Source organism: Neovison vison, chromosome 7 (genome assembly GCF_020171115.1).
Source record: "Neovison vison isolate M4711 chromosome 7, ASM_NN_V1, whole genome shotgun sequence".
Taxonomy (NCBI): Eukaryota; Metazoa; Chordata; class Mammalia; order Carnivora; family Mustelidae; genus Neogale; species Neogale vison.
In genome coordinates, this window is record NC_058097.1 from 153,514,617 (window position 1) to 153,585,394 (window position 70,778).

Consider the following 70,778-nt stretch of genomic DNA (forward strand, 5'->3'; position numbering starts at 1 on the left):
CACGGAACTCATGGCTTTCTGCCTGTGATTTTTTAGTCTTGCAGTTAATTTAATTTTTTTTCTTTTTCATTTTTTTTCTCTTCTTCTGCTAAAATTTTTTATAACTTTTACCCTTTTCTATTTTAACGTTTTTTAACTAGATTATTTAATATATATATATTTTTCTTTTTTATACTTTTCTTTATTCATTTTCCTTTTTTTTAATTATTTTTTTTCTTTCTTTATTTTTGAACCTCTTTTTGTCCCCAAATCAGAAGAGATCCTAATCTCTTCAATCTTTTTTTTCTTAATTCTTTTTTAAATTCTTGATTGCATTTTTAATTCAATCTCTTTTTTTTTAATTATTTTTTTCTTTTTTTTCTTTCTTTCTTTTTGAACCTCTTTTTATCCCCAAATCACAAGAGATCCCAATCAGAAGAGATTGGGAGATCCCAATCAAAGGAGATCCTAATCAGAGGAGATCCCTAACCCAATCGTGAGGGGGGAGAAATCCCCCCTCACGATTTGGGATCTCTTCTGATTTGGTTAAAGCATATTTTCCTGGGATTGTTGCCACCCTTTTAGTATTTTACTTGCTCCTTCATATACTCTTAGCTGGACAAAATGACAAGGCGGAAAAATTCACAACAAAAAAAAGAACAAGAGGCAGTACTGAAGGCTAGGGACCTAATCAATACAGACATTGGTAATATGTCAGATCTAGAGTTCAAAATGACAATTCTCAAGGTTATAGCCGGGCTTGAAAAAGGCATGGAAGATATTAGAGAAACCCTCTCCAGAGATATAAAAGCCCTTTCTGGAGAAATAAAAGAACTAAAATCTAACCAAGTTGAAATCAAAAAAGCTATTAATGAAGTTCAATCAAAAATGGAGGCACTCACTGCTAGGATAAATGAGGCAGAAGAAAGAATTAGCGATATAGAAGACCAAATGACAGAGAATAAAGAAGCTGAGCAAAAGAGGGACAAACAGCTACTGGACCATGAGGGGAGAATTCGAGAGATAAGTGACACCATAAGACGAAACAACATTAGAATAATTGGGATTCCAGAAGAAGAAGAAAGAGAGAGGGGAGCAGAAGGTATACTGGAGAGAATTATTGGGGAGAATTTCCCCAATATGGCAAAGGGAACGAGCATCAAAATTCAGGAGGTTCAGAGAACGCCCCTCAAAATCAATAAGAATAGGCCCACACCCCGTCACCTAATAGTAAAATTTACAAGCCTTAGTGACAAAGAGAAAATCCTGAAAGCAGCCCGGGAAAAGAAGTCTGTAACATACAATGGTAAAAGTATTAGATTGGCAGCTGACTTATCCACAGAGACCTGGCAGGCCAGAAAGAGCTGGCATGATATTTTCAGAGCACTAAACGAGAAAAACATGCAGCCAAGAATACTATATCCAGCTAGGCTATCATTGAAAATAGAAGGAGAGATTAAAAGCTTCCAGGACAAACAAAAACTGAAAGAATTTGCAAACACCAAACCAGCTCTACAGGAAATACTGAAAGGGGTCCTCTAAGCAAAGAGAGAGCCTACAAGTGGTAGATCAGAAAGGAACAGAGACAATATACAGTAACAGTCACCTTACAGGCAATACAATGGCACTAAAATCATATCTCTCAATAGTTACCCTGAATGTTAATGGGCTAAATGCCCCAATCAAAAGACATAGGGTATCAGAATGGATAAAAAAACGAAACGAATCTATATGTTGCCTCCAAGAAACCCATTTTAAACCCGAAGACACCTCCAGACTTAAAGTGAGGGGGTGGAAAAGAATTTACCATGCTAATGGACATCAGAAAAAAGCAGGAGTAGCAATCCTTATATCAGATCAATTAGATTTTAAGCCAAAGACTATAATAAGAGATGAGGAAGGACACTATATCATACTCAAAGGGTCTGTCCAACAAGAAGATCTAACAATTTTAAATATCTATGCCCCCAATGTGGGAGCAGCCAACTATATAAACCAATTAATAACAAAATCAAAGAAACACATCAACAATAATACAATAATAGTAGGGGACTTGAACACTCCCCTCACTGAAATGGACAGATCATCCAAGCAAAAGATCAACAGGGAAATAAAGGCCTTAAATGATACACTGGATGAGATGGACATCACAGATATATTCAGAATATTTCATCCCAAAGCAACAGAATACACATTCTTCTCTAGTGCACATGGAACATTCTCCAGAATAGATCACATCCTCGGTCCTAAATCAGGACTCAACCGGTATCAAAAGATTGGGATCATTCCCTGCACATTTTCAGACCACAATGCTCTGAAGCTAGAACTCAACCACAAGAGGAAGTTTGGAAAGAACCCAAATACATGGAGACTAAACAGCATCCTTCTAAAGAATGAATGGGTCAACCGGGAAATTAAAGAAGAATTGAAAAAAATCATGGAAACAAATGATAATGAAAATACAACGGTTCAAAATCTGTGGGACACAACAAAGGCAGTCCTGAGAGGAAAATATATAGCGGTACAAGCTTTTCTCAAGAAACAAGAAAGGTCTCAGGTACACAACCTAACCCTACACCTAAAGGAGCTGGAGAAAGAACAAGAAAGAAAACCTAAGCCCAGCAGGAGAAGAGAAATCATAAAGATCAGAGCAGAAATCAATGAAATAGAAACCAAAAAAACAATAGAACAAATCAACCAAACTAGGAGCTGGTTCTTTGAAAGAATTAATAAAATTGATAAACCCTTGGCCAGACTTATCAAAAAGAAAAGAGAAAGGACCCAAATAAATAAAATCATGAATGAAAGAGGAGAGATCACAACTAACACCAAAGAAATACAAACTATTATAAGAACATACTATGAGCAACTCTACGCCAACAAATTTGACAATCTGGAAGAAATGGATGCATTCCTAGAAACATATAAACTACCAAAATTGAACCAGGAAGAAACAGAAAGCCTGAACAGACCCATAACCAGTAAGGAGATTGAAACAGTCATTAAAAATCTCCAAACAAACAAAAGCCCAGGGCCAGACGGCTTCCCGGGGGAATTCTACCACACATTTAAAGAAGAACTAATTCCTATTCTCCTTAAACTGTTCCAAAAAATAGAAATGGAAGGAAAACTCCCAAACTCATTTTATGAGGCCAGCATCACCTTGATCCCAAAACCAGACAAGGATCCCATCAAAAAAGAGAGCTATAGACCAATATCCTTGATGAACACAGATGCAAAAATTCTCACCAAAATACTAGCCAATTGGATTCAACAGTACATTAAAAGGATTATTCACCACGAGCAATTGGGATTTATTCCAGGGCTGCAGGGTTGGTTCAACATCCGCAAATCAGTCAGTGTGATACAACACATCAATAAAAGAAAGAACAAGAACCATATGATACTCTCAATAGATGCTGAAAAAGCATTTGACAAAGTACAGCATCCCTTCCTGATCAAAACCCTTCAGAGTGTAGGGATAGAGGGCACATACCTCAATATCATCAAAGCCATCTATGAAAAACCCACCGCAAATATCATTGTCAATGGAGAAAAACCGAAAGCTTTTCCGCTAAGGTCAGGAACACGGCAGGGATGTCCATTATCACCACTGCTATTTAACATAGTACTAGAAGTCCTAGCCTCAGCAATCAGACAACAAAAGGAAATTAAAGGCATCCAAATCGGCAAAGAAGAAGTCAAATTATCACTCTTCGCAGATGATATGATACTCTATGTGGAAAACCCAAAAGACTCCACTCCAAAACTGCTAGAACTTATACAGGAATTCAGTAAAGTGTCAGGATATAAGATCAATGCACAGAAATCAGTTGCATTTCTCTACACCAACAACAAGACAGAAGAAAGAGAAATTAAGGAGTCAATCCCATTTACAATTGCACCGCAAACCATAAGATACCTAGGAATAAACCTAACCAAAGAGGCTAAGAATCTATACTCAGAAAACTATAAAGTACTCATGAAAGAAATTGAGGAAGACACAAAGAAATGGAAAAATGTTCCATGCTCCTAGATTGGAAGAATAAATATTGTGAAAATGTCTATGCTACCTAAAGCAATCTACACATTTAATGCAATTCCTATCAAAGTACCATCCATCTTTTTCAAAGAAATGGAACAAATAATTCTAAAATTTATATGGAACCAGAAAAGACCTCGAATAGCCAAAGGGATATTGAAAAACAAAGCCAAAGTTGGTGGCATCACAATTCCGGACTTCAAGCTTTATTACAAAGGTGTCATCATCAAGACAGCATGGTACTGGCACAAAAGCAGACACATAGACCAATGGAACAGAATAGAGAGCCCAGAAATAGACCCTCAACTCTATGGTCAACTAATCTTCGACAAAGCAGGAAAGAATGTCCAATGGAAAAAAGACAGCCTCTTCAATAAATGGTGTTGGGAAAATTGGACAGCCACGTGCAGAAAAATGAAATTGGACCATTTCCTTACACCACACACAAAAATAGATTCAAAATGGATTAAGGACCTCAATGTGAGAAAGGAATCCATCAAAATCCTTGAGGAGAACACAGGCAGCAACCTCTTCGACCTCAGCCGCAGCAACATCTTCCTAGGAACATCGCCAAAGGCAAGGGAAGCAAAGGCAAAAATGAACTTTTGGGATTTCATCAAAATCAAAAGCTTTTGCACAGCAAAGGAAACAGTTAACAAAACCAAAAGACAACTGACAGAATGGGAGAAGATATTTGCAAACGACATATCAGATAAAGGACTAGTGTCCAAAATCTATAAAGAACTTAACAAACTCAACACCCAAAGAACAAATAATCCAATCAAGAAATGGGCAGAGGACATGAACAGACGTTTCTGCAAAGAAGACATCCAGATGGCCAACAGACACATGAAAAAGTGCTCCATATCACTCAGCATCAGGGAAATACAAATCAAAACCACAATGAGATATCACTTCACACCAGTCAGAATGGCTAAAATCAACAAGTCAGGAAATGACAGATGCTGGCGAGGATGCGGAGAAAAGGGAACCCTCCTACACTGTTGGTGGGAATGCAAGCTGGTGCAACCACTCTGGAAAACAGTATGGAGGTTCCTCAAAATGTTGAAAATAGAACTGCCCTATGACCCAGCAATTGCACTACTGGGAATTTACCCTAAAGATACAAACGTAGTGATCCAAAGGGGCACGTGCACCCTAATGTTTATAGCAGCAATGTCCACAATAGCCAAACTATGGAAAGAACCTAGATGTTCATCAACAGATGAATGGATCAAGAAGATGTGGTATATATACACAATGGAATACTATGCAGCCATCAAAAGAAACGAAATCTTGCCATTTGCGACAACATGGATGGAACTAGAGCATATCATGCTTAGCGAAATAAGTCAAGCGGAGAAAGACAACTATCATATGATCTCCCTGATATGAGGAAGTGGTGATGCAACATGGGGGCTTAAGTGGGTAGGAGAAGAATCCATGAAACAAGATGGGATAGGGAGGGAGACAAACCATAAGTGACTCTTAATCTCATGAAACAAACTGTGGGTTGCTGGGGGGAGGGGGGTTGGGAGAAGGGAGGTAGGGTTAGGGACATTGGGGAGGGTATGTGCTTTTGGCTAAATTGGAAGGGGAGGTGAACCATGAGAGACTATGGACTCTGAAAAACAATCTGAGGGGTTTGAAGTGGCGGGGGTGGTGGGAGGTTGGGGTACCAGGTGGTGGGTATTATAGAGGGCACAGCTTGCATGGAGCACTGGGTGAGGTGAAAAAATAATGAATACTGTTTTTCTGAAAATAAATAAATTGGAAAAAAAAAACCTTAGAGTACATTTTTTATTTCAATTATTGTTCTTTTTAACTCCAGAATTTATGATTTTTAAAAATAATTTTTATCTCTTTATTAATATTATCATTATCACAATTTCCCTTAGTTCTTTGGCATATTTGAAATAACTCATTTAAAGTCATGGTTTAGTAAGTCCAATGTTTTGGTTTCCTACAGTTCCACTTGATATATTTTTTTTTTCCTGTGCTTGGGCCTAAATTTTCATTTCTTTTGATGTCCCATAACCTGTTGAAAACTGAAAATTTTAGTTTATTTATTTTTATTTATTTATTTATTTTTAAAGGTTTTTATTTATTTATTTGATAAAGAGAGACAGAATGCACCCAGGAGTGGGGAGAGGGGCAGAAAGTGAGGGACAAAGGGAGAAGCAGGCTCCCAGCTGAGCAGGGAGCCCAATGTCGGGCTCCATCTCAGGATGCTGGGATCATGACCTGAGCAAAAGGCAGATGCTTAACCAACTTAGCCACCCAGGCAACCCTGAAAACTCAACTTTTTAAATAACATAATGTGGCAACTTGGAGAATCACATTGTCTTTCCCCAGAATTTGTTTTTGTTGTTGTTACTGCTGCTGATATTTGCTTAGTGATTTGCCAAATTAGTTCTGTAACATCAATTCTTTTTTATGCGTAGCCACTGAAATCTCTGCTGAGCTAGCTCAGTGGCCAGTTAATAACTGGAAAGAGATTTCCTTACATACCTGGAAACAGTAAGTCTTTGTCTTTACTCAGAATACTATATGCAGGCTGGAGCAAAACTTCAACACTCAGCCATTCAGTGTGGAACTCTATGTTAGCCTTCCTTTTCCTTCTCATGCAGAGCTTCAAGTTGAGACAGGGATGTTAGGGCTTCCTCAGATCTTTTCTGGTATATCTACAGCCCTCAGGCTGTGCAGAGACCTGGATATGTTCATGGCTTTCTATATTTTGACATGGGTCAAAAACACTCAAAGCTCCTACAAATATAATATTTTCCTCTTTAACTTTTTGGCTAGTTTCTTATTTTTTCCCAACTGTTATCAGCTATCATAGGCAGCTACAAAGTTAATTGGTTGCCTGTAATTGTTTTTGACAATTACCCACAGGAGAAAATAATGTTTACACACAAAAAAATCTATGGATGAGAACAAATACAGATAGCTTGCAAGAGTGGTCTTCAGCCATTAATTTTTGGCTGGAATACTCAGTCCACTCTCTCTTCTAGGCAGCAAACAAGGGACAATTTCAAATCCTGATTTAGAGCAAGTATTTTTTAATTATTTTTTATTTAAACTCAATTTAATAAACATATAGTGTATTATTAGTTTCAGGGGTAGAATTCAGTGATTCATCAGTTGCATACAACACAAGGACACCAAGTACCCTTCTTAACGCCCATCACTCATTTACTTCATCCCTCTGCCCAGCTCCCCTTCAGCAACTCTCGGTCTATTTCTTTCAGTTAAGAGTCTCTTATAGTTTGCCTCCCTCTCTGTTTTCATCTTATTTTTCCTTCCCCTCCATTTTCACCTGTTTTGTTTCTTCAAGTCCACATATAAGTGAAATCATATGGTATTTATGTTTCTCTAATTGATTTATTTTGCTTAATATAAACTCTAGTTCCATACACATCATTGCAAATGTCTTCTTTATCCATTCATCCATCAATAGACATCTGGGTAGAGAAAGTCCCTTCATTAATTTATTTTTTATTAACATATAATATATTATTAGCCCCAGGGGTACAGGTCTGTGAATTGCCAGGTTCACACACTTCACAGCACTCACCATAGCACATACCTTCCCCAATGTCCATAACCCAACGACCCGCTCCCTACCTCTTTCGCCCAAACAACCCTCAGTTTGTTTTGTGAGATTGAGTTCTTATGGTTTGTCTCCCTCCCAATCCCATCTTGTTTCATTTTTTCCTTCCCTACTCCCCCAACCCCCCCCACTTTGCCTCTCAAATTCTTCATATCAGGGAGATCATATGATAATTGTCTTTCTCTGATTGACTTACTTCATTCAGCATAATACCCTCTAGTTCCATCCACATTGTTGCAAATGGCAAGATTTCATTTCATTTCATGGCTGCATAGTATTCCATTGTATATATATATACCACATCTTCTTTATCCAGTCATCTGTTGATGGTCATCTAGGTTCTTTCCATAGTTTGGCTATAGTGGACATTGCTGCTATAAACATTCAGGTGCACGTGTCCCTTCTGATCACTACATTTGTATCTTTGGGGTAAATATCCAGTAGTGTGATTGCTGGTTCATAGGGTAGCTCTATTTTCAACTTTTGGAGGAACCTCCATGCTGTTTTGCAGAGTGGTTGCACCAGCTTGCATTCCCACCAATAGTGTAGGAGGGTTCTCCTTTCTCTGTATCCTCACCAGCATTTGTCATTTCCTGACTTGTTAATTTTAACCATTCTGACTGGTGTGAGTGGTATCTCATTGTGGTTTTGATTTGTGTTTCCCTGATGCCAAGTAATGTGGAACCGATTTTCATGTGTCTGTTGGCCATCTGGATGTCTTCTTTGCAGAAATGTCGGTGCCCTCTGCCCTCTCCCTCTGCCAATGTCATGTCCTCTGCCCATTTCTTGATTGGATTATTTGTTCTTTGGGTGTTGAGTTTGATAAATTCTTTATAGAATTTGGATACTAGCCCTTTATCTGATATGTCATTTGCAAATATTTTCTCCCATTCTGTCAGCTGTCTTTTGGTTTTGTTGACTGTTTCCTTTGCTGTGCAAAAGCTTTTGATCTTGATGAAGTCCCAATAGCTCATTTTTGCCCTTGCTTCCCTTGCCTTTGGTGGTGTTTCTAGGAAGAAGCTGTTGACCTGAAGTCAAAGAGGATGCTGCCTCTGTTCTCCTCAATGATTTTTATGGATTCCTTTCTCACATCAAGGTCCTTCATCCATTTGGAGTCTATTTTTGTGTGTGGTGTAAGGAAATGGTCCAGTTTAATTCTTCTACATGTGGCTGTCCAAATTTCCCAACACCATTTGTTGAAGAGACTGTCCTTTTTCCATTGGACGTAGAGAAAGTCTCTTCAATGAGCAATTAAATCACCATATACTTGACTAAGGCTTGCTTTCACTGCTTATACATACTTATTTTAAGAGCAATGCATGGCTTTAGAGTTGAGTATTTTGACAGTGTTTGTATGTTCTGAATATAAATATATTATTGAAAACATAAGCAGGATAGTGGGAGTAGTTTTGTCTCTTTCATCCCCAATCTTAAGTTAAAGAAGTCAAATTTCTTAATAGGGAGTTACATGAAAGAAAATTAGAGAAAGATTCAAGCAGGAAATATTGCTTTTTTTCATATGCTCAACTTTGAGGAATTTTTGCAATTGTAATTAAATATCTGTCATTAGATTATGTTGTTAACTAGAAAGAAAAGAACCCCAAATATGTGATTCTTAAATATAGTAATCCTTAATATAACTGACACATTTAATGGACTACTGTATTTTTCAAAATTCACTATGTGACTTTCACAGATGAAAAAAAAATATGTCATGTGTATATATGTGTTTGGTTTTAGAGATGTGTGTTAAAAATCTAAGCATTATTCAATTAAAATCTATTTTCATCAAATTATGTAAAATATTTTTGAGTTACATTCAATCCTAAAATCATTTAATCTCGTGAAATGTTCCCTGTTTCCTTAGTGATGTAACATTTCTCTTACATTTAATAATAATTTAAAAATTATAGTAAGTTACAACAAAATGAATGAAATTATCTTATTTTTATATATGATTTACATTTCCTGAATCACCAAATATCAAACAGGTTATATCACATGCATGCAGACATGTGAACTATAGGATACTGTGTTAATTGCTAAGCTATTGCCTCTCAGCTTCAAAACCTTCTGAGGTCAGCTTGGGGATGCCTGGGATGGTACCACCTTTGTCCTCTACCTGCTGGCTGGCTGTTAGGCTTTGCCAGTAGAGGGCAGTAGAGGTTAATTAGAGGGCTGGGACAGGGACAAGGGATTTATCTTGTGCATCTTCTGTCCTGCTGGTGTCACCCAAGCATTTGTTATTTTCATTGACAATAGCAGTGGATTCTAACAGAAATGGTAGGTTCAGTGGGTTAAGGCCTCGCCTTAGGCTCAGGTCATGATCTCAGGGTCCTGGGATCCAGCCCCGCATTGGGCTCTCTGCTCAGTGGGAAGCCTGCTTCCCCCTCTCTCTCCACCTGCCTCTCTCCCTACTTGTGATCTCTCTCTGTCAAATAAATAAAACCTTTAAAAAATAAAATAGAATTGCCCCTTAGTTCTAGCTAACCTTGTTATGTCCTTCAGATAGACCAGCAACAGCTGGCTGGAATCCCTCCTCAAAGGTCTTAGTCCCAGCTATAATGGCACTCTCCTTTGCCAGATCCTCCTCTCTTAGGACCATTGGTGGTTACAGCAGTTACTCTCAGTCATGCCATGATTGCCACAATACAGAAACAAAACTCCATCCACCCCAGCTAATGTATATACAGAAACAAGGGTTATCGGGGGTTACTTTTGTAAAGATAAAATTAAGAAAAATTAAGTATGAACCATACTTCATTGAACAAATATTGACTTGTGAATACATCAGATAGTTTGGAAGAAAATATAATCTCCATCAATTTCATTGAGGAATAATATTTCCAAAACTAATTAAGCCTATGTTTATAATTTATAAAATTTAAAGATTTTCATATTACTTTCATTAATGCATGATTATAATAGTTTTTATAATTAAACATTTTAACATTTAGAGCCTATTGTTATAGGAAACATAAATAATTCCGATAGTATTACTAGTACATAAGCGTTATCATAATGAAATATTTAAAAATATATATATACATGTGAGAAGATAGTCCAACTTCAAAGAGACAAAGCAATAATTTCAAATTTCTGACAGTTAATAAAAGCATGTTCATACATTTTTAAATGGGTAGTGATGACTTAGAAATTCTAGTACGTACAGCTAACAAAGGATAAGTTAAATTGTTATATAGAGGTTTTATTTTTAAATGCCAGTATTCACAATGTTCTGTAAATTACATCATTTTCTACTCTGTAAACTTTTAATGACAATTGTTAGAATCAACTTAAAATTATGGAAGGAGAATACAGTGTTTTAAAAATTGTTTTAGGAAAGAGCCAGATAAAGTTTTTGAAGACCACTAGATGGAATTAATTTGAGGGGGGAAAAGTATGTTCAAAGGGAAGAGAGAAAAGTACTCTGAAGTCATGGAAAAAAGATCAATTAAACCTGGGAGGTGCTTTGACAGAGGGAGTCCCTGGCTCAGGGACCTGATGGATGGCTGAAATTCAGGCATCTGAGGGGATCCACCTAGAGTATGGATGTCATTTCTTACCAGGTCCAGCTTCAAGGCAATGGATCAAGGCACTTGCAAGGTGCCCATCATCATTTCCTCTTTCCTAGAAAAGTCATCAAGGAAGATTTTCCAAAATATTCCTCATGTTATCAATGCTCCTTCTCATTCTTTCTCTCAAAATGTGCATCACAGACCAAATCCCTGGAGGAGGCCAATTTGGTTTACTCTCCTGAGCATCACAGACAGAGGCAATAAATAAGCTTGCTTATCAAGCCCACTCACCAGCGGAGGCTGGGACACAGAGCTGAGCTGAAGACAATCACTGAGCCCTGAAAACAGAGAGCAAACAAAGATCAGACGTTTGAACCCAGATTACACATTCAGACCCTTCTGTTCCCTCCTACCACACCCACCTGATCCTGCACTGAAACACAGCTTTCACCTCCCTAACTAACTCTGTGCCTTCAGATACCCACCTCCTGCACAAGCTGTCACTCGGGCACCCTCTGCCCACACACAGCCTCACACTCAGCACATCCTCTCACAGAGCTCCAACTTCAGTGGGCTCCACCTGCAAGTGCGTGTCTTCCATACAGGTATGTTCTTCAAATCCGGTTGCCCAACAACTGTGTTCTATGACAGAACACAGAGTTAAATTTTTGGGGTCTAGGTCAGAGATGGGGACCTCAAAGGCCAGACCTGAGGCAGTTTCCAGAGGATGCTCCCATTATGGCCCAGAGTGGCACTCCCTCAGTATCCATATTCCATTATTTCCTAGGGGAAAAAAAAATTCTAGCTCTGCTCTAACCATAGGTTTTCTGTCCTTCATATCCCAGATGGTCACAGAGTACTAGTACCTTATAATTCTACTTGGAAAGTTCCTTAATGGGCTAAGAATGGGCTGGAAAGAATAGGAAAGGGAAGACAGTAGCGATTCCAGCTCTCTGCCCACCACCATCCAAGCCTCTCTCCTCACTGCAGTCACAGCATGTGTCAAGTCCAAGTCCAAGACCTTCACCAGTGAAAGTCTCTATACAAATACGAGGGCCTCCCTAATCTCTTTACATTTGGAATTCAGATAATTAGGAAAGTGTTTGCAGCCTTATGAATTGATATTTGACAAATGCCTTGTCTGAGAGAGGGGAATTCAGATATTGGTCATAGTCATGGACATCTGGGTCAGGTGAAACTTGAAACTCGAATCAGGACCCCCAATTTCAGGACCCTCTGCAGTGAACATGCTTTGTGATCTGGATGACATCAGTTTACTTCTCTGGATATTGTCTCCCTTCGATTAAGGGTGCAAAGGATTATGACACTCTATTTTCTCCAGAAGGGTGTTAGTAGATAAAGAGCTTGCCAAAAAAGTGGGCAATGATTTCAGGTGTTGAAATTTTTAACTCATACATACTACTTTTTGATCAACTATAAACTTTGTGAAGGTAATATACCCATATGATGTCATTTCAAATTTAGAGTTAGAAAAAAGAAGTCCCAAAGAGGTTGTGGGATTATTCCAATGCCACATAAGGAACAGATGGGAAAGAGAGAATGACTATAGAACCCTTGATTTTTCCAACTTAAGACAGGACAAAGTAGTAGATTTCTTTTTTTTTTTTTCCAAGTAGATTTATTCTCAATCACAGATCAATTTTGTTAGAGTATCAGGACCAAAATTCAAGTTTCTTAGAATCCCAAACAGGTTTCTTTCTTTTTTTTTTTTAAGATATTTATTTATTTATTTGAAAGACAGAGAGAGATCACAAGTAGGCAGAAAGTGGGCAGAGAGAGAGGGGGAAGCAGGCTCCCTGCTGAGCAGAGAGCCCGATGTGGGGCTTGATCCCAGGACCCTGAGATCATGACCTGAGCCGAAGGCAGAGGCCTAAACCACTGAGCCACCCAGGCGTCCCCCACACAGGTTTCTTTTAAGTAGACAGTGTGCTTACTAAAGGGGAATGTTTTTGAATAGTAGCTAGCCTTCCACAGCAAAACCATATTCCCTTCACAGAATATCTTCACTGTGTCCCAAGGACAATAATTTTCTGCCTTGGTCTGCCTCTGTCAGCCCTTGGTATGCTCATCTAGCCTGAGTATTCAGCCATCACACTGCTGGGCATGCAGGACCTCTAGCTGCCTTTGCCACAGTATGAACTGCTATTTCCCAACTAGAATGTCTGGTCCATTTCATGCTTCTGATTACTCAAATCACTGTAGTTACTGAATCATGCAATATGTGAGCACATCCAGGTGACCTAACTTCTTTCTAGGCATTCCAGGTGAGATACAAAATGTTGTTATGTAGTGTATGTTTATGAAGATATATTAGAAAAACAGAAAATAGAGTGATTGTATTATTATATCACAGAGTGTAAAAATCAATGTTATGTTACATTGGCTTTAGTGAACATTGAGTCTTGAGTGAACATTGATCAAAATGTCTAGGTCCTGACACAAGCATGGTCAGTGTGGAGGTTTAATTTCTAAGGGCATAATCTCAACCAACTGGATTTTATAGTAGTAGAAGAATGAAAAGAAAAAAAGACATTAGGGATCAGAAGAAAGGGATGACTTCTGGGAGGCAGAAAACTTGCATCGAAGCTTAGAAGACAGAGAAGGATAAAATAAAGCCTGAAGACTCTCTAGGCCTGGCAAAAAGGCATGAATGAAAGAGGCAAGGAACATCGGTCCTTATGAGTTGACTAAAGGTTAGTAAATGATGGCAAGATGTTTAGGAGGTGGGTCATAAAGGATCAGATTGGAAAGATGCTTTAGCAGTTAGTTTGTGCTTGGAAGGTAGAACTCAAAACATGATTGAAAAGCACAGGAATTAGCAAAATGGGGGAAAAAAAGGAGACTATATGTGATAGAATCTTTAAGGTTCTTGTACAAGTTAATAATGAATATTTTTCTCAGCCTAAAAAATATTGTTTCACAGAGGGGTTATTTTATGTAAAGAATGAACCAAAACCCTGATGTGGCAGGGCAGTCATACCATGACCCTTTGTATCGAGCCCTTTATTTCCACGCAGAATGGCAGCTTCCAACCTCAGTGATGATGGTCTCCCAGCCACTCTGTTCCTGACAGGGATCCCAGGGCTGGAGTGGGCCCACGTCTGGATTGCCATTCCCTTCTGTGCCATGTATCTGGTAGCTCTGGCTGGGAATGCTGCTCTCATCCTGGTCATTGCGACAGACAGTGCCCTTCATGCACCCATGTACCTCTTCCTGTGTCTTCTCTCACTCACTGACCTGGCTCTCAGCTCTACCACTGTGCCTAAAATGCTGGCCATTTTGTGGCTCCATGCTGGTGAGATTTCCTTTGGTGGATGCCTGGCACAGATGTTTTGTGTCCATTCTATCTATGCTCTGGAGTCCTCAGTTCTTCTTGCCATGGCTTTTGATCGCTATGTGGCTATCTGCAACCCACTGAGATATACAACCATTCTCAACCATACCATTATAGGCAAAATTGGCTTTGCTGGGCTTTTCCGTAGTGTAGCCATTGTCTCCCCATTCATCTTCTTGCTGAGGCGACTGCCTTACTGTGGTCACCATGTCATGGCACACACATACTGTGAGCACATGGGCATTGCTCGCCTGGCCTGTGCCAACATCACTGTCAATATTGTCTATGGGCTGACTGTGGCTCTGCTGGCCATGGGTCTGGATTCCATCCTCATTGCCATTTCCTATGGCTTTATCCTCCATGCTGTCTTCCGCCTGCCATCTCAAGATGCCAGACACAAGGCTCTGAATACCTGCGGTTCCCACCTTGGAGTCATCCTGGTCTTCTACATTCCTGCCTTCTTCTCCTTCCTTACCCACCGCTTTGGGCAGCACCAAGTCCCCAAGAATGTGCACATCTTTCTGGCAAACCTCTATGTTCTGGTGCCTCCTGTGCTTAACCCAATCATCTATGGAGCTAAGACCAACGAGATTCGGAGTCGCCTTCTGAGACTGCTTCACCTGGGGAAAATTTTAACGTGATATTTGAGCAGTTTGGAGATAAGGAATATAAGTGGGTATGGTAGTTGTCTAGTTGCATTTACATGGATGGAGATCTCTGATATACCAGAAATGTCTTACAGGAGATGAAGCACTGGAAAAAAAGAGAAAGTTAGATGAATTGAAGGTTTCAAAAATCATATTGAACATACCATAATCCTGAGGCTCCCAGTACAACTCTGAAGAGCTCAGAAAGATGATAGTATTTTTACTCTTGGGAATATTTTATAATTAGGAATAAGCGCGCCTTGGAGAAAACTCAGCAACTATGATATGCCAGTGTAGAATGTGCCTAACATTTTTCTCTTTTGCTGCAAATGTTTCTGTGACTTACTAAAAAGATCAAGTCAATTCCTGTTCTTAATTGAGTCCGGGCTTCATACTGGAATATTCTTCTGTGATAATTTTTAAAAAAATGAACATTTGAGGTAAATTTCATCTGATTTCCAATACTTTGGGTAGCCATGAAGAACACAAAGTCTGAAGTTAGAGTACCTGGGTTTGAGTCCTTGTTCCTCTGCTTACTAGTTTTGTAGCCTTGAACATGTTGCTCAATCTTTCTGTGTCTCAGATTAACCAACTATCAAAAGGATGATGTTAATATCTGACTCTTTTTTTTAAATATCTAACTCTTAATGTTATTTCTAAGATTAAGTAAGTTAACAAATGTAGGAAACTCAAGATAGTGGATACATGTAAAATATTGATAAATAAATAAGAGAATCATATATAAACTTGGAAATTATTAGCCAACTCATACGTTATTTAGGACTATTTTTCATTACATTATTTTACAGGGTTATTACAATAACTATGTTATACAACATCTCTAAAATATTTAGATAGCTCTTGGGATATGAATAGTGATCATTAAAACTGTATTTCTCCCATCCCTCCTCTGGTCTTCCATTTGGAAGTCCCTTTCCTTATAGCCATAAAGTTATCCCTCATTCAGGAATCAGAGAGACTTGGTCAAAATCCAAACTGCTTTTTTGATAGCCCTCCTTTGCCCTAGTTACCTCAGTTCTAAAATACCCAAGTAAGTCCCCAATTACTGCTCCTAATAATTCCAAAATGTGATTATCACCTGCAATTTCAATTAAGAATCTGTGACTCAGAGAGGCTACTATTCCTAAGGTTATGCATCTATATGGGCCATAACTCATGCATTATCCAGAATGCAGTATGTGTGAGGACACCAACCTGCACGAACACAGAGCAACAAAAGTGAAGACCCTTTGTCTCTTGAGGTAGTAAATGGTAAAGAGACCCAGCAGTGTAATGATTTCAGGAACAGAGAAAAAATATATAAAAAGAAACTGAAGGCGGAGATGGGCAAGGGCACGGCTGTTCTGCCCTTGAAATGCTTCTTTGTGGGTCTTGTGCCTGCTCCCCTTAAGATGCTGGCTTCATTTGATCAAAAGGTCTCCCTCAAAGGCAACTTGTCACCATTCACACTAATTATCTGCCATGAAACTCACATTTTCCTTAGAAGAAAGTGCAGATCAGGAACCCAGGAAGTTAGTATCAAAAGCAGAGCCAGGATTCAGGACTCTGGACTCCCATAGTAATATTTAAAATCCTACCTGTCGACTAGATTTCCAGGACCATAGAGCCATAAGGGACTTGATGGACTGGTAAGGAAATTCAGGTGCATGAGTAGGCAAAAGATGTGTCTGGTATTAGGCCACAAGTCCCATAGCTTGCAGCCTAGTGCTCCCTCATCTCACCCACAAATTCATCAACAATTCATCATAACTCTTGGGCTATCCTCCTCTTCTAGCAATGTCTGTGGCCTCAGAGGAGGTCAAAGGAGAAAGTCAAATGGATAATTCAAAGACTAGAAGAGGAGGGGTGCAGGATCCCGCAGAGGCCGACACCATAGCACAGGGGTCTAGCTGTGACCTATACTCTGGACTGATACCCTGTGGATACAGCACAGGGCCTTCTTCCCCATGGTTTCCCCTTATTGACCAAACTCCAAGTTTCACATACCATTAGATAACAGACAGATGGAGGATTCTGCAGCCCTGACAGCAAGCTCCACTCCCTAAAGCTGGTTTAGGCTTATCATCCTGAAGCTAAAATGCAATAGTTCTTAGAAGGGAAGGGTGATGTGTAGAAGCCAATAGGCCTTCTAGACGACTGCAGGTAGCAGGATCCAGTCCCTACGAAGACTATTAACCTTATTGCCAAGATCTCCCATCTCACTCAGGTGTCTGGCTACAGGAGCCCGCATGATAAAGGAGAAAACATGCTTCTAGAAACCTAGGAGACTGCCCTGTCCATTACACCCACTTCACCCCCAGACTCCTCCTCTTCCCTATGAAGAATTAGTGTACAACACTAATCTCAGAAATTCAGACCAAGATCCTAGTTCCACAGGAAAGTGAAAATTAAACTGTGTATCAGGATCATTGAGGGCCATGCAGTCCCAAAGATATTTTATGCACGGTCCCTGACTGCCACAATCTTCAGGTCTCTAGGCTCAGGCATTGTTACAACACAAGTCACAGTGTGTAGCTCAGAGATGTCCATCTTTTCAAGCCCCCAGGAAGCATGAGATTCAGTTGTTTTTCAGCCCAGGCTCCCAAGGCTGGCTCTGAATCTACAGTCTCTGGTGTCCCCAAAGTAATGTCTCCAATATGCTTCCCACCTCTCTTTCATCAGGTGGTATCCTGCTACAGTTTCATATGGCCCTTGGTCCTCTGGGGAACACTTCGTGTGCCTGTACTGTGAATCACCTCAATGACTGATCAGAGTCTACAGAAAAGACTGGGTGGATTGGGAAAATTTGGGGACTTTCACCAAGACACAGGGACCCCAGAATGTAGAGTTGGGATGGGGCCTGGAGAAAGATGTTGAACTACATCTGGCCATGCTGAGCAGAGGTTCCTCTGTGGCACCCAAGAGAAGGCTGGTAGGTCTTGGAAAGTACAAATAGACTCAGAGATGAAGGAACCACGAACACAGACATTAAGAGTCACAGCCAAAGACATGGTCAAACTCCCTGAAAGATTAATAGAGAAAGAATCAGTGTAACATACTCTCAGGAAGCACCACTCTATAAAAATAAAACCAAAAAATGGATAAGAAAATAGATTAAATAAAGCAGCTTAAAGAAATACAGGTCAGTATGTCAGATTCTGTACAAAACTGAAAAAAAATGGGAAGATGGGGAATGAGAAAGTTTTGAGAAAGCTTCTACACCATCCTGGGGGTGTCTGACTACAGAGGATGGGGAGATGGGGTCACTTTCGAGAAATTCAGGGATGAAAGGAGAGAGAAGTTCGGTGGCTGAGAGGGCAGCAGAGTCAAGGATTTTACAGTGTGAAAGGAAGAAGCCTGTCCAGGAGGAGAGGATGGGGCTTCAGAAGTGGTGGGGGTTCACCTCACAAAGCATGGATCCTGACACAAGTAGTTAAGAGAGAAAGAGGCCGAGCTGAGACGGGGGTTGGCCAGGCTTTCTATAATAAGGAGAGACTAGGTCTGAAGATGAAGATACTTGGTGAAAGAGAGAGTGGCTTCCTGGGGGAACAAAATCCAGGATTCCTTCAGAGTTGCTCTGGAGTTGGACCAGAGGTGCCTTGTGATGATGATGACAATGTTGGTAAAGAGTTAGATTGCTGAAAACACTCAGGACGTCGCCACCTCACATTTAAATTTGGAAAACACTCTGAGATTAGGAGTATGAAAATATGTGCAGCCCAGACCCAAGACCCTATAGCATGATCAGTCTCTTTCCCAAACAGCATTCTCTTCACCCACCTACCCCCAAACTGACATCACACATGAGATCCAAGCAATTTTTTTAATGTAGAACAGGCTTGGGCAGTGAGGGAGGGGGCTGTTCAAGTGTGCACATGATCTGAGTAAGAGGAATTCAAAATATGTTACTTCCCCTCCCCTCCAGTTCCCCTTCCTTTTCCTCCTTCTCCACTGTGGGCATTCACTGGAGGGACCTGGGCCTCTGGTTCACCCAGCAGCCTCTCAATGGCAGCATGAATATCTCCTCCTGTGGCCATAAGGGCCTGTAGATTGGCATCACGATTAGCAAAACCCATGGCCTTCAGATGCTCCAGTTCTTGCTGGTAGCAGCCTTCAATGAGGAGGGATGAGGATAATGAGGCTTGTGTGGACTGGGAGCAGGCGTTGGACAATGCATGGAGAAGCTGAAGAATGGCCAAGGTGGGCTGCACAGAATCTGTTCTCTGACTCTGCCCTCCACCCCTGGTTTCAGGGGGTTCTCTAGTCCCATGTGACCTACCTGGGCCCCATAAGCAAGGTTCCAGCCCAGGCACCTCCTTGGACAGTGTCTGCAGGCCCTTTTCTATCTGGATCAATGCCTGCAGTGCACGTGGGTTGGTCAGGATGGGAAGTAGTGGCATATGATGTCGTAGGGGGCTTCCAGTTGCCAACTGGTTTAGCAGAGCTGGATTTAGCTGCAGGACATGCAAGGCTCTACGCAAGGCAGAGGGTGAGGATCTCAGCTGACTGATGAGAGGGGCTGTCCCTACAGGCTGCTGGATCTCCTGGGAGAGAAGATCCTGACTTGAGTTGACATCTGGCACACCAGTCCCACATCCTGAACTGGCCTGATTTGAGGCCACGCACCTGGCCTGGGAAACATCTCCTACCCTGACCTTCTGTGCCAATGGCCTTGCTGGGGCCAAGGCTGTGGGGATGGTGGCAGTAGTGTCAGTATCGATGTGAGCACTGGCCACCTCTTTGCAAAGCTCTGAACCTGCGCTGTGGTCTTTGGAGGTAACCAGTGGGGCCAGAGTGAAGAGCATGAGCTGCTGGATATCAGAGCAGACTGGACGCATGGCATTGTCACCTCCCGGCACTACCTTCAGTGCCTCTAGCCCCCGCTTATCTTCCTGCAGGAGTTCCAGCTGCCGGGACGGGTTCTGCAAGGTTTCCAGAGCCTTAAGAGCTGGTTCAGGTTTCTGTGCTAGCCTTGAGGATTTGGGAGTATGACTAGTATTGGCTGGTTTCTCATTTGCCAGGCCTTGAACCACAGGGCTTTCCAAGAACTGCACCACCGACTCAGGTGCGGTCATCAGGAGTTGAGCCAGCTGGCCAAGAAAGTCGGCCAGCTCAGGAGAGCTACGGGCCAGCCGGCCCAGCCTGGCCAGCATCCCAACACTCTCCGAGGTGGATGGTTCAGAACGATGCATGCAGTGGCCAGCAGGGCCTGACAGAGTTCCAGGACCAGGCAGAGTTCCTTTCAGATGGGTCCTCACCACCAGGTGGACTGTAGTGCCATCCAGGATGCCACGTTGGCTCAGGATGTCTTGATCCCGGAGGATCTTTCCAGTGAAGATGAGTACCAATCGGTCGGTGTCACAGTGAAGGCGTTTGGAGATCTGTTTCTTAAAGTGGTGGACACTGCTATTTTCTGCCAACATAAATTCCTGGCAGTCCTGTGGGGTCTTGACAGACACTCTGATGATGTGTGATGACAGCTCCCTACCAGATACCAGCCGGCTGTCCCCTGCTTCTTCCCTAGCCTGAGCCATATTTCTTCAAAAGAGGAATGCAGGACTGCAGGACCACTCGAGGATCTGTCGAAGCCCAGGTGCAGGAGTAAGCACACCTTTGTGCAGGGACCAGTAGGTGTTGAGGAAGGTCCACTCACCCACGACCTCCAGACACTGCTTCTTAATGTAGCCTCAAGGTCACCTGGCTCCCATAGAGGTGTTGGCTGTCCTTCTCCAGGTCCAGACTTAAGGGATATGACATCAGTGATGATGTCACAGTTAAGAAGTAGACCTGCATGGGGGAAGGGCAGAGGTCTCTTCTACCTGCTGGAGGTTGGCTCTCTTCACAATTTGACTTAAAGAGCAATAAAGAAAAATTAAATGTTTCTGTCTAGAAACCTGCTGCTCACCTGCCTATTTCACTGTTGAAAATCATACCACCTGAGACTGGTAAACGAGTATAGCTAAGTAGGAAAGTACGGGTCTGAGAACTGGCTCAGGAACTGCTGGTTCTAGTCATCTGCCTTGCGCTGAATGGGCTGTATACTGACCATGGCCCAGTCAAGGCCACAAGTTCCCTTGTTTCCATATGAATAGAATGAAGATGTGTACAGTTAGTCCATTCAGCTTCAGCGGGAGCTTGAGGGCAGCTTGTGTCTCCAAGGCCCACCAGGCTGAGTAACTCATCCACGCAGTTCTAAGGAAAACAGCATCGTGTTCCCAAAGAAATTCTGGACTAAGTTGTTCTCAAAGACAGAAACTATTATCTCAAGTCTCTGGGATTAGAGCTAAGGCAAAATAAGTTATAAGAAAGTAATAATTTTACTCTAGGTCTTTATGACTTAACAGTGGTTAGATTTAAGATCTATTTAAAGAGGAAAATGTCGTTTGGAAGCTGACATATTTCAGCTGCAAAAGCAGAAAAATGATGATTTTCTAAGGCACTGTTTTGGCCTCCAGGCAGGTGGGACCCCAGGTAAAGTCTTTCAAATATGTACCAACTGTATTTTTTTACACGAAGATAGATACATCAGGCTGCCAGGCATTTGCCATTATATCCTTGACACTTTTTCTGGTTCTGGAATTTCCAAGAGCTACAAAATTAGCACTTGGCTGTCTACAATAGCACCTTCAGAAGGTCGTGCTGGATGTGGGAAACACAAGCCTCTAGAGCCCTTTACTACATGATATTGATAGATGTTCTTAAACCTGGGCCAGTCTGAGTCAGTGTCTCCTATACCCAACTGATATCAAGATTCTGATAAGTTGTAATTCCTGAGTCTAAAAGACCTTCTCAGTCTGAGGAAACTTCATGGAGTGAGCCATGTGGCTGGCTGGCAGCGAGCAGTCTAGTAGGCCTTTCCCAGAATGCCCAGATCTCAGAACAACTTCTACCACACGAGTATTATTAGCAAAACCAATTCCTTTGGGGAATTTTCTCAGTTTCACCCAACAGAACTGGATTTTCAAACTAATGTTCCTGGCTTTTTATTAGTTAATAAATGAAAACATACAGGAGTTGAAGAACATTCTGGGGGAGAGTTATCCAGAATCGCTTTCTCGTATCTCACGTTTCCACGGTGGTGGTGGTGGTGCCTCCTGCAGAGCCTGTGAGGTGAAGCATTCCTTCACTCCTCTCTTTCAGGCTCTATTGTCAGGACCTGGAATGTCTCTTTCCCAAGCACCCACTGACAGCCCTTGCCAGTCCATTTACACCCTGTGTCTCAGGAAGGGAGCCCTGCACATGCTGTCCACTGAGTTCTTCAAAACAAAAATCTCCTTCGTCCTTCCTGAGAAGCCAACATCACTGGAACGTTTTAGATTATACCTAAATTCCTTTTATAATTGGAAAATAAAATAAAACAATCAACGGGCAATTTATTTAATCAATTGAAAACTTACCAGTTAGGACAAAAAAAGGGGGAATGCAGACTCCCTAGAAGAAAATAGCCCTGGTTTAAATCCCACTTCTACCACTTAATAACATTCAACTAGTCATTTACTCCTTTTAAGCCAGGATTTCATCATCTATAAAATGATAGTTCTTCACGGATTTGTTTGAAGATTGAAGGAGATAATGCATATAAAGTTCAATCCAAAGTATTTGACACAGAGCAGACATCTGTCAAATATTGAGTATGATTTCAACAGTACAGTCACTGCCAATCCTCAGCACATCCTGTGGTCAGGTCCGTAGCTAGACTGAGAGACACGGAGAGCAGACGTTGCCTGTCAGGATTGAACAAATGTCCGGAGACATGTTCAGCTGCAGATGCTGGAGACAATTCCAAGCAGATTGGGAGGGGAGTGTGGTATCTTCTGTTAGACCCAGGACTCCAACTAGATTAAACGCGGACTTTATGCACCTGATTTAAAGTTTATTGTAGTAAGATATAATTTCCAGGAAACATATTATATCCCCATATTTTTCAGAGATTGACTAACGTTTTCTCATTCCGAGAATAGTTTTATTAGACATCAAACTACATGAAAAGCTCAGCATTTTTTAAAGATTTCTTTGACAGAGAGAGCACAAGCAGGGGGAGTGGCAGAGGGAGAGGGAGAGGAGAAGCAGACTCCCCACTGAGCAGGGCACCTGACATGGGGCTCAACTCCAGGACCCTGAGATCCCAGGACCTGAGCCAAAGGCAGACACTTGACTGAGCCACCTAGGCTCCCAGAAAAGCACAGTATAATATGAAGTTATAGTGTTTCTTGTCAGCAGTTTGCTTCCCAAAGATCTAGTGAGAGTTTGTTTTTTTGTTTTTTTGTTTTTTTGTTTTTTTTTAAATCAGAACTGTCACCTGGGAGAAGATGGCTCCTGGTGGCCAGGCTAACTGAACAGGAAGTTCAGTGGGATTCCCATTAAAAGAGAAATGCCTGATGGGACGCCTGAGAGGCTCAGTGGGTTAAGCCTCTGCCTTCAGCTCAGGTCATGATCCCAGGGTCCTGGGATTGAGCCCCGCATTGGGCTCTCTGCTCAGCAGGGAGCCTGCCTCCCCACCACTCTCTCTCTGCCTGCCTCTCTGCCTACTTGTGATCTCTGTCTGTCAAATAAATAAAGTCTTCAAAAAGAGAGAGAGAAAAACGCCTGATTCTGTTAGTGAGCTGTGCTTTCCCTCCTAAATACACTGAGTAGGCTTAAGCCAAGTATGTGATAATCTCATTTATTTAATTAAACCAAAAAGACCCTCTGATAAGAGTAACAAAGACTACCTCCATGTTACTTTTGCAATAAAATCCAAACTCCTTGTCTAGCTACAAAGCCTCCCCTAGTTGGATTCCTGCTCATCTCCTGGACTTCCTGATGATGATTTTCTCCTTTTCTACAAAACTTGGCCACACTGGCCTCCCTTTTATAAATACACTGGCTTCTCTTTTATCTCTGAAACAGGCCAAGTGCCTTCCCATCCTTAAAGTCATTGCAATTGCTGTTCCCTAAGGCTTTAATGCTTGTCCATCTAATCTTTACAAGGCTCATCCTTCTTACCTTTCAAATCATCTCTTCACAAAGCCCTTCCCAACCATTTTGTATCTTCTTAGTCTATTTTAGTTATCTGCATAGAACTTACCATTATGTCATTATTTCTTCTTTACTGTTCATTTATGTTTCCGTGACCCTTTACTAGAATATAAGCTCCAGGAGAACAGGGACCTTATCTTATTTGCTTTTGTAACCCCATTGCTAGAAAACACTAAATAAAAAACATATAGGGAAGAAGAAAGAGAAGGTAGGAAGGAGGGAGTTAAGGAGGGAGAAAGGGAATTTGAATTAAAGACACAGACCCTAATTTATTGCCCTGGCAGTTTGTGGTGTTTCGCTCACCTAAATAAATATCCAGCAATAGGTGAACGTGGAGCAAGCATATATGACAATCCTTGGTTGTCCTAATGAATGGAATCACATAAGACAGTGAATGAACTTCTGTCTCTCTCTCCACAAACCTGTTTCTCCCATTGAATTCTCTCTCTCATCTAATTTTACAAGCAAGACAGCTCATGTCAGATAAGAAGCTCCACTGACCACTCCTCCCAGCCCCTTCTCCCTTCTCAGACCATCATTCATTTAGTTGTTCAGGCCAGAAACAGAGGAATAACCCCTGAGTCCTTTCTTTTCACACAACTAATTTATCAGTAATTATTCAGGGTTCTTTCTTCAACATGTGATCTGACTCTGATGACCTCCACTCTTTTTTTCTTTTTCGTTTTTTTTTTTTTTTTTCGTTTTTTTTCTCTTTTCTCTCTCTCTTTCTCTCTCTCTCTTTCTTTTTTAAAGCTCCACACTGGGTGTAGAGCCAAATGTGTGGCTTGAACTCACAACCCTGATATCAAGACATGAGCTGAGGTCAAGAGTCAGCTGCTTTACCGACTAAGCCACACAGGTACCCCACCTTGACATTTTAAATAGCCTCCTAGCTGGATTCCCTACTTCCTTTCTTGGTCCATTAAAGTCAAGGACTTCCCATAGTAGCAAATACAGATCAATTAACCTCACCTCTTTACACAAAACCACAAAAGGTTTTCCTGTGATACTTGGATTCATCTAAATGCCTTACCAAGTCTAGAATGCTCTGATAATTTGGCCCCTGACCCATCTCTGAAACATTCTGCTCTGGGCACAGCACCATTCCTGTATTCTGGAACACACCCTGCTCCTGTAAGTTTTTTGGGTTTTTTAATAAGATTTTATTTATTTATTTGACAAAGAGAGAGAGATCACAAGTAGGCAGAGGGGGAGGGGGGAAGCAGGCTCCCCACTGACAGAGCCCCTGATGTGGGGCTCCATCCCAGGACCCTGAGATCATGACCTGAGCTGAAGGCAGAAATTTAACCCACTGAGCCACCCAGGTACCCCCTCCTGTCTGCTTTTTAACTGACATCCCATTTGTCTGGGAACTTGAGGTCCTGACTTTCACTTGCTCACTCCCGTTATTCATCAGTCTGCTTAAAGGCTCTCTGGAGTGATGTGCTTGGTGATTACAACCCCAGAAGTGTCCTCCTGTCAATCTCTGTCTCCTTACTCTGTTTCTTAACCTTCTCTTTTCTTGAAATTCCATTATGTAGTCTATCTGCCTCCTCTCTTTTGGTTTCACAAGGCAGGGCTGTGATCTAGAACACCTCCCATCTCTAGCACCCAGGACAGAACCTGCCAGAGAGAGTGTGTTCAATTAATGTTAGCTGGATAAGTAAACGAGTCCCTAATTCCTCCCTTTCCTTAACCTTGCACATCTGATCTTATCACAAGGGTGTGTCAGTGCTATCTCCAAAAATTCTTCAGTTGTCCACTGAAGACATATGCCCTTGTGGACAGCACCAGTCTAAGGGCAACACCATCCCCTACTTGGATGATGGCAGGATCTTGTGTCTTTTGTTTTGTTTTATAAAGATTTTATCTATTTATCTGAGACAGCAGAGAGAGAGACAGCAAGAGACAGAATACAAGGGAGGATGGGGGTTTGGAAAAGGGAGAAGCAGGCTCCCGCTGAGCCTGATGAGGGACTCGATCCCAAAACCCCAGGATCATGACCTGAGCTGATGGCAGACGCTTAACGACTGAACCACCCAGGTGCCCCTAGGATCTTCTGTCTTGACTTGCTTTCCACCCCTGCCAGCTTCTCATTCATACTCCACAGAGAGGAGAAAGAAATCCATACTCCACATTGGTGCAAGACAACAGAGTCCTATAGTATTCTGTCTGCTCTCTCCCACCTCACTTGGAAGAATTCTCTCCCCATCATTCTCACTAATCTGGACACACTGGCCTTCTTTCCTTTTTATTCAAATGTGTTGAACTCTAACCGAACCCAGGGAACTCCTTTACACTTTCCCTCTGCCTAGAACATTCTTCCCCCAGGTCTTTGAATGTCTTGCTTCCTCTTACTCTTCAAGTCTTTGCAGAAACACTCCCTCCAGAGAGATACACTCTGACCACTCTTTTTTTTTTTAAGATTTTATTTTTTTATCTGACAGAGAAAGATCACAAGTAGGCAGAGAGGCAGGCAGAGAGAGAGAGGAGGAAGCAGGCTCCCTGCTGAGCAGAGCGCCGGATGCTGGACTCGATCCCAGGACCCTGAGATCATGACCTGAGCCAAAGGCAGAGGCTTAACCCACTGAGCCACCCAGGTGCCCTCTGACCACTCTTCGAAATAAATATTCCTCTTCCCTCTAAGTGCACTATAAAATTACCTGGTTTATTTCCCACATGAAATTTATTGTAATTCAAAATTTATTTTGCAATGGAATGGAGATTAAGAGTGTGGCCTCTAGAACATGGGTTCAAATCCCAGCTCCAACTCCACATCCTAGCTGTGCAACCTTGGGTTAGACACAAAACATTCCTATGCCTTCCTTTACCTATCTGTAAAATTGATTAATACTGCCAACTTTATAGGGTTGTTGTAAGAATTAAATGTTAATAGGCGCAAAGTTTATTGAATAGTGCCTTGTTCTCAGTGAGTGCTCTGTTAGCTGTTACTTCTATCTCATTTGTTTGTTGGAAGTCTCTTATCTCCACTGTTACTATAAACAACTTAGGGCAAGAACCATATCTTGCTGACCATTGAATTCCTAGCACCAAGCATAGTTTCTGGCATGTAGGAAGTATTCAGGAAATATTGGTTAAACTAATGAGTTGCAAAAGATTCCTTCATAACTTGGAAAAAAAGAACAGGTGTATAAACTCACTTCCTGTTGTTTGAATAACACCTTGGTCTTAACTTCTTGTCCTCCTGCCTGGCTGGCTATGTGATATAGCACTACAGACGCAATGCTTCTCCTCTGTCCTCTCCCTCTCCTCCTTCTTCTTCTCTCTCTCTCTCTTTTTTTTTTCCTTTCTAGCACATACCTTGGTCTGAAGAAAGGGTACATATTTTTTGGTGGGGAGCCAGGCACTAGACCCAGTATCACCCCAACTGATCCTGCTTCTCTTCTGCACGTACACAATGTCTGTTGTGGGTCCTCCCCAGGCAGAGGTCCTGGATTTCGATCTCCTGACAGAGGGTGAGAGTCACAGCAGGGAGCAAATGGGACATCTGGAGAAGCCAGCTGTTTTGGTCACATCAACCTTCTTCCCCAAACTCCAGCAGTCCCCATTTCCCCAAGCCCAATCCCAGTCCTGGTCTACACTGTACCAGTTCACATCTGTTTCGTCTCCGTAACCCCTTTCTCTTTTGGTTGCTCATCTCCTCACTCATAATTCACCATTCATTCATTCAGTCTTTACTGAGTGCTTCCCATGGGCCAGGCCTTACATTAGGTGGAGACCTAGGCCGACAGTGACCTTCCCCGTCCTGAAAACCCTCTTCTCCTGGACACCACCATGGAGCCGGATGCGGCTGAGTTCAGTCTCTGATGAAGCTAGAGTGAAGATTCCAAACACCCAGTCCACTGTCCATGGCTCTCCTGACATATGGCCTGAAAACATTCAGTGAACACTCTCCTCCCTAGTCAGGATTCCCACCTGCTTAGACCCAGATTCCCAACTGATGCCTTTCCTGGGATTTACTTCAAATGAGCCCTCATACATTCTTTGGCCCAGAGGAAAGGTGAATGAAAGCAATCTTTCCCTGAGGCTTTTTCTCAGACCTACCTGGCCTTTGGAAGATCAAAATTAGAGATTGCATGATACACCTTCCCCAGTCAGAGGCCGTCCCACAGCAATTGCCTTACTGGTTCCAGGAAACAGAGAGGCAAGATTTGCCCCTGCCTTCCCTACTAGCACTGCCATAAACAGCAGTTCTTTGATCTGAACAGCTCCCCCCACTGAAGTGAGAGAGGGAAGAGGTGGTAGAAGGGGAGCTCGAAGCATCCTGCTTTCCCTAGAGATTAAGACCCAAAGCAGTGGGAAAAAGTTGCCCCCAAAGCTCATTTCATCTTTGATGCATGCGGACTGCTGACAGGTAAGACAGGTTGGTGCAAGTGTCCTGGGTCCTGGGTGGAGACCGTGTCTCTCCAAGTTCCTAAAAGAACCCCCAGCCCTGAGTCTCATGTTTAAGCACACACTATGACCACTTTTACCACAGCAGTCCCCTCCCTCAAAGCCCATTTTCTTCCCTGGACAGCAATAGAAGGTTAATGTTTGTGTTTATATCTCCATTCTGAGATCAGCCTTTAGCAGACCATGTTCTGTATGGATGCTTGAACGCATATACAGAGCTGGGTCATGTCAGGGTATATTTAAGTACACATATGCCCTGTATGCTTATGCATTTCTCTGGAATATTTATTCCTGTGGGTGAGGCCTGGTTTGCTCACTTGATTCATGAATTGTATCACTTTTACCCTGGAAGTACTCGGATCATAGGAAGCACCCCTGAGTGCAAAGACTTTAGTCTGAGAGGCCGAGAGCACCTCCCTTGTGTTGAACACAGCTTGCCTCAGCACTTTTGCTCCTCCTACCTCTTCTCCTAGGATGCTCTCTCCCTTCTCCTATCACATGTCTGGCTACTTCATTCTTACCAGTTTTAAGATTTCGGCTTGGAGCGCGGACTCAGGAAGCCTTCCCTGTCTCCCCAGACATGATTAGGCCCATGTACTTCTCCCCAGCTCCCGCTCTTTGCAGCACCTTTCACGGCTTGTTTTCTGTATAATGAGGAGTCTTCACCTACTATTTGAAGGCTCTGTGCCCCCAGACCATCGCCTCCTGAAGGAGGATCATGTCTCTGTGTCACATTGCCTCTCTAACTGCGAGCACAGTGCTGAGGAGGGGTGAGTACTCCATTTCTGAGCCAGCAGCTGCAAGAAAGACGACATCCAGGACAAACTGTGTCCATCAGGGACAGTAATTTTCTAACCTTGGTGAGATTAGGGTATCTTAGAACTCAGCCTGAATTCTTGAGGCTCCCTATCTACTCATGAATCAACCCCCAATCCGGAAAGTGAGAGGCACCTGTGGGATAGTCTTCAGGGGTGACAGAAAGAACCAACCATGCTTACTTTGCAGGGCAAGTTCCAAGAACAGAGTACAGGGTGGGAGCTCCTACAGGACGCAAGATCTGGGGGACCTCTGGAAGGACACAAGGGGACCTGCAGGTCTCAGCCCACCCTCCTTTGTTCTCCATGAATCTTTGAATCTCAAACCTTTGAGCTTTCCCTCCCACCCATGCAGACGCAGCTCTCATTGCTGTTTTTCTCCCATACTGTACCCTTCCCTCCCCCCCAACCCACAAAGAACTGGGACTCAGGCTGCAGCACACACTGGAGACTGGATGTAATTGCATCTCAAGGTAGGCATAAACAGAGCTCAGACTGGGGTTCCAAGATGGTACAGTGGCAGGGGTGGTTGCTTCACTCACAACACCCCCACCCTGTTTCTGGCTCTCATTCTTCCTCATTGACTCTGGAACAACATTGATTCCGCAGTAAAGGGCATCATAGTGGATTTGGTTCATAGTGTGCAGCTGCATTCAAGAACGGGGGAGTTAGGGTAGTGGGATATGGGGAAAGAGCACAGAGGAAAAGATATGGTTTGAACAACAAGGGCTCCTATGCCTGCCTCAGCTTCTCCACAGCAGCATCCACATCACCCCCAGTGGCTATGAGGGCCTGGAGATTGGCTTCAGGATTCAGAAAGCCCATTGCCCGCAGTTGTTCTAGCTGCACCCGGAAGTGAGTCTCGGGCTGAAGCTGCTGGGGATTGGCACCAGCTAGAGCTTGCAACATCTGGAGGAGAGGGATGGAATGGAGGCCCAGCTCTGCAGAGCCCTGTGCTGGGGGAACCTCGGAAGCTGGGGCTAGAGAGGGATCCTCCTGCATAAGGGTGCCCTGTCTAGACTCTGTACTGCCTGCCATACTTCCCAGGCCTGCCAGGCAAGGCATGAACCAGAGCAGGAGGCGAGGTGCTTCAGTAGCCAGGATCTGCAGACCCTGCTCAATCTGGAGCAGGGCTTGCATGGCGCGAGGGTTTGTCAAGGCTGCCTGAAGGTGCAGGAGCAGTGGCAGCTGCCGGTGCATCTCGTCCTGCAACTGAGAGACCTGGCTCATGCTGGGAGGCCTCAGAGATCTTGGATAAGGTGGTGGGGGGAGCCAGGCATGCTCAGGCATCCCAGGGGAAGCTGCCATGGGGGAAGGTGGTGAAGGAACAAATGGCAACCTGTTGGCTGAATGCCCTAGCCCTAAAATAAGGTCAGGCATGTTAGTGGTGTGACCAGTGGAGCCGTTCCCTGCACCGCCTTGGCCTCCATCTTGTCCAGCACTCCTCTCTGGGGGATATCTCAGGAAGGATGGGCAAGAGGACTTTCCCTTGATGGCTACTGACTCTTTGGGGAGAGGCTGGCCTGACTCACGTTCCTGGGAGGAGGACGAAGTTGGGGGGATTCGATTTCCTGGTTGTGGTGGTTCTTGGTTTGGATTGAGGGTGGACGCAGTCCCTTGCAGATAGGTTCCCAGGGACTGGGGGGTCTCATGTAATTGCTGAAGATAGTCATAAAGCCCTATATTACCCAGAATGTTGGGAACCCTATTTCTAGTTTCGGATCCATCCTGGTCCCCAGGATGCCTGCCTCGCCAGCCACCCAAGCCTCCATACGTGGAAGCCCAGGGGTTGGGGAGAGGGTCGCGATTCTCTGTCCTCGAAGGTTGGCTGCTGCTGCTGGTGGCATTAGCAGTAGTGGCGGTAGCAAAGGGATTGCCACCGAACTGCTCCTGCACTGCATTAAGCATTGGGTCCATAATATCTGTGTACATGGTACGAAGCACATTGTAGCCCCCAGGGATGCTCTCCAGGTTACTGAGCGCCCGGTCCTGGCTGCGCATCATCTCTTGCATCATGGCTGGGTTGCGTAGGAACTCCAGCGTCTGGCGCATGATTTCAGGGTTGTTGAGAATATGCCCGATCTCGGGGTTGTGCTGCATCAGCTGCTGCATATGGGGGTTGTCAAGAACCAGCTGGCGCATCAAGCCTGTGTTGGATAGCAGACCCTGGATGAAAGGGTCATCAATGATCTGAGCCACAAACTCAGGGACAGAGACGTGCTGCCACATCAGTGAGCTGGGCTGGTCAGAGAAACTACCCGAGGTCAGGCCTAGCCCACTGAGGCCTGTGAGAAGACTTAAACTAAAGGTGGGTGGCCCATCTGCTGGGTAAATGGAGCTTGGCTGAGGGAATGAGCCAGGGCTGGGGGCTGGCGCAGGGACTGAAGCCGCCGGACACTCGGTGCCCATGGTGCGGCGTTGCATCTTGATGACCAGGTGAACGGTGAGGCCATCTCGAACTCCACACTGTGCCAATGAGTCGGGGTCCTTGAGGATTTTGCCAGCGAAGATTAGGACCAGCTGATCAGGGTGGGCCTTAAAGCGCTGGGATATCTCTTCCTTCAGCTGCTGGATGGTGCAAGTGTCTGTAACTGAGAAATCCTCCTTGTCCTTGGGCGTCTTCACTGTCACCTTGATGAGGTGGGGATCCTGGATGGGTGCTGGGCTGCCCTGTGGCAGGGCCTCTCCACTTTTGGCCATGGTGGGCAGCAGGAGGCCCAGGTCTGTGGGGACACAGCTGGGGGATGGGGATGGGGTACCAAGATCATCCTTTGGGGCAGTGGCCAAAGTAGGAGTGTGGGAAGAGGGCCTGGGGTCTCAGGGTGGGGGCACAGGGATTCTGCATGGAAGGTGCAATAAGGGTCTCGGGATGGGATGCTTGTGGAGATCTATGGGTCTGAGAGGTGTCAGGTCGGGAGAGGGAGACTGGATGACCCGAGAAAGAGGTCTATGGTTGGTGAGTGAAGGGCAAAGGTGGGAAGAAGGGTTTGGGTTGGGGCATACATACCAGTCAGCTGTGGCCCCGTCCTTCCTCTTATGCAGGGCTCCAAACCGCCCTCATCTTGCTAACAGCCACCCCTGAAGCCTTCTGGGCCGGAACCCACACCATCAGGTCAACTCTGTGACCTCAGCACTGACATCACAGCCTTACACAATGGATTCTTGAGACCTCTCCAAGGTGCTCTGTATCCCTAGGAACTCTGCCACCCCTTACTTTACCTCTTCTATTTCCTTTATCTTGATGCCTTCTTCACAGTGAGGAACCTAGGCTGACCCTTCCATCACAGGCCAAGAGGCCTACTTCCTCACACCTGTGTGGGCTGTGTGGAGACTCAGCCTTGGATTGTGCAATTAGGAAAGGCTTAGCCCACATGTCCCTGTGAAGACCCAAATTCAGCTATACCCTGAATTGTTCTTCTTCCTGGCATCCTATGTTTCTGTCTTCTCTCTGATTCAACATTAACCATGAATTTTTTATATATCTTCAGCATATTGACTTTTTGATGGGCAAGATCTAGAGTATGACAGATGGACCAAAAATGACACAAAGTTTTTAGTTTACTTTTTAAAACTATTATTGTTGTTCCCCAGAAGTAGTCAAAGAATGGATTGGCTACTTACTGAGATTAAAAAAAAAAAAAAAAAAAAAACACAAGGGATAAAGTTGTGTGTTTGTGTGTGTGTGTGTCCATGTGCATGTGTGTGTGTTTTAAAGATTTTATTTATTTATTCATGAGAGACAGAGAGGGAGGCAGAAGGAGAAGGAGGCTCCCCAGGAGCCTGATGTGGGACTTGATCATGACCTGAGCCAAAAGCAGACAGTCAACCAACTGAGCCACCCAGGTGTCCCAGGGAATAAAGTTTTAAACAGAAAACCCAGAGTTCAGAGTTACATACATTTGAGATGTTTATCTTATACCCAAATGGACATGAAGGGAGGGAGTTCACTATTGTGAGTCTGCAATTCATCAGCATTGGCAGAGTATTTAGAATCATAAGATTAGTGGGTATAGTAACAGATAAAGGTATATAAAGACTAAGGCATGGGCTCTACATATTTACAAATCTGGACTATTAGATGTGTTCCACAAAGGAAATGGAGGAGAAATAAAACATTAAGCCAAAAAAAGGAGAGAGAGGGGGAGAACAAAGCAAATGAATAGTTTCAGAAAGGAGAGAGTAACTGATGGTGTTGGATGATGCTGGTAGGTCAGGAAGATAAAGGCTGAGAACCAACCACCGGGCTGGACAAGAGAATGGGGACCATGATGAGCCCAGGCGTGGATGAGAGGAGGGGCCAGAAATCTGGCTGGAGTGGGTTGAAAAGCAAGTGGGTTGGAAATGAAGTGGATTCAATCAGAGTATTGTACCTAAGAGAAAGGTTATGGTGGCTGTGTGGAAATGTGAAGATAGAGACGCTTTCGTTTTGTTTTTTCTTAAGCTGAGACTATTTACACCATGCTTCTATTATGATGGGAAAAATACAATGAGGAAGGATAAAAGATGCAGAAGGGAGAGAAAATAATTGTAAGACTAATCTATCTAGTAGGTGAATTGGAGAGATTGGGATCAGTGCCCAAGTGGAGAGCTTGATATTGGTCCACAGACAATTTATTCATAACAGGATGGAGCACAGAGTGTACAGGCTCAGTGGACAGCCAGATTTCAGTTATGGCAAAAGGTGGGGATCATATAGAGGAAATGTTATAGATAAAGCAGGGTTTTGCTGTTGCTAAATTATGCGTTCTAAATGGTAGGTGGAAAAGTTCAGTGAATTGATGACCAGTGGAAAATTGGGTCACATGAGGGATTTTCAGAGCATATTGGGATAAGAATCAGAAAGATGACACAATAGAGCTTGGGCTTTTCAGGTAACCTGACGCAAGCAGGGTACAAAGATTAATTATATTAATTGATTGGATAAGGGGTGCATGGGTGGCTCGGTCAGTTAAGTATCCGACCCTTAGTTTTCACTCAGGTCATGATCTCAGGGTCCTGGAATCAAGCCCCACTTTGAGCCCTGAGTGGAGCAGCAAATTGGATTCCATGCTCAGTAGGGAGTCTGCTTGGGATTCTCTCTTTCCCTCTCCATCTGCCCTCCTCCTGCTTGAGCTCTGTAAATAAATAAATAAATAAATAAATAAATAAATAAATAAATAAAATATTTTTTAAAAAGATGAATTGATTGGATAGAGGCATCTTAATGGGAAGGTAGAAAATCCATTTTGCTAAAATTTGTTCCTAAGACCTTTCTACTAGTTTGAGGAGGGAGGGGGAGTCTGGCAGTAGATCTGCAGGAGCAATTGGGAGTTTTGTGGACTCCCTTTCAGTCTTTCTGATGGAAGCATCAGGGCTGGAAGAAGGGTAGTCTGTGAGGAGTACATGGGATTTCTTTGGGTACCCTTTGTAGACCAGATCTGAACCCGCATCACCACCTCCACTGCTCCAGATACCACCATCTCCCACCCGCTCCACTGCAAGAGCTACCTCACATTAGTGTGCCCACTCACAGCTCTACCTCTAGCACAGTCTTTCCCCACTTGGCAACCAGACCCACACACTGAAACACCTGCATTATTTGCTCAAAATCCCTCAGGGATTTTCCACTGCATTCATAGTAAACTCCAGAGTCCTCACCAGACCCACCAAATTCTTCCTGATGTCCTCTTTTTCCTCCCATTGTTCAGTTCACTTGATTCCAGCTACAACATCTCCTTGTTATTCTTCAAACACATCAAGAATATTCCCACCTCACACTTTTGCTCTTAGGTAGCCTTCTTTGCCTGGAACATACTTCTCCCAAGGGAGTGCGTGTTCAGTTCTCCCAATTTCTTCTGGTTTCTGATCAATTATTGCCTTTCTGGAGAAGCCGTCCTGGATTACCTTGTATGTAGAAGAACTTATCCTGCTTCATTTTTCCTCATAGCCCTTATGCATGGGTTAAGTAGAAAACAATCTGCTTCCCACAAAAGTAAACTCTTAAATAAAGGAACTTTATTTGGTCACTGTTATTTCTTCAATGCCTAAAACAATATTTGATTTATGAAATTATTTGTCTTATTTGACTTTATTTGGTCACTACTATTTCATCAACACCTAAAACAATATTTGACTTCTGTGATTGTTTACATACCTATTGGCTGGGCTGCTCTTGAGGAGGCAGGAAGAGGAAGGGATGGAGTCCTGGCTGATTACAGAGAACACAAGCTACAGACATTAGATACACTGAAGGATGTGTATTCTTGGAAGTGGCCATGCCCCAGATGCCTGAGTTTTGGTGACGGGAATATGCAGGATATGCAGGATAAGCAACTATCTCTCTCCGTGCTAAAGAGAGAATAGTAACAGTCCAGCAAAGTCCTACAACTCTGACAATGGCAGTTAGTAAGAGATTCCTAAAGAGTATAAATACTTACCTAGACCTGGCTGAAAGGTGGACTTTTCCTACTCTGGCCCACCAGGCCATTCTTCTTCCAGTTCCAAACTTGAGCAATTTGGACTTGGGCAATTGAGGAAGCCTTTGTGACTACATATGTATCTATAGTAAATTTCCCTTTTGTATGAGTATGGTATGACTCTCTTCCCCTACACATAGGTCTATATACATGTTGTTAGGTATGCTGTGCATGCCTATGGCCATGTGTGCAGTGTGTTGAATGTATGTGGCTCTATCTGTGACTTTTTGGCTATGTGACCCTGTGTATGTGTGCACAGCATATGCATGTCCTTGGGTATGTGAGCATGGTTTGTGGTTCCATGTATGCAACTATGATTCTCTATCTCTATAGTAATATATGCATGAGGTATGTGTCTACGCTCATGTATATATTATAGGTGAGACAGGGATATCACACACAGTTCCCTTTTTTTGTAAAAGAAACAAAGCCAAACCTCAGATGGGGGCATGTGGGAGTAGCCATTTTATTGACAGATCTTCTACCCATGGCCAATGGTATGTTATTCAGTGGAGAAAGCTTTTTTTGGTTTCTTCTCTTTCAGGACTTCCGCTGGATGGAAGCATCAGAAGGGGTAGAAGAGGCAGATGATGTGGTCAACTGGGTCAGCAGGCAAGTAACTAGCAAATACGGAGGCATGGTGATTAGAATCCTTGGGCTCTCTTAAGTTTGCGAATAGCAGCCCTGGTGTCCCCCTCAGTAGCAATAAGTGCCTGCAGATTGGCATGGGGGTTTCCAAATCCCATGGCCTTTAGAGATTCCATCTGCTGACTGAAACGAATCTCAGGGGCTTGTGGAAGGTGGGAAGGGTCTCCAGCTAAGGACTGTAGCCTCTGCAGAACTGTTCCAGATTTATGGCAGCATTCAGGATCTTTGGGTTCAGCAATATCTGGCACATCCGAGGCCCAGGGCACTGTGTCAGGGTAGCTGCAGCTGGGCGCAGGAAGCCAACCTAGGCCCCATAGGTAGGGTGCAACCCAGGATAGAAGAACAGGAGCCTCTGTGGCCAAGAGCTGCAGACCCTGCTCAATTTGCAATATTGCTTGTGATGCTTTGGGGTTGGCTAGGGCTGTAATCATGTCAGAAAGCTGTGTCTGCTGCTGGAATATGGGCAGCTGCTGCCTACACTGTTCATTCAGCTGGGGCATACTTATGAACAGCATCATCTGGGCTGCCAAGTACGGGTTGTTTAAAAGCAACTGCATCATGCTTCCTGTGATCTGGGAGCTGGTCTGCTCATCTGAAGGCTGGAGATAATCCTCTAATTTCTGGTCAGAGCTATTTAGAGGGATGGTGGCATCTTTATCTTCTGCCTGACGCTGCTGGGTGAGCTCTATGCTAGGTAAGGCTGGTATCCCAGCAGGATGCTGAATGGGACAGTTAGGACTCTGGCCCTTACTGGAGATAGTGGTGGCGTAGGCACTGGGAGTATGGTTCACCCTGTTAGGGCTACCATTGGCTGAGGTGATGGAGGATAAACCACAGGAACTAGTGTAGATGACTCGGGTTGTAGGGAGCTGTGGGACCTGGTCCCGCCGTTCCTGGGGTGGTGCTGGAGGTGGAGGTGAGGATTGAACTTGTTCCAAAACTTGTCCTCCCAGGAGAGCTCTGAAGGGGTTGTCTCCAAAAAGATCTTGTGAGCTGTTGAGCATTTGGTCATTGCAATCCACATAAGTCTGACCCAGGGCATTGTCCCCACCTGGCCTTGTCTCTAAGCCCAAGTGTGACTGTGGATTCAGTGGATACTCAGGATTCTGTTCAGGTTGCTGGATCTGCATTATCTCTTGAATCATGGCAAGGTTTCTGGCCAGTTCCAGAGTCTGCCATAAGATCTCAGAATTGTCAAGGATGTGGGAGACTTCTGGATTCTGCTGCATCAGTTGTTGCATGTCTGGGTGTTCTGAGATGAACTGCCTCATGAAGTCTGTGTTACACAGAAGCTGCTGGACACTAGGATTCTGTAGCATCTGGGCTATGTACTCTGGACTACCTACTTCTAGGTCCTGGCTCTGCACTTTGGGTGCATCAGGTTCCACAAGGAGGGATGATTCCACTGTGGTGTGACTCACACTGGCAGGTTGGTAGACCCCATTGCTGTTTCTTTCGGTGTTTCTATCCTGGTGGCTGGGCTCTTTGGTCAGTAGGTTCTGGGAGGAATGGGCTAGGGATCTGGAGCTGCATTTGGACTTTATGACCAAGTGAATGGTGTGGCCATCTAGGATGCCCCTCTGGCTCAGCGTATCGTGGTCCTTAAGAAGGCGGCCCATGAAGACCAGCACAAGTTGGTCCACCTGGCACTTGAAGTGAGCAGATAGCTTCTCCTTGAATTGCCTCACTGAGGTGTCATCTGCTATCATAAAGTCTTCCTGCTTGCCTGCTGTCTTCACTATCACTCGGATGACACTTGAAGAGATGTTCTTGTCTGAAGACAAACCTGAAGGATGCCCACTCTGGGCCATCCTGGGTGTTCGTGAGATGACATGCGGCATGGACCTCAGTGGGAGGGCCAGTGGTGAGCAGGATGAAGCCAGGCCAGAAGGGGTGAGGGAAAACGAATGTTTCTGCTGGCCTTTGTCTCAGGTGTCGTGTTCTTAGCCCAAAGGCTAGTTTCCTTGTTGCCCAAAGAGGGAAGAGTGACCAGGCTGGGCCCAAGTATTTTGTGATGTTATACCCCCCACCCCAGATGTGGCCCTGCTGAGGCCTGTCCGTGGCTACTGATTCATAGTTGGTACTAGGTGGGCTTAGGAAAGATGACTCCACCCAGGGCTGCCCCTCCCTTCTGCCCCACCCACCAACACCCGTAATCTCTTCAAAAAAGGGATATTGTGATGTCAACTCTAGTCTCACAGTCTGCCAGCACCAGCTGGGGAAGGGAGACATATTTGTGTGAGTACATGTGTGGGGGTGGGTCACCACATTTCCATAATAAAGTAAAACGAGCTCATTCTCCAGAAATGGACGACAAAGTTCACAGGATGGAACTATTAAAAAATAAATAAATAAATAAATAAATAAATAAGGATGGGGGGTTGCACCTGAGTGGATCAGTGGGTTCAACTTCTGCCTTCTGCTCAGGTCATGATCCCAGAGTCCTGGGATTGAACCCCTGTTCAGCGGCGAGTCTCCTTCTCCCTCTCCCTCTGCCTGTTGCTCCATTGGCTTCTGCTCTCCCTCTCTCTGTATCTGATAAATTTTAAAAATCTTAAAAATCTTTAAAAAAAAAAAAAGGCCAGATTTTTTATGTGAGATGTGTGGCTTGTCTGTGGTGCTATGTGTGGGTCCCCATTGGGATGGCAGGCTTATTATTGAAAGTTGTGTTTGTTGAAGCCACAGATAAAACTGCATACCAGTAAAAATGGAATCTCTCCTATAAAAAGGATCTTATTACTTTTGTTAGAGAACTCAAAGAATGGAGGCCTTACAAAGGAAAGGGGAGCAAGGACAAAGTTCACAAGTGGAAGAGGAGATCATGGTTTTCTGTGGCTCTAGGTTTAGCAATACTGGATTTCATTGAGTGTGCTCCCATGTAGAGAAAGCTTTCCACTATCCTAAAAGCAGGAGCAAGGCTAGCTTGGGAGGCTCCCTGAGGGGCATTTCAAATTGAAGGTGAGTGAATCCTTCCTCGCAAAATATTTTTTATTCACCTGTCACTTGGTCTTGCTACATGTCATTTTAGTAGAATTTTTAGAAAGATTTGACTCAGTGTCTTAGCCCAATCTTCAGGGCCCACCTTTGTGTCATAGCATTAGGGAGAGAGATGTCTGTAAATCAAGAGATGATAGGGAGGTGATTGATGGTAAAATTCCTACCAGGACAGGTTTAAGCAACTAAAACAGATTCTCAGTTCCATGCAGGTTTGGAGGACAGTGCTTGGTCTATATTTGGGCAGCAGATGAATATGCCCTTAGTGAATATGTTAAAATGTGTATTTATGTCTATGTAGATGGAAATATTCTACATATAAGGAAGAACCCATAAGTCTGATTGGATGAATATTTGTGAATGTATGTATACGGGGAAGTATAAGCATGAGACATTGTGCATAAAGTATTCTGGCATCCTCTGTGCGACTGTGAAGACTTTGGGGTCTGGAATCCGACTCCATGGAAGGCAGTTGAATGGTGGGGGATCTATAAGTAATAGAAGTGGAGTGTCTGGGCCTCTGTGTTCTCTGTGTGTTGAAGATGAGCGAAGCTATTACAGACAGTTGGCCAGGGGACTTTGTGTGTCACACTGAAAGATTCTCTACTGAGAATGTCTAGACCACCAGCTCAGTCCACATCAGACCTTCCTCATGTTTAGCCATTAGCTGCTTACCTCTTAGAATGGGACTCAGGCCTAAGTACTTCTCTCAATTGCACTCAAAGTGAGATTGATTAAGAACAGGGAAACATTGAGTTTCACACCGTGACCCTGCCTCTCTTCTTCCCAGGTACCCTGCAGGAGGCTAAGGATAAGAAAAGGGACTTCTTACAAATAGCATGGAGGACAAGGGGCGTTAGAGAGGAGTAGGGAATTTGGGTAAATTGGAGGGGGAGGTGAACCATGAGAGACTATGGACTCTGAAAAACAATGTGAGGGTTTTGAAGTGGCGGGGGGGGGGGTGGGAGGTTGGGGTACCAGGTGGTGGGTATTGTGGAGGGCACGGCTTGCATGGAGCACTGGGTGTGGTGAAAAAATAATGAATAATGTTTTTCTGAAAATAAATAAATTGAAAAAAAAAAAAAAAAAGAAAAGGGACTTCTATATACCATTCTAATGTCAGTTGCCCTGGGTCTCTGCAATGGGATCAGAGGCTCTCAACCTAAGATTTACTAACTAAGCCTAGTTCTTGGAATTTTATAACTGTCAGAGCTGGATTCCCAGTTTTCAAAACACAGAATAGATTTAAAAATTAGAGTGAAGCTTCTACAATTCTAGAAAAGAGGTGTTTGTTAGTGTTACTGTTAGCATTTGTTTCCCAATCAAACCCCATCAAATCTACCTAGGCCATTACTAAAAAGAACTTTAATACGAAGACTGAGTTATCAGTTTTACAGAATTATCAATTATAAAGATTATCAATGATAAAGATATAATCAACATTTCTCATTCAGTAAGAGTGATGGCCATTTGGGGGGGGGGGTGGGATTCATCTGGATATGAGGAGGATGACATGATTCTCCCAGTACTCTTCCCCAGGGGTCTCAGTGCCTGTAAGTTTTCTTGGGTGTGACAGGATGTGATCAGGAAGAAGCCAAGAGAGCTTTCAAGCTGGTCGTTTTGATTGCTTTTGCTTCAGGGTCAGGAAGCTGAGGTCATAGTTGATCAGGTAGCCATCATTATAGACATAGAGCTTGTGATCCAAGGGGGAGTAATTGATGCCATGAAGCGTTTCCAGCATCTTATCCAACAGGATGCTGAGACGGCGTTCCCGCCCCGTGGTGGTATCGAAAGCATAGAAGATCTCCTCTTGGCGGGTGCTCAGTGGGCGTAAGGCATAGAGCACTCCACAGGCCATGAAGGCTCCTGACATGGCTGGCTTGTACTGGCTGGTGCGCCAGGTTTTCTCCACTTCTAAGGTGCTGGTATTGAGACGACTCACAACCAGGTTTCCCTTGCTCTCCTCAGTGGCATAGAGTACCCACAGCCCCTTCTCATCACCAGCAAAATCTATGTCTTTCCAGGGCACACCAGCATAGGAGAAGCGGTTGTTGTAGGTGGCACTGGGCAATGTGCGTTGCAGCACCAGAGTGTTGGAGGAGAGATTCACCTTGGCAATGTCACGTGTGCCATAGTAGTTGAAGTACATGAAGTTCTCGTACACAGTATTACCACTGCCATCACCATAGCCCATTTTCCGCTCCACAAAGTCCTTCATCAGTACCAGGTCATCATAGGACTTGTACAGCCGGTAGTAGTCAAAGTACCTAGGCCAAACCCCACACCAGAATCATCAGGGTTCACAGTGCTAATAAAAATGATCAGGATAGTGTTCTAATTAATAGTGGAAGTTTTGGAATCAAACAGAACTGATTTGCAATCTCTCTTCTTTTTCTTACAATATACTGGGACCAAAAACAACTGTTAAAAAAAAATGAGTAACAGAAATAACATTGACCTCAAACTCAGCGATGCCTCATAGACACTGTGACTGCATTATCTCATTTAATTATAGAGAAAGTACCAGAACTTCAGTTGTATTCCCATGGACTAGGAGACTGGGCCTGAGAAAGACTAAGTAATTTGCTCAAATTCACTCAGCCTATAACTAAAAATCCATAAAAATAATAACAAAATAATCTATTTCATTGATATTGGGATTGACCTAAATAATGCTAATAAACTAATTAGAAGAATATTTATCTCAAAGTAAGCAATTATCAAGGGATAGCTATTATTATTTTCTTCTTAATGGAGACTCTTCTGTAGCTAGACTCCACTGCCTTCCACCTGCCCTGAGACACCAGTGCCTCGGAGCAGGACATAGTTCTGGAACTGGATTTGGGAGACCTATGTTCATAAGGTCACTTTGGAAAGTTCTTTAAATTATCCCTGAATTCTGAGTGTTGTCTTTGCTTGACCTTGGGCAGTAAGTTCTGCCTTACCCACAGAGATTCTGAGATGATTTAAAATGCAAAGTCACGTTAATGCCTTTACCTTGTACCAAGCACCTATAGGAATTGGAAACAATGTTATCAGTAACACTAATCCGAGGTGAGCTTCCACTGAGGCTCTTTGAAGTGACAGGTTCAAGCCATGTTCATCCTATCCTACCATAATCTCCTACTCAGTTGGATCTTTCTCATACTCCTGTATATGGACTGACTTTAAATACCCTGTTTGTATATTGTACCTAGCTGCCTAGCCAGGCTGCCAGGTTATTGAAGGGCTCATTCATCATCATCTCATGGATTCAGTTAGGCTTCTTCCTGATCACACCCTGTCACACCCAACAACCACATCATGGATTCCTGTCATCTAAGAGAACATGTATGAGCACAGACTATGCTGTTCACATTTTTCTATGGATTCTCACATGATAATATCATAATTTAACTATCCTCACTTTCCAAAGGGCTAGAATGGATCTGAGACATTAAAGCATTTTACAAGCTCACTTAGCTTAGGTACTGAGACTCAAACTCAGCTTTGAGTCCATGTCATAAGTAGGTTCAAGTTCATCCTTTAAACTTCTTCTAAGAAGAAGCTAGGATTCTGAGGGCCAGGTGGAGAAGAGTTTGCTCTTTATATGAAATCAGGCAATATGTAGAACCAGTCTAGATTACAATCAGACTAAAAATTTCAGACACACAGATTTGTGAAGGAGCTCAGGGCCATCTGAGTCATCCTTAATCCTGACAGGAGCTCTAGGAGGTGACTTGTCAGGCCTCAGCTAAATTTGTCCAGGGGCATACCTAAAATGGAGAGAGGAAGCTCTGCTGGGGCCACAAAGAAACCTGTCACGGTAGGGTAGGGAACATTTGGAATGAACCTGGTTGCAAAAGAGAAACCATCCTTAACTCACCTGTTCTCTGAACCCAGAGGAGCCACCCAGTAGAGGGAAGAGTCTAGATTGGGTGCTGCATCTCGACCCCAAACACCTGCCTTGTGGGAGAAGCCTCTCCAATTGAGTTGTACCACAAGGGGTCTGCTAACTTTCTGGAGGCCTGCGTGGGCACAAGAACCTAGAAAAGAGAGCAAGCAGTACAAACTAGGAGTAACTAGGAGTGCAGCACATAACACAGGGAGAGGAAAATGAAAGTGTAATAGCCATGTGTGCATTTCAGTGTGTATCCTTCTGCCAGAGGGCATGCACAGGTATGTAAGAAGGTCTGACCTTGCACAAACAGAGGATAGTGCACACGTGTGATTATAGGTGTGTTCATATATATATATATATATGTATATATATATATATATATCTGTGTATACTAGTATGTCTATATGTGAGAGTGTACCTATCTCAGTCTGCATCCCTTAGTGATGCACCATGCAAGGGAACAAAAGACCTTTGCTGCTCAACCCTCAGTACCCCATAGCCAACCCTCCATTCCCAAACCCTGTCGTTGGGGAGATGAGATCTTAAGAAATTCAGGCTGAGGCCTCACCCGGGGGCACAGGTGGATCAGAGGCCTCTTGACACTTCTCCCTCTCACAATCACTGAGCCGACCCTCGAGGACATCCAGCTCCTGGCGGTAAGCACGGAGGCTGCGCTGGTCAGAGTCAGCCAGCAGCTTGAGTGTGAGGCTGGCATTAGCCACCTATGAAAATGAGATGCCAAGGATATGGGTCATGGACTGTTCCTAAGAACTGAAGTGAGGCTCCTATATTGCTCAACTCCATGTCTTTTTTCCCCAGAAATAAGTGATTTTCATCAAATTTATAAGATTAAATAAGACAGGGGACTATGGAGGGGAGAGGTATTCTCTAATCTATGCACATACCTGGCTCTGGAGTTGAGAGAGGAGGTCCTCAGCCTCATTACCTCCATCCTTGGCCATAAGCTGGGTCACCAACTCCTGGGCTCCCTCAAGTTCCAGGCGCAATAGGCTATAGGTTGGGGCCTCCTAGGAGGAAGCAAGGGCAATGGGATTCACGGGCTTCAGGGCATGGTTCATTTCCAGAACCTGATTATCCTGACCTTCAATGGTGTGAGAGTACTCACTGACCTGGGTGCAGGAGAATGGACAGGCAGTTCCCCCAAACCTCCATACCTGTGTCTCTTTCTTCCATTCACATGTCCCCCAGTGCCACCCAGCCAACAAAATACTCTCATATCCATCACTTTCATTTGTTCCCTTAATAGCTGTTGAGGTGAGGATTAGTATCTTCATCTCACAGCTGAGGACATGGTGTCCCTCTTTTCACCTCAGGAAAAGTCACTATTTCCCCCATATGCCCAGCTTCTCTTTCCTCTTTCCTGATTACAGCCACACGCTCAGGAGTGTCTTAGTGAGTGAATGAATGAATGGACAGATTCCTAGCTTCCAAGCCTTCTCCCATCAGCCTTCCCCAGGGCACAATGAGTGCCCATTCCAAAAAGCAGCTGCCCACACCACATGGAGGATGCCACATTTCCATTCACTCAACCTACTTAAAGCATTGACTCCAAGCTCACCAACCTGGCCCAAAAGTCTATCTAGATATCAGCTCCAACTCTTTTCTGTCTCCTGTGCACTGGCCATCCCACTTTTGTCTTCTTTTGCTATACCCTCTTCTCATCTCCCACTGCAGCTATATCCATGAATTGGCCTCTTAATAGAGGAAGTACATCCTACACGAGCCTCTCTGTACTATGACTGCCACTGAGAATCCTAAGAACAATACCTAATTTTTCCTTCATACTCAGGATTCATTTCAAAGATGAGGGCTATGCTTCCTTTAGCCATTTCTCTACCAGTCCTGCTCCTCCTCATGCTGGATCCAGGAGAGAATGTGTTCATGTAACTGCCAGCCCCCGCCCGCAGCTCCAGCGCTTACCCTGGATAACTCCTTATCATACTTGTCCATGAGCTCCTGCGTTATACTCTGCAGCTGCTCCAGCTGATTCAGGGGAATGAGGCTGTTGGACAGATGAACTACACAATGGCACAAGCCATCCTCATCCACAGAACCTGGCACACTTTTCACCAGCTGCAAAAGCAAGTCCATGGGCACATTAAGTGTAATGAAACATGAGGCACAATGTGCTGTTTAGGACCATGAACCAGAAGGGTTGTCTCTACTGTGGGGTGTCTAAGAAGAACTCTCTTTGTACAGGAGGTTGTTCATGACTGTTTGAGTCTCCTTATACCATGAGTTGCAGTGACCCTTCCCTTGACTTCCCAGAACTTCACCCAGCACCCTTCCAGTTCCTCGAGGTGGAGCCGTCCTCACCCTACCTCATGCGCTGGCTGGTTCTTGTCACAGTTCACAGAACTGGGAGTAGACTCTTCCTTGAGGCTCTGTGGGAAAGAAGGAAGCTGATTTGAAAACAAGTCCAAGTCTTAAGGGACCAGTTTAGGGGCTCCAGTACCTCTGCTCTGGAGACTCAGTAGTTCCCCACAAGTTCATTTTGTCATGAAGACGGCAGGAACAAAGTTCCAAGTTGTCAAAGAAGGGAGATAAATGTTCACAGTACATGAAGCACCGGAGTCCAGACTGATATTTAGCGCTCACAAAAACTAGAATTTTTTTCTTTTTTTTTTTTAGATGAAAACTAGAGGTTCTGAGAATTAAAAACAAGCAGCAAAACAAAACAAAACAAACAAACAAAAAAACTCAACTAGGGTTTACTTACAGATTCTTCAAGAAACAAGATGTGTGGCCCCTGTCCTTCTCTGAATAGTCCCGCATATAGCCTCTCTGGCCCTGGGAGTTAATTTAGCTATGTCCTCAGTCTGCAACTTCAGCCCAGTGGTTTAGCTTTTGGAGATGACGGAACAAAGGACACATGCCTAAAATAGCCCAGGCTGGCCTCCCTCAGGTCCAGCATCCTTCAGACAGGAAAAGGGTGGCAGGTTTTTGCAGAAGTGAGGCCCATAGAAGAGCAGGGTGGACAGAGCAGAAATCCTCCTTTCTCATCTGCATACTTGTTTTTCCTCTCTCACCCTAAGCCTACCCAAGCCCAGCAACAATCAGAACAGACTTGGTATCTCATCCTCCTCCCCAAAGCCAGAGCTCTACCTGAGGCTGTCCTGGGAGCACCAGGAGCAGCAGCAGTAAGGGTATCTGGAGGGCCAGTGTGGGCTTCATCTTGCTTCTGCTGTGGGAGGGGAGCAACACCTTTGAGTTCCCCAAGGCTTTTATCTCTGGTCTGGGTGAATGGTCTCAGCAGGAGAGATATAGATTTCGACACCTGAAAGGACTAATCACGTGAGAAGGGTTGGGAAGGACTGGGTGGGGCATAGGGAAAAGAGGACTGTGACACCCTTGTGCTTCCGTACATGGGGTAGAAATGACTTTTTTTTTTTTTTTACATAAACAGGGTTTCTCTCCTCTGTCCTTGTCCTGCTGGGCCCTCCTGTCTAAACAGAATAAGGCAAACCTGAGACAAGCTGTGGGGGCCTTGGGATGGGTCCCTTTCAGAAGGGTTGATGGTTTTTTCCTCAACTTTAAGTGAGAAATACTCCAGAGGAATATGTAGCTGTCCATCTCCAGGACAGAAACCATTTACTTAACCAAGGGCCCTTCAATGAGGGCCAAACTGTATACCTGGGGGGACTGCTTCAGCAGCCTTGTGCTGGCCTGCTCTGCAGTGTGCCCTCTGCACACTTAGAATTCTGTCCTCTTCACTGTTCTAAGCACTCTAAACATTTCCTTCCCACCTCACTATTCAAATGGATCTGCTAATTAGACCTCTTGATTCCAGGAGCCTCCACTGCCTGTCCTTCAAGAAAGCCCCCTCCGAATAGCTTCTTGTCATGTCTCTAGTCCTTTGGGATCTCCCCTGATGTGCCCTAAGGAAAAGGAAGAGTTGGTTCCTGAGTCATAGCTCATTGTTCCTAGTGCTGGCCACCCAAAATTCTACTTTCCTCTTCCACTGTGTCTCTCTTGAGTACTTCCCAGGCAGTGATGAGTCTCAACACCCCCAAGACCTAAGGGGACATCAGATTTCCTATGAAGACCACATTTTCCATTCAGAAATGTGTATCCTTTATTATATCCCTACTTGTCATTGCTCCTCCAATTCAGATATCATAGGTTTTTCACATAAAGGATTTGCTAATGAATCCCCTCCTTTAAAGCCCGTTGCACAACACATAATACCCAGTAGAGAGAGGCATATGAAGTGTGTACTTCTCATTCTAGGGAGAGGGCTGGAGAGCTGAAGTGAATGTATGACCCCAGGAAGACATGTGCTGGGCTCTGTTGGGCAATCTGTGATGAGAGATTCTGCCCACATCTTGCTTCAGAGTTTTCACCCTCTGACTTCCTGCTCCACACCTGAATCCATACTCCATCAACTCCTCTGGCCTGGCCTTGCTGTAGCCACAGATCCAGAGATTAAGGAGGTATGAGAGGAGTGAGTTGGGAATTAAGCTGCATGGAGTGGGAGACCTCTCAGAGAGGAGCAAGTGTGCAAGAACACAGAGCATGAAGCGTGACAGCTGGAGCTGGGTCCTCTGCCTATGTTTTGCCAAGGAAACCTAGCAAGTGGGACCAGTTGGGAAAGCATGGGAAAGCTCGGCACTGGAGCAGAGAGGGGAAATAGCTCAGGTGGGCAGCATGGGGCAGTCCAGAGCCGGCAGCTCTTCCAAGGTTGACAGTATGAATCAGCCAGGTCAGAGGCTGTGTCAGTTTCCAGAGCTCTGTTCTCTTTGGTTCATGTTGTGCCATTTCCTCAGCCCCTCCCGTCTTCACCCATTCAACAAACATGGAGTTCCTGCTTAATGTCACACACTGGACAAAAGACCCCACGCAGAGCCACTTTCACTAATCTGGTGCTGGCTGGGCAGAGTGATGGAGAAAGATGAGATGTTGATCTCCATGCCAGGACCTGGGCCTCCTTGTTTGCCAACGTCCAGACTTGACATGTTCTGTTTGTGTGAGATGCAACTGTAGAGATCAATGCACAATTAGAAAAGGAAGGAAAAGTCTAGCCACGTTGGTCCCAGGCAAGCAGAGAGGAGTTTAGTGTGCATTCTGTTCCTGAGCAGGCAACAGTGCTGGAGGACCAGAGTGCCACATATTGGCAGATGATAGCAATACCTTGGTTAGAGCTCTGCTCTGAGGCAGCTGGCACCCTTTGGCCATGGGAGGGCACATGCCTCAGCAAACAGGTGCTCAGTCCCTGCCATGGAAGGCTATCTCAGGGCCCACATCCCTTACAGCCCTTGCCCAACAGAGCCGAAGCAAATGCCTGAGCCTCTGAGCGATCTGCTGGGTCCGTACTCCATAGACCACAGGGTTAAGGGCTGGGGGCACCACCACATAGAGGTTAGCCAGGAGGATGTGGATATGGCGGGGCACCGTGTGGCGGCCGAAACGGTGAGCCAGGAAAGAGAAGAGGGCGGGCGTGTAGAAGAGAGTGATGACGCTGGCGTGTGCTCCACAGGTCCCTAAAGCTTTGCAGCGGGCCCCATGGGATGGCAGGCGACACACGGCACGCAGAATGAGTGCATAGGAAGCAGCGATGAGCCCTACGTCCAGGGCTGGGGACAGCAGTGTGGTGGCCAAGCCATACCAAATGTTGGGGCGCGTGTCGCCACATGCCAGCCGAGCCACACCCATGTGTTCACAGTAGGTGTGGGGGAGCTCCCGCTGCCCACAGTAAGGCAGTCTTCGGAGCAGGGCCACAGAGGGGACCATGACACAGGTACCACGGGTCACTGCAGCTGCAGCCACTATGCCCACCACACGCTGGGTCAGCAGTGCCCCGTAGCGCAGAGGCTGACAAATGGCCACATATCGGTCCACAGCCATGGCCAGGAGCACCGAAGACTCGGCAATGAAGGTCACGTGGGTCACAAAGAGCTGGGTTAGGCAGGCGGCAAAGGAGATCTCACCCGACAGGCCCCAGAGCACAGCCAGAGCCTTGGGTACTGTGGACGTGGCCAGAACCAGGTCAGCGGCAGCCAGAAGCCCCAGCAGCTGGTACATGGGTGCCTGCAGTGTCCTGTCAGCTGCCACCAGCCCCAGGAGAAGGCCATTCCCTGCCACAGCAGCCATGTACAGCAGGCACACAGGCACTGAAAGCCAAGCATGCAAGGCCTCCAGGCCCGGCACCCCCAGAAGGACGAAGGGCCCAGGTCCAGAGAGGAGCACAGTCTGGTTGAGAGTGGGCAGTACAGGATCCAGTCCCATCTCCTGGTCCCGCCGGGGTCTGTCCCTGCAGGGTGTGAGGGAGGCGTGTGAGAAGCCAGCACCTGCTCTCCAGGGATTTTACATGAGTGGGTATGAGGTCAGGGCTGTGGGTGCTACAGCATAGAGCCCTGTGCTGACCTATGCATGGGTCCCCTAGCATCCATGGATTTGCTCATGTCTCCATGTGGTGAATGAAGGAATTTGGTTGCTGACATGTCAACAGACTTACTCCAGGACCCACAACTGGTAAATAAAACTAGCATTTCTCTCAAAGCTCACCTGACTAAACTGGGACACCTGGGTGGCTCAGTTAGTTAAGTGTCTGCCTTGGGTTCAGGTCATGATCCCAGAGTCCCAGGATCCAGCCTAGTGTCAGAATGGGGACATCCAGCTCGGTGGGGAGTAGGCTTCTCTTTCTGCCCCTCCCTCTCCTCCTATTTTCTCTCTCTCTCTCTTTCTGGCGATCAAATAAATATATAAAATCCTTAAAAAGGAAGAACAAAAAACCAAAACTCACCTAACTAAAGATCACACTCTTCTGACAGTCTTTCCCAGGTGGAATGTCTCCTCTTCAGCCCAGCCACATGGCAGCATCAGAATATGCATTTCCTGATGGCTCGTCCCAGAGGAAGTTGTCTCTGTCATCCAGACCTAATCCTAACAACATTCTCTGTGTTCCCTCCCTCTGGAAATCAAAGCTTGGAGAGATGGAATGTCTCTTTCTCCTTCCACTCACTGACTAATGCTCAGACAAAACTCCTCTTCCAAAGTCCTTTTCCAGAAGCCACTTTACTAGCTCCCCTACTGTCTCAAACAGCCTATTCCTTCCAATTTGTCTGATATTTCGTCCCAGCGACCCATGGCTTTGACATCCCTCCCTCCAGCTCTATTCATACTTCAAGGTACCTGGACTCAGCTTTCGGGCCCTTTTTTATTCTGTTCTTTGTCCATGGACAGACCCATCAGATTCTGAAGAAATCAGTCTGGAAAAGTTCTGATCACCCAAAGAACACAGCAGACCGTCAAGATGGGGCTGCCGTGGAAGGGACTGGGACCGAGTGCTACTGTGGCAGTGTAGGTGAAAATGGTGGAGGAGGACAGACTTTGCTCATCTGGGTTTAGGTGGATAAGGAACAGCCTACAAAAAGGATATAAGCCAGAATGTGCTTTCCATGCTCTGCCTGAAGACCACAGTTATGTCCATGAACTTCATGAGGTATTTCATTTGGTATTTTAAGCTATTTCAGGGAATGAAGAACCTAGGGGTAGGTGAACAGAGAATAGGGTGGCCCAGAGTGTCAGAGGGGTTGTGGGTAGGGGGCTATCAAGCATCCCATGCTCTGTGCCTGCTCCAGGCTTCTCCACAGCACTGTCTCCTGGGCCTTGTCTCACACTCCCACATTTTGACTCCTGCAGAGAAGAATCAGGTAATAAACCAGGATAGAATTTCCCAAATTAAAGTCTTATTGGTTTAGAAATTAGAACTTCCTTCTGAAGAATAAGGCTTTGCCAAGTCATGGGGTATGGTCTTGCCTCTCTCACTGTGGGGCCCTTGGGCTCCCCTGGACTCTGAGAACATCCTTTCAGGATTAACAAGACACTCCCAGCCTTTCTGAGGAGAGAAACATACCAACTACCCTAGGCCTGGGAACGTCTCTCCCAAAACCACAGGCCAAACATAACCTGTACCAGGCAGGGGGCCCATGAGAAAGTCCTGAACTCAGGGTGGAGACCCTCCCAGCATACTTCCTTATGGCAAAATTCCAGGGGAAACTGCCCCACATGGTTTGTGTCTACAGTCCACAGCTCTGCTCCTTCTATTTCCTCTTATAGGCTAAGTGAGGGGGAAGAGGAGGCAGCTAAGAACCCTCCTCCCAACCTTCACCTTGGTCTCTGTTGTGTATCTGGCTATAGACAAGGGGCTGCTGCTCATCTCCCACTGCCCACTCTGCTCTCCACCCAGTGCCTTGCTTCATGTCCAGGCCTCACACAGCTTAGTGCCCTTTCAGAGTCAGGAGTTCACAAGGGACATGCTGAAGGAAGTGTTAGGGGCTCTGCTCCCTGACAGCTCCCAAGCAGGACACTTTTTCAGAGCCACTGTCTGGAGCCTACAGCTGCTCCTATCTGCCATGTATGCAAAGCCATCCCATCTCCCTTTCTGTGATCAGGAAACCCATCTGCAGAAAGGCACACACACAGCTGGGACAAAGAACAACATCTCCTGGATCCCAGTCCAAGACTGTTTCCTCTCCTGGAAGCCCTGCCTTGTTTCTCACTCAACAGCAATTTTCTTCTGGGCAGGGAAAGCTACTCTGCCCCGCACACAGCTCATCTGACGTGGGTTTCCACTCCCACTCTGAGGGGGTCCTCCTTCTGACTCCATTCACACATGGCACACCTTCTTCCAGGCATGAGTCACAGTGAGCCGTGAGGGCGCACAGACCTGCATGATCCAGCCACAGACTGAGACTCACCTCCCTCCATCTGCCACCTCCTCCACAGGTTCCAAGCCAGAGCTCATTCCTCCCTCTCCCTGCCCTCTTGATCCTTCTCACAGTGCTTCATTCTCCTCAGAGTGGCTCACAGACTGTGTCCTGCCTAAGGGGCTTGAGGGACAAGTATTTCCTCCAGGAAGAGCAGAACAAGGAACATTAAATGCAGCTGGAAGCAGTGACACAGAAAGAAGGCAGAGAGGGGGAGTCAAGAACTGAACTCCAGCAGCAAGTGTTCAGTCCCAGCTCTATAATATGATTTGGAGGGAATCGAATGAGCCCTTTGGCCCTTGGTTTAATCAGAATTCATGATCCCCATGCTCCCTGTAGAGGAGGTGGGAGTGAGAGGGAAGCCAGGAACAATGTTCTAGTTTTCCTTGTTCCCATGTACTACTCCCTCAGCACAGTGATTAGGATCTAGAGCAGGCTCCGAGGCCACATTATCTAAGTTCAGACCCTCGTTCTGCCACATACCAGCTGTGGGACTTTGCACAAGAGACTCAGCTCCTCTATACCTTTACTTGCTTTACATTAATTGGGGATAAGAATAAATGCACCTACTTTACAGGAATATTGTAAGAATAAGTAAAATAGCATACGTAAATAACTCTGGGACTTTGGAGAAGATGGTAGAGTAAAAGGAACCTGAGCTCATCTCCTGCCATGGAGATGCCTGGATAACAATCACATCAGTGGAATCAACCCAGAGAATCACCCAAAGACCAATAGAATGGACTCTCCACAGAGACGAGGCCACATCAAAAATAGATTTTGGCTAAAGTATATGAATTGAATTTTGCACTGCTTTTTTCAACCAAGAAAAAACAATAAAAAATGAATAAAGAAAATTTGCTTGAAACAAAGAATAAACAAAAAAGATAACATGGGAGATGAACTAAAGAATATTGAAAGCATGGTGGTCCTGAACTTGGAAAAAACCAATGGCTAAAAGTCAGACTGAAAGTATATCAGATTAGAACTGATCAGACAAGTGAAAGAGCTTCCCTTGACAATGGAGCCAGGAAAGGGGGATTGAAAACAAGATTGCTTCCTAGTAAAATGGAGAATGTGGGGGTGTTGACTTTTAATCCCAGCTCCTTGTCCCCAACCTTCAGCTTCCACATTTTTCTGACCCAGGAACAGTGTCAAACGAATAGTGACATCTCACCCCACTTCTCAAACTTACGAGCCACGCTGACCTCCACCTATGCTCTCCTTGGCATCCCAAAGTCATTCTCTGAAAAAAGGTGTGAGCAACACATTTCCATCAGGACAAAGAGATTTTGTAGACTGCCCAATGAGGAATGCCCCTGCTAGCAGGACCTTCAATGCTGGGATCACTATGGGATAAATCCAGGTAGGGCATGGCGGGGAGAGCTCTTCAGGAACCCCCAGACCCTGTCTAGGGTGTGACTGATCTTGGCTGAAGAATTCCTGCTGCCAGTGGGCCAGGAGCTCTCACCTTGTGCTGGAGAGGTGGGATTAAAGATGAAGAAGGGGCATCCAGCCTCCCTCTACCCAGGGCTGCTCCAGTCCCTGCTACTCCAGCTTGTCCATTCAGCAGTCAGTGCACCGATGACCTGGGGACTCCAAAGGTGCTTCTAGGGCAGGCCTGGGGAGTGCAGGTGTGGGTGGGAAGGATTTATATGTCTCTTCTCTGGCCATCAGGGGTTATTGACCCTGTGTCCCTGGTGGGATCGAGAACCTGTGAGTCACAGCTGTGCACGTTAATGAGGGATTAGCAGAAGTCTGTAGTCATCTCTGCTGACTCTCCTGGTCCCCCCTGGTTTCCATGCCTGATGAACTCAGACACTCAGATCCCGGGAAAAGAAGACACAGAGCAGGGAGGTCTGAGCAGAACCCCTGGGAGGGGCACAGCACACGCAGATGGAGACTTGTTTCATGCTCCACAAAGAACAAACCTAATTGCCCCCTAGACATGGACAGTCTCACTGCTTCGCATTATTTCTGCCCCTTAGGCTGATATGCAGGCAAAGCAGCATGGTGGGAAGAGCCTGGGCTGTTGAATTGGGCAGACATGGGGTTGAATAGGTTCCACCACTACCTACACTGGAGCAAGTGTCTTATTCTTCTGACCCAGTTTCATTTTGTTTTGTTATTTTCTCCCTTTCTACAATGACGATTTGTGGACATTCCCGGAGAGGTGGTGGGAAGACTAGAGCAGCACGCTCCATGAAGACATGGAGCACCAGCACGGTGCCTGAGCTTGGGAGAGTAACACAACATTACTCAAGGTTGTGCCGCTTGTAGAGTCATCTTGAGGACAAACTCTGGCTCTCTGAGATGCCTGCTGGCCCACATGCAATACCAGGTGGACTGTCATAGTGGACATTTAGTTTCACAACTCTCCCCTTTCTTGAAAATGCCCTGGATCCCACTTATTGGGATATAAGAGGATGTGGTAACACCAGATATTTCAAAATATGTCCTCCATGGTTTGTATTTGTTTTTAAACCTAGTTTGAATGAATTCTGTGGTATTTGTAGTGTCACAGAGCAAACTTAACATGTTCCTAAGAAACAACAAAAAAAATTCTTATACTGTTGTAATCACCTGTTTTAATATTCTACAAATGTCCAATAACCTCTTCTCATATCCGGCCTTTCCCTCATGGAGTGTGTTTGTGGATGCACTGGAACTGGAGGGTGTGAGAGCAGTCGCTGAGATACGGCCCAGAGACAGAAAGAGCAAGTCCGCTCTGCAAACATGACCATTTACTCCTACGAGTTCTAAGTGAGGAATCCATCCTGCACTGCTGTTTGTGGGAGTTCTTGACTAGGCAGGCTGCCCGTTTTACAATGACCACATCACATCACATGTATAAAGGAGTAGTTAGGGATACAGAAGCCAACTCCCAGAACAAATAAAACAAATAAATTAAAGCAGGTAAAGTCTATTTCATTTCCACTTGATGAATGTACAGATATTGCTAGCATGAAAATTATTATGTATGGGTGATATCAATATGGCCGTGATATGAAGAAGAATTAGTCTTTCAAAAGTTGCTGACAAACCCAGCCATCTCTGAACTGTTATAAAACTGTGGTGGTTACAATATCAACACATGTAGTCTAAGTTCTAAATTTGGTGTAGAAGTATGTTCTGAGGGAGCAGTGATAGGAACTGATAAACACTGTAGGAGCTGATAAGATTATGGAGCTCACATTGGACTAAGTGAATAACGTGGTGAGTGCTATAAGCAAGAGTTTGGACTTGCATTAAAGTTAATGTATTACATTTAAGATGACTCTCTTTGTTGTGTGATAGGACAGAAACTGATCAAAAATAAAAAGGACTGCCTAATGAAGATTAATTGTTATTGTGGGGAAAATTCTACTGAGATGTGTGAACCATGGACTGAAATTTTAGTGTTTGTGAAACATTAAAAACTATTTTGGTCTCCGCCCCCTTTTTTTCTCTTTAAACTCTTAAAATTTTCTTTTTTTTTTCCAATTTATTTATTTTCAGAAAAACAGTATTCATTATTTTTTCACCACACCCAGTGCTCCATGCAAGCTGTGCCCTCTATAATACCCACCACCTGGTACCCCAACCTCCCACCACCCCCGCCACTTCAAACCCCTCAGATTGTTTTTCAGAGTCCATAGTCTCTCATGGTTCATCTCCCCTTCCAATTTACCCAAAAGCACATACCCTCCCCAATGTCCATAACCCTACCCCCTTCTCCCAACCCCCCTCCCCCCAGCAACCCACAGTTTGTTTCATGAGATTAAGAGTCACTTGTGGTTTGTCTCCCTCCCTATCCCATCTTGTTTCATGGATTCTTCTCCTACCCACTTAAGCCCCCATGTTGCATCACCACTTCCTCATATCAGGGAGATCATATGATATTTGTCTTTCTCCGCTTGACTTATTTCGCTAAGCATGATACGCTCTAGTTCCATCCATGTTGTCGCAAATGGCAAGATTTCGTTTCTTTTGATGGCTGCATAGTATTCCATTGTGTATATATACCACATCTTCTTGATCCATTCATCTGTTGATGGACATCTAGGTTCTTTCCATAGTTTGGCTATTGTGGACATTGCTAAACTCCTAAAATTTTAAAATTTTATTTATTTTATTGAGAGAGAGAACACAAGCAGCTGGAGGCGCAGAGGGGGAAGCAGACTCCCTGCTGAGCAGGGCCCCCTTTTCAGCATAACAATATTCATTGTTTTTGCACCACACCCAGTGCTCCATGGTCTCACCTTTTAATGAAATGATGGGGCAGTCAGATTTTCTTATTTGACTATCTTTGGTATGCTTAATATGCTTAATAATCTCATGCCATATATATGCCATATATTTTTCACTAGTGGATGAATTTTAGAGTAAATAAACAAGTTAGAAATTTGGAAATTTCTATAAAATTTCAGAGTTTCTATAAAATGTTATGATGTCAGCCATAAAATAAAAATGTCATCAATAAAATGAACAGTTGTATGTTGGGCATCTGCAAAAATTCATCACTGAACCACAGACAAATTTAATAGAATGTATAAGATATTCTTTTCCATTAAACAAAATCCACATGGAGGAAATTAAAGGATTCTAGGTCCATTTTTTTAATTGAAAGATCATTTGAATTTTATGTAAATGTATAGGATAAACTGTTGGAAGAGACTACCAATGTATGGAAGGTAAATAATGAACAGAGAGCATTGCTTGTTTAATTTTATTTATTTTTTTTTATTCTATTTATTTACTTGAGGAAGAGTGAGTGAGAGGGAGCAAGAGAGAGAGAAAGAATCTGAAGCAAACGCTGCACTGACCACAGAGCCTGACACGGGTCTCAATCCCACAGCCAAGAGATCATGACCTCAGCTGAAACCAAGAGTCAGACACTTAACCAACTGAGCCACCCTGCTGACCCCACTGCCTAATTTTAAATAAAAGATACAAATAAATGTCCTTAAAATGATGAAATCATGTACTTAAATGATGGCCTTTAAATTCATTCATCATTATTAATAGACCTTTTGGAGGGGCACCTGGGTGGCTCAGTTGGTTGAGCCTCTGCCTTCAGCTCGGATCATGATCCTGGGGTCCTGGGATCGAGTCCTGCATTGGGCTCGCTGCTCAGCAGGGAACCTGCGTCTCCACCCCCCTTCCCCTGCCTGCCTCTCTGCCTATTTGTGATCTCTGTCAAAAATAAATAAATAAAATCTTTAAAAAAAAAATAGACCTTTTGGAGACACATTCCCCTACTACAAGCAGTAGAAATGCAAAACCCAGGCAAAGAATAACCAAAAAAAAGCTTAATCATGATAATTGTCTGCAAGTACCTTCACATCAAGCCAAACTATGTTAGATAAAATAACAAAAAACATGCAAGCTCATTTGATACATTAAAATTTTAAATATGCATGGCAAGGCATTACTTCAGAAGTATATATAGGCTTTTACTATGATGCTTTTATTATTCCTCTCATAGCTTTTTATTTAATTATAATTGCAGAATAACAAACTTTCACTATATAATATAAATGCTCAGTAAACGTCACTACTCACACTTTCAAGAAACAGTATGCACATTTCTGTAAGTCTTTCATTTGTTTCCTGTGTTTATTCTAGTAATACTTATATTTTCTGCCTTTGCATACAATAATAGACATGATGTGGGTTGTATGTTTCTATTCTAGCTCTGCATTTATTTAACTGTCTTGCTATGTGCTTTGGAAAATTCATGCTTATTCTTCAGGGTCAGTTTCTTCCTCCTAGAAAGAAGTTTGAATAATTCCAGTCCCATGGGACCTGGCCATGCTCCTCCTACTCCCTTCTCTACTATTGCCACCTCACTGTGTTCTAGAAACACTGGTCTCCCTTCTGTTCACAGTCATGTTGTGCTGTTCCCAGCCCCAGGTCCTTTGCCTGTGCTGTTGTCTCTGCCACTGTCCTCATCGTCCGTGTGTGGTGCATCACTGTCTTCACTTCATTTTTCTATCAGTTACATTCTCTTTGAAAGCAAAGAGTTTGTTCTCTTCTGCCTTGTGTGTCACTCTCCAGAGATTATAAGCTCCCTAAATGCGGGACAGAGTCTCCATTATTAACTGTCATAGCCTGAATGCTTAGAACCTTGTAACAATACAGTGGATACTCAACAGGCAATTCCAAATCAATGAATAATGAAAAAAAAAAGGATTATTGTAAGAACTTTAGATCTTTCTTGGAATATGATATACACTGTTGTCTCCAGTGAAATCTTTGTGCAATTAAATCTATCTTACCACGCATATGTTACTTTCCTCTAGAGTTCCTCTGTTGATACCCCCTGTGCTGCACTGATGTGTCTGATAATTGATTCTCTCTCCAGCTCAGGAAACACACCCATAGCTAAGAGCCCCACAGCCTCCATCCAGTGGAGTTAAATGTCTACTGTACTGTCCCAGTGAACTGTCTCGACATCTCCTGACACTATCTCTGCAGCTCCCTTCCTCAGTGTGTCTTGGAGTCAAGAAGCTATGCTCCTCCACCAGCACCAGGGCTATCAATGCTGACACTGAGAAATCTAAATTTCTCTCCTCCTCAATACAGCACTGCTGGTAGACTTCACTGCTCATAGCACTTAACTGAGGACTTCATGTGTTGGGGGCATTGAATGGAAGCTGCAGACGTACACCATAATAAATATTGAATATTATTGTAAATTTCCTCAGTCCTTCTACACATCCCCTTAATAATGCACTATTCATTAATATTTTCATTTTACTCTCTCTTCTTCAGGGTTTCTGCCTTACCATATTTTTCTCTCCATAGTTCCATGTCTTAATTTCTAAATTTGTATTGCTTTGTCCTTTTAAAGTAAGTCAACTCTATGTTTCTGCCTCTTTTTCCTGGCCATAACCTGTGCTCCTGCATATTCCACAAACAGGTCATCAAGGAATTTTTTATACATAGAACATCTCTCTCACATAGCTCATACCATTTTCCTGGTACACAAAAGCACCTGTAGGCAGTCTCACCTTATATAGAATTAGGTTTTTTTTCTCATTCCTGCTATATTAATATACTCTAAAAAATGTTGTTAGCTTTCCCACAGTACATTGGAACATCATTCTGAACCTTTGGTAGAAAACAAAAGTATGAACCTATCTCTGATCTGCTTAGTCTTCACTCCATAGACAATGGGGTTGAGTGCAGGTGGGATAACAATGTAGAGGTTGGCAAACATGATGTGGAAGGTGCGGGAGACATTGTGTCCAAAGCGATGGGCAAGGATGGAGAAAAAGGCTGGTGTATAAAACATGAGGATGACACAGACATGGGAACCACAGGTGCCAAGGGCCTTCTGGCGGGCATCCTGGGAGGGGAGACGGAAGACCGCACAGAGGATGAGGGTGTAGGAGACAGCAATGAGAACCACATCTGAGATGACCGTCATGATGGGAACACAAAAGCCATACCAGATGTTGATGGAAATGTCCGCACAGGCGAGCCGGGCAACACCTATGTGCTCACAGTATGTGTGTGGGATGATGCGTGTCCTGCAGAAAGGTAGGCGTGTGAGCAAGAACACATCTGGCAGGATGATGCAGAAGCTTCGAAAGGAGATGCCCACTGCAATCTTGATGATGGTTTTGGGGGTCAGAATAGTGGTGTATCTCAGGGGGGAGCAGATAGCCACATATCGATCAAATGCCATGGCCATCAAGATGGCTGAATCTAGGACAAAGCTATAGTGGAGGAAGAACATTTGTGTAAGACACCCTGGAAATGTGATTTCTTGAGCCCCAAGCCAAAAGATACTGAGTGTTTTGGGAACACCAGCTGTGGACAGGACAAGGTCAGTCATGGCCAGCATGGAGAGAAAGAAGAACATGGGTTCATGAAGGCTTCGCTCCACCACAATGAGGTAGAGAAGGATGCAGTTTCCCACAAGGGCCACAATATAGATCATACAGAAAGGAATCCCAATCCACACATGGCATTGCTCCAGGCCTGGGATCCCCACCAGAATGAAGGGGCCTGGGTTATAATTGCTCAGGTTGAAAATGATCATGGTAGAACACGATGGCACAAGTCCCAGGGCCTGAGGATGGAGGGTAGTAGAAAATAGAGTTAGGATCACTTGAGTCACTGTCACCTCCAACTACTCATCATTATCAACTCCTAAACATAAGGAGACCATATAAGTTATCTACAACAGAACCCCTCTGGAATAAATACAGGCTGGTATCAACACAGTTGCAGGTAACTTGCATAAACCAGGATTGTCTCAGATACACAGAAATGCAGACTCATTCTGCACCAAGAGAATCTGTTCCTTCCTCTGGCCACCTCTGTTGATTTACACAACTTTTCCAGGCAGCCTTCCTGACTGGCTGCCTTCACTCCTCTCGTGATATAGTATACCTCTGACACAAGGCAGTGTATACTTTTTCATGGTGGTAAAAATTCTGCGACTTTATAGACCTTATTGGCTGCTTAGTCTTGACAAGATCTTGATAGGATCTGCTTGTTCTGTTGTGTGGGATATTAAAATTTGCTCCAGGATACACATTGGCTCTTTCCAGGCTCCCAGATGACTACAACTCTTACATCTGTGAGGTAAACACACTTTTGGATGAGGTAAACATCCAAAAATTTGGTCAATTCAACAGTACAGGCTGAGTTCCTACTTTATGCTTGATAATATGTGGAACTTCAATAAAAATTAGAGAAGTTCCATATATATGAGGCTTATGAGTCCCTCCTCCTCCCACAACCCCCCCCAAAAATAATTTTCTAGTACCCTATACACTATACAACTGTATACCATCCTAATATTTTGACTTAATAACACTCCTAGTCAAGAGTCCAAAAGGACTGATTTCTCCCAAACCCATATTCTATTGCATAGACCCCTTATTCTCTCAGATATGCAGGCACTTTCTTATTTACAATCTCAAACTTTTTGATCTGTACTTACATTCTCTCATACATTTTACCATAATAGAATCACCAGCCGATACTCCTACAAAACACACTCCCCCAGCAACCTGTGTCACACATACACCTCACATACATGTGTGCACCACACACACACACACACCACACATGCACACACCACACATGCATATACACACACTATACACATCATACAAACACAAGCACGCATACTAAGAAAAATAGAAACAACATATTTCATGATTGGATTTTGGTACTGTCATTTCTTGTGTAAATTCCCAGAATTTTTACTTGGAGTTTTGCTCTTTTAGAGACCAAGTTCCCATGCCCTCTTCCTTCTCCAGCAATGTCTTTGCATGGAAAGTTATTCATAAGTTACACTTCACCAACCACACAGCAAGGCTCAGCTCTCCTTGGAGCAGCACTGACAGGAAGCTTGTGATGCTCATGTTCCTGCACCTCTGAGTCCAGACAAAGCTCACCCTCCGCCTCCTGCAGACCCCCATGTTTTCACTCATTCTTATACCCAGTTCACCAGACCCGCATCTGCCAGACTAATACTCTCCACTCTGCTGCTTTTGGTAAAACAGAAGCCTAATGTTCTCTTCTTTTCTTTCTGACCTTCCCTTATCTATATGTAAAAACACTTTGTGAAGCCACAGAAAGCCTCCTGTACAGTGTCTCCGTTATTTAGATTCTGGGCTCCGGGAACACATCCAGAGTTCAGAAGGTAGCCGCCTTTTTCAAGAAAAAAATATGGGATGTTTAGCCAAGATTGCAAAGCAGCAGTGTCTGGCCCAAAGTAAGCATGGGCTATCATACTTCTCTCTAGAGATCACATTTGATATCATCTGTATCAGCCTTTGCAGTCAGACCACGCAGTGAAGAAGAGAACAGAAAGATGCATCCAAGCTAACGGGAGTAGCCCGGGCACACACCCACACACCAGCACACTTAGTCCCATTCTTTAAGTCAGGGCAGTGGGTCCTTCTCACATGTGTGACCCACACCCTTGCAGACAACAGTTACTTTGACCATGCTTAACCCAGGTGTATAATTGCATATCTCTTCAAATATTTTGCCATTCATTTGATGAAGCATCTGTGCAAGTCTGGTGACTCTGACCTGGGCTTCTACATGGGAATCGTTCCAGAAAATAAGTAACAGTCTTAGTGCATGGCTCCTGTAGACTGAGCCCTGAGTGTTCATCATCCCCCCCACCTTCCATCTAAATTCTGGGTCAGGCCACACCCCTCAAACAACCATCACTCACCTTATCATGGAATTGGGCCACAGAAAGAAGGACAGTTGTGCTGACAGACAGCCAGAAAGTCTGCAGAAAGGGATGACACACCAAACAAAGAAATATGTAGAGGGGAAAGCAAGAGATTGTGGACAGATCAATTCCCTGCTCCTTTATTACTTCTGGCCAATATTCAATGTGGGGAAAAGGTAAATAGAGAGGACCTGAGGGACCCTGGCATCCTCTCACTCTCAAGGGAAGAGCATCAAGACGTTATGTTAAGTGTGCCCAAGCCGGGGAGTTGATACTGCCTCTGGGTGTTTGTTTTTATTTTGCATTGCTCATGAGCTGGTATGCCTGTGGGAATAGGGCTGTGCACTTGCCCACCTGTCACACCGAGGGTTCCAGCTCATGCCCTCACTCCTCTGACAAAAGGCTTGGACAAAGCACGTACTATCTGTTAGGAGGTGATAATACAGTACCAACCTCTTGAGATTAGAGAAGGGTTAACAAACTAGGTAGACCAGTACTTGAGAAAATGTCTAACACAGTGGAGACTCATCACACATTTCTTAGGAGGATCACATGGCCCCTGTCAGGTGTTCTACTGCTTTTTAAAGTGGGGCCCTGGCATCGGCTTTCATGGGCTCTACAGTGGATCTTTTCTTACCCTGGGAGACTAGTATATATATATAGCTGTGAGCATGAACACTAGAAAACAGGAACGTTGGTTGTTGGTCTCTCTACTGGGACAGGAGTGGAACAGATCCTGGAGGCTCTTTCCTTCGATGGCCTAAGTCAGTATGTTCCTCTTGGCTATCCAGTGGCTGCTGCTTTGCAATCTTGGCTAAACATCCATTTTTTCTTTAAATCCATCAGGTCCCAAACTGCATCTACCACCCACCCCTGGACCTGCACTCGGTGCTCCTAGGCTCAGCAAGTGTCACCTCACTACTCAGGAGGATTAGAGGGTCTTTCTTTGTGTTCCCTCTCAACATCTCCTCAAGTGAGATCCTTCTCTGTCTCATTGTCTAGCTACCTTCACTTCTTACCTACATCACTCTATGGCTTCCTAAATGATCAGTTTATTTCCCTTGTGTCTCCCTCCTGCAATTTCCTGTCTGCACATTGCTCCTCTTACCCTGTGAGTCTGATCATGTCTGCCCTTTCTTAAATCCCATTTTGTCCTCACTCTGAGTCCAGACACCCGCTTCTTTCTTTAGTTTTTTGATCTTCATCTCCATCTTTGTCATGTTTTCCTTAATGGACACAGCCCAAATGAAAACTAATACCAGTTTTATTGATAAAACCAATATGAATAATAAAGTACCTTCCTGTGGGAAGTCCCTTAGATGTGCCACTGACACTATTAGGAGCTTGGAGGCCCAGGTCTCAGTGTTTACCTGAGAGGCTCTTATCCCCCAAGTCAGCTCCCAGACTGATGTGGTTTGGAGTGGTGTTGGGTTCTGGAGCTGATGGTCAAGAAAGAATTCTTGAGATGTTTTTTATGCAAAAAAGTGGTTTTATTAAAGCATAGGGAAAGGACTTGTGGGCAGAAAAAGCTTCTGATGGCCCTGGAATGTGAGGAGCAGCTGATTATATACCTCGAAGTAGGGGGATATAAGGATAAGGGAAGTTCCAAAAGGATTTTCATATGCTGAAAAAGACCCACAGGATACCAGATGCCTTGCTATTGCCAAACTAAGGTTGTTTGTTTTTCCCTCTAACAAGGCATTAACATCAAGACAGTTGGGAACCTCCTGGGGGATCAGTATACTCTGCTTGCCTCAAGTATTTGTCAAAGGGATGCAGGCAGATTATAACTGAATCTTCCTTCTACCTTTGTTTCTCACTTCAGTTCACCTTCCTTCCCACCTCCACTTGATTGGCTTCTTCCCATGATTCCCAGTTGTTGGAGCAAATATCATTTTTGGCCATTATTGAAAGGAAATTTAGGATGTTTTACTGCTCTATACTGGGAAGAGGGACATAAGAGTCCCGTAAAACTACATCCTGTAAGAATATGATTAACTACTGGTACCTTCTCTCTATGAGTTATCTGATGATAGCCCCTTCTGTTCTTCATGGCAGGAGTGGTTGTACTTCTCCAAACATCTCATTGTCATCTAATTTATATACACTATGAATTATGAAACCAAATCATTCTTATCTCTCACACAGACTACAGCTTAAGTCTTCACCCTTGTGCAATAAGAATACAGAATTCATGATAGAGGGGAAAGTATGTTAATCCTTTTCTTATTTAAAAAAAATATTTATCACTGTTCTTTTCCTGCCTCCACTGTATATTCTATTTATGCTTCATGATATTTTTTATGGTGTTTAAAATACATCAAATAATTTTGGAGAAAAATATCTATGATTGTTGTCACACAGAAAAAGAACATACAGTCAAGCCGTAGTCTCTGGATCCACAAAAACAATCTTTCTTATTATAATTCTATGTTGAGAGTTACTGTAGAATGGTGGATCTAATCCGAATGGGGTGGGAAAACAGTAGAAGTAGAGAGATCATGTACAACTCTGGTGTTTCCATTCAGGGGAAAATGAGGAATGTTGAGATGAGTGTGGAAAGAGAGGAGATGCTCACACTCAGTGGGAACTCCAAGAGGTTGTATAGAAAGAAGCAATAGGCTTTGAGGGCATCTTAGAGCTGCGAGAAAACCAGACAGCAACTATTGTCGACACTTGACAAACACCAAAAATAGTTAAACTTTGATGAATTCACTGACTGAATGACTCCCTCTGACCCAATTATAACCATGCTAAGTTTGAAGAGAGAATGAATCATACAAACAAAGATACATGGTTAGCAGTAGCTGACATCTCTTTGAAGATATGAAGAGACTTGCACCCCCAGTTCTTCCAAATGCCCAGGTTTCAATTCCACATCTTAGTCTGTACCTATTTCTCCTCTTTATTGACCACAGGAAGTTAGGATTATCTTCATGTTTGATTCTTAGGGGACTCTGGCCACTCACATCTCATTTGGCTTTTTCAAGATTGAGTGAAAAATGAACATTAGGTTCCTGATTGTCTTCATCCTTTGTCCAAAGTAAATGCCTGCTGTCTTACATTTCATGATTATTTTCCATTCATTTATATGATAAACATTCCTTATGCACCTCTAACATGCCATGACTCTTGTTCGATGTTGTCTAGAAATGAATTGGAGTAACCAAATATACTCATATATACTATTTTTATACTCACATTTATTATTTTTTTTGCAATGGAAATACCTGATTAGATTGTCTGCCTGAAATAACAAAGAAGGAGAACCATAGCTCTGATTAATAAGGAACTTTTTCATCTGTCCCTTTTCTGGACCCTTGGCCACGGATTCATTCTCTAACCTAATATACACTAAGAACTTGCCCCTACCCACTCACACTTTAGAAATTTATCACTAGCAAGAAGAAATATATATTTCTTCCACCCCTAGTGGAAGAAATATGGAATTGATGCATTCTAAATCCCAGGCCAAGTCAAAAGGAAAAAAGCAAACCCCTAAAACAAAACTAATATTTTTGGAAACCTTCAGTACACTATACAAGTCTAAAACTCTTTAAATGAAATCACTTCTATAATCCTCTTAAAAACCCTACAAGACAGGTAATAATGTTGTTTACATTTCAAAGATACAGAAAGAGCAAAAGAATGACTTTGTCCCGGATTTGCTTGGTCTTTACTCCGTAGACAATAGGATTGAGTGCAGGTGGGATGACTACATAGAGGTTGGCAAAGATGGAAATGTCTGCACAGGCGAGCCGGGCAACACCTATGTGCTCACAGTATGTGTGTGGGATGATGTGTGTCCTGCAGAACGGTAAACGATTTACAAGGAAAACACATGGAACAAAAACACAGAAACTTCTGAAGGAAATTCCCACAACAATTTTGATAATCAACTTGGGGGTCAGGATAGTGGTGTATCTCAGGGGGAAGCAGATGGCCACATAGCGATCAAATGCCATGGCCAGGAGTATAGCTGAGTCCAAGACAAAGCTATAGTGAAGAAAGAATAATTGGGTGAGGCAACCAGGAAAACTGATTTTCTGGGCACCAAGCCAGAAGATGGTAAGTGTTTTGGGGACACATGTGGTAGACAATATCAGGTCTGTCATGGCTAGCATGGAAAGGAAAAAGAACATGGGTGCATGAAGACTCTGCTCCACAGCAATGAGGTAGAGAAGAATACTGTTGCCCACAATGGCCACGAGATAGATAAAACAGAAGGGGATGCTGATCCAGGCATGGTACTGCTCAAGGCCAGGGATGCCCAAAAGGGTGAAGTCTTCTGTGTGGTAGCTACTCAAGTTGTACATGGCCAGTGTGGTCTGAAGAATAGTTTCTGTATCTGAAAAACAAATTGTGTATAATGAACCTGAGTAAATTGTACTGTAATTCTTCCTCCACCCTCTCCTTTGGGCCAGCTCTCCTCCTTCCTGTCTGCTAAGAGTGAACCTCCAAGTGTTAGTAAAAGCTATGCTCATTTCTTCAAGAAAGATTCCTTAGACACAATATTCTGGTAGTAGTCACTTGGTGTTTCTGAAATTTTCTTCATACTGTTCAAAATGTTATTTCCATTTTAGAGATAAATGCCCCTTGGATCAATGTAATTCCTTGCTATACCGATGTGAGTAGAGGAAACCACAATCTAACCAAATACAGAGAAAGAAACTAAGAAAAGTGAGGTACGATGGGAAAATAAGGAGATAATTAACCATGACAGACTCCTACTGGAGGCTAGGCTTTACACAGTATCATCTCACTTAAAATAACTTACTTAGGTAAGTATTTTCACTCTCCTCATTTATTTCTTACTGTTTTGCTATAGAATCTAACACTGTGACATAACCTTACCCGAGATCTCATCTTGCATAACAGACACAGCCAAGATCATTCCAGTCCACAGCTAATCCTCCTTTAAGCTGTTGTGCCATACCAGGTGATTTCTCGGGGGACGACACACTGTTAGATGCCAAGCACTGAGAAGAGGCCTGGGATATAGGGGAGTCAGTATGGAAAACCTAACTCTCGAACAGCAGTGTGCCCAGCACACTTACATACGTGGGATTTGCAGACCAGAATGTTCTTTGAGATTGATGTTTGGTGCCTCACCATGGAGAACAATATGGAAAATGGATATGGCACTCTCAGCCTACAGCCCCCTCTTAGCACTGAATGAGGAATATTAAAGTGCGCCCTTGACTATTACAGGGGGAACCCCTAGTGGAAGAAATATGGAATTGATGCATTCTAAATCCCAGGCCAAGTCAAAAGGAAAAAAGCAAACCCCTAAAACAAAACTAATATTTTTGGAAACCTTCAGTACACTATACAAGTCTAAAACTCTTTAAATGAAATCACTTCTATAATCCTCTTAAAAACCCTACAAGACAGGTAATAACGTTGTTTACATTTCAAAGATACAGAAACGGAGGCTCAGAGAAGTTATGTGACCTGCCAAAGGCCACACGACAAGCAAATGTTAGAGCTGGGAAGAAAGCCTGGGGACTATGTTCATGGACTCTCGTGTGTTAAAGGAAATTCTCTATAGAGTGTATGGCAAATGGAAGATACATGATATTTGTAGAGCAGAAGATATAAAATTAAGTCACATGAAGAAAACACAGACAAATCCCTTATGAACCTACAGACAAAGGCTGTGTGTGCAATCTACAACCACAAACGCAATGACAATACGAACACATGGGATGCAGAGGCAGAGAACAAGTTGGTGTTCGACAGAGGTGGAGGAGGGGGTTAGTGAAATGGGTAAAGTTGGTCAAATGCACAAAATTCCAGTTATAAAATAAATAAATGAGTCCTGGGAATAGAATTACAGCATGGTGACTCAGGTTAAGAATAACATATTCTGTTTTTGAAACTTACTAAAAGAATAGATCTTCAAAATTCTCAACACACAAAAAAATTGCAACTATGCATAGTGATACATATAACTAGACATACTATGGTAATCGTTTCACAACAGGTTTAACATCCTTGTCAGACGCCTACCCCAAACTTTTCCCTCGAAGTATGATAACATCATCTTTTTTTAAAAAGATTATTTATTTATTTATTTGACAGAGAAAGAGAGAGATCACAAGTAGGCAGAGAGGCAGACAGAGAGAAAGGGGGAAGCAGGCTCCCTGCTGAGCAGAGAGCCCAATGCAGGGCTCAATCCCAGGACCCTGAGATCATGACCTGAGCCAAAGGCAGAGGCTTAATCCACTGAGCCACCCAGATGCCCCTGATAACATCATCTTGAATATCTTCATTTTCTTCCTGAAAGGTCAGGTACCCAATTCTAGGACTCTGTCTTGAAGAACTGTAACTTAGAATTCTCTGGCCTCATTAATCACACATTTACACATGCTAACTGTGTATCTGTTCAGGGTTCAGTGATTACTAATTTGTTCTTCAGAAACCTTGAGCTCTCCAGGGTATTGACTTTTTCACTACTTTTCATTCACTATCCTGGTGTCATTGCATTTCTCTTTTCTAGTTTAAATTCTGATTCATCATGTCAACCACTCTCTTATGCATATTTTGCTTGTCCTTGCTCCACTGACCTCCCATAATGTAGGTTTGCAAAATTCAACTCCTAGATTCACCAACCTAATAAGTCCTTCAGATCAAGATGGAAGGCACTTAACTAGGTATATTTGTGATTCCATAATTTCATGATCATTAATTTTAAGCTTAACCACAATACTGCCCAATGACTTAACAACATGATCTTTTCAGCTCAGTGTCCCTGGATAACCTTTTTCTTGCTTTTCTCCAAGCATATCCACCAATCCCAACTGCCTTTTTCTCAACAGATAATCTTTCATTTTACTTAACACAAAAATTTGAAGACATTGGATATGAAATCATATAACACAGTCATCACATCTACATGTATATGTATATACACATAGACACACACACATATATATGTACTCTGCTTTTTTTTTCTTGTTATAATTGGGAAAAATATCCCTTTTGTATCCTGGCCCCAAAAGCAACCCATTCTCTCTCAAATCTTCCCAATATTCATTACCATTCATTCACATTCTTGTCTTTGTCTTCAATCTATGCTTTTAAATTTTGTACTCTTTCAACATTTAAACAATTAGAATGGCTTGAGTATTTTCTAGTCTGAATTACACAGAAACAATTATATTCTCTCATCGTAGCTAGATACATAGTTCTCTACACCACGTACATGCTTCTCATGTGCTACTTACACTTTAACCCATGCCAATCTCATTTCTATCCTCACCTTTCCACCAAAGCAGTTTTTGCTTACATTCTAATCAAGTCCATGTCCCATCTAAGTCCTTGCTGAACTTTTAACCAGCATCTGACATTATTCACTACCCTCCACCCCCCATCTTGAAACATCCTGTCAAGGTCTTACCACAACACTTTGGGTTTTTCTTCACCCTCACTAACATCTCATATCATCTTTCACCTGTCCTTCCTATTCTATGTATCTTAAGGCCAGGGTTCCTCAAGGCTCTGCTTGAAGCCCCCTATTCTTCTCTTCACACTTTTTTTTTTTAATTTAAATCATCAACACCTAAGATCCCAATTAATAGCTATATGTGACATCTCCCAGTGCTTTACGTCTCCCTTACAAATTACAAGACACATATTTTCAACTCCTTTCTGGATATCCTCTTATGGATCTCAAATGTAATTTTTCAACAATAAAATCAAATAAAATAAAATCAACACAATAAAAAAAAATCAAATCAACAATAAAATCAAACTCCCTCACATATCATCACTAAACTTTTGATCCATACTGCATCCAATAATTCAGGGAATATAAGTATCATGGACTCAATAGAGGTACACAGCTAAAGCCTCTCATCTTCCCAGTCCAGGACTGTTTCCTCTCCTGGAAGTCCTGCCTTTATTTCTCACTCAATAGCAACTTTCTTCTGGGCAGGAAAAGCTACTCTGCCACGCACACAGCTCATCTGATGTGGGTTTCCACTCCCACTCTGAGGGGGTCCTCCTTCTGACTCCATTCACACATGCACACCTTCTTCCAGGCATGAGTCACAGTGAGCCGTGAGGGCGCACAGACCTGCATGATCCAGCCACAGACTGAGACTCACCTCCCTCCATCTGCCGCCTCCTCCACAGATTCCAAGCCAGAGCCCATTCCTCCCTCTCCCTGCCCTCTTGATTCTTCTCACAGTGCTTTGTTCTCCTCAGAGGCTCACAGACTGTGTCCTGCCTATGGGGCTTGAGGGACAAATATTTCCTCCAGGAAGAGCAGAACAAGGAACATTAAATGCAGCTGGAAGCAGTGACACAGAAAGAAGGCAGAGAGGGGGAGTCAAGAACTGAACTCCGGCAGCAAGTGTTCAGTCCCAGCTCTGTAATATGATTTGGAGAGAATCGAATGAGCCCTTTGGCCCTTGGTTTAATCAGAATTCATCATCCCCATGCTCCCTGTAGAGGAGGTGGGAGTGAGAGGG

General features: G+C 43.9%; 8 protein-coding genes across 8 annotated transcripts; 1 reads left to right on the top strand and 7 right to left on the bottom strand.

The window, feature by feature from the left end:
- Positions 1-14,191: 14,191 nt before the first annotated feature.
- Positions 14,192-15,148, top strand: LOC122913538 (olfactory receptor 52D1). Its single transcript, XM_044260229.1, has one exon. It carries the CDS (start codon positions 14,192-14,194, stop codon positions 15,146-15,148), a length of 957 nt encoding a protein of 318 aa, XP_044116164.1.
- Positions 15,149-19,059: 3,911 nt separating this feature from the next.
- Positions 19,060-20,688, bottom strand: LOC122913539 (ubiquilin-3-like). The gene has a single exon (XM_044260230.1). It carries the CDS (start codon positions 20,686-20,688, stop codon positions 19,060-19,062), a length of 1,629 nt encoding a protein of 542 aa, XP_044116165.1.
- Positions 20,689-30,132: 9,444 nt separating this feature from the next.
- On the bottom strand, positions 30,133-32,100 carry LOC122914203 (ubiquilin-3-like). The gene has a single exon (XM_044260833.1). It carries the CDS (start codon positions 32,098-32,100, stop codon positions 30,133-30,135), a length of 1,968 nt encoding a protein of 655 aa, XP_044116768.1.
- Positions 32,101-36,499: 4,399 nt separating this feature from the next.
- On the bottom strand, positions 36,500-38,365 carry UBQLNL (ubiquilin like). Its single transcript, XM_044260834.1, has one exon. The coding sequence runs from the start codon at positions 38,342-38,344 to the stop codon at positions 36,500-36,502; it is 1,845 nt and encodes a 614-aa protein (XP_044116769.1). The 5' UTR covers positions 38,345-38,365.
- Positions 38,366-40,843: 2,478 nt separating this feature from the next.
- On the bottom strand, positions 40,844-46,649 carry LOC122912657 (olfactomedin-4-like). Its single transcript, XM_044258687.1, has 7 exons — positions 46,504-46,649; positions 45,720-45,782; positions 45,319-45,471; positions 44,283-44,405; positions 43,946-44,099; positions 43,363-43,522; positions 40,844-41,764 (listed from the first exon to the last, which is right to left on the bottom strand). Exons 1-7 carry the CDS (start codon positions 46,570-46,572, stop codon positions 41,104-41,106), a joined length of 1,383 nt encoding a protein of 460 aa, XP_044114622.1. The 5' UTR covers positions 46,573-46,649; the 3' UTR covers positions 40,844-41,103.
- Positions 46,650-48,603: 1,954 nt separating this feature from the next.
- Positions 48,604-49,623, bottom strand: LOC122914206 (olfactory receptor 52D1-like). The gene has a single exon (XM_044260835.1). The coding sequence runs from the start codon at positions 49,621-49,623 to the stop codon at positions 48,604-48,606; it is 1,020 nt and encodes a 339-aa protein (XP_044116770.1).
- Positions 49,624-59,190: 9,567 nt separating this feature from the next.
- Positions 59,191-60,150, bottom strand: LOC122914207 (olfactory receptor 52H1). Its single transcript, XM_044260836.1, has one exon. The coding sequence runs from the start codon at positions 60,136-60,138 to the stop codon at positions 59,191-59,193; it is 948 nt and encodes a 315-aa protein (XP_044116771.1). The 5' UTR covers positions 60,139-60,150.
- A 5,774-nt stretch (positions 60,151-65,924) lies between these two features.
- On the bottom strand, positions 65,925-66,617 carry LOC122913540 (olfactory receptor 52H1-like). Its single transcript, XM_044260231.1, has one exon. The coding sequence runs from the start codon at positions 66,615-66,617 to the stop codon at positions 65,925-65,927; it is 693 nt and encodes a 230-aa protein (XP_044116166.1).
- Positions 66,618-70,778: the final 4,161 nt, after the last annotated feature.

Excerpts from the sequence above, each read along its gene's own strand:
- LOC122913538 (XM_044260229.1), top strand. The coding sequence starts at position 14,192 with ATGGCAGCTTCCAACCTCAGTGATGATGGTCTCCCAGCCACTCTGTTC.
- LOC122913539 (XM_044260230.1), bottom strand. The coding sequence starts at position 20,688 with ATGGCTCAGGCTAGGGAAGAAGCAGGGGACAGCCGGCTGGTATCTGGT.
- LOC122914203 (XM_044260833.1), bottom strand. The coding sequence starts at position 32,100 with ATGGCCAAAAGTGGAGAGGCCCTGCCACAGGGCAGCCCAGCACCCATC.
- UBQLNL (XM_044260834.1), bottom strand. The coding sequence starts at position 38,344 with ATGCCGCATGTCATCTCACGAACACCCAGGATGGCCCAGAGTGGGCAT.
- LOC122912657 (XM_044258687.1), bottom strand. The coding sequence starts at position 46,572 with ATGAAGCCCACACTGGCCCTCCAGATACCCTTACTGCTGCTGCTCCTG. Across the intron at positions 45,783-46,503 it reads TGCTCCCAGGACAGCCTCAG|AGCCTCAAGGAAGAGTCTAC; the intron begins GTAGAGCTCTGG and ends TCTTTCCCACAG. Across the intron at positions 44,406-45,318 it reads ATGATAAGGAGTTATCCAGG|GAGGCCCCAACCTATAGCCT; the intron begins GTAAGCGCTGGA and ends GCTTCCTCCTAG.
- LOC122914206 (XM_044260835.1), bottom strand. The coding sequence starts at position 49,623 with ATGGGACTGGATCCTGTACTGCCCACTCTCAACCAGACTGTGCTCCTC.
- LOC122914207 (XM_044260836.1), bottom strand. The coding sequence starts at position 60,138 with ATGATCATTTTCAACCTGAGCAATTATAACCCAGGCCCCTTCATTCTG.
- LOC122913540 (XM_044260231.1), bottom strand. The coding sequence starts at position 66,617 with ATGTACAACTTGAGTAGCTACCACACAGAAGACTTCACCCTTTTGGGC.